At 44.3% G+C, this 58,324-nt stretch overlaps 1 protein-coding gene across 2 annotated transcripts; it reads left to right on the forward strand.

Annotated features, from left to right (window-relative positions):
* Positions 1 to 1,185: 1,185 nt before the first annotated feature.
* Positions 1,186 to 51,565, forward strand: LOC138827512 (tuftelin). 2 transcript variants are annotated; one of them, XM_070023095.1, is made up of 13 exons: positions 1,186 to 1,294; positions 21,546 to 21,620; positions 22,002 to 22,103; positions 24,669 to 24,755; positions 26,159 to 26,248; positions 28,393 to 28,458; positions 32,636 to 32,749; positions 38,050 to 38,178; positions 38,757 to 38,851; positions 44,801 to 44,906; positions 46,157 to 46,240; positions 48,754 to 48,854; positions 49,838 to 51,565. In XM_070023095.1, the coding sequence occupies exons 1-13, from the start codon at positions 1,235 to 1,237 to the stop codon at positions 49,899 to 49,901; spliced, it is 1,173 nt and encodes a 390-aa protein (XP_069879196.1). In that variant the 5' UTR covers positions 1,186 to 1,234; the 3' UTR covers positions 49,902 to 51,565. The 2 variants fall into 2 exon arrangements, with proteins under 2 accessions (XP_069879196.1, XP_069879197.1); XM_070023096.1 differs by lacking the exon at positions 21,546 to 21,620.
* Positions 51,566 to 58,324: the final 6,759 nt, after the last annotated feature.

The raw sequence follows: 58,324 nt of genomic DNA on the forward strand, positions 1-58,324 counted from the left end.
ACAAAGATATCCCCAGTATTTACCTCCCAGGCAAAAAAAAAAAAAAAAATTGCATCACTGCTCCTTGCCTTTGCTGGCTTGAAGAGACAGCTAACTGTTCACCAAACCTACTACCCACTCAAGAATGAAGCCAGACTTCTGATATATTCTGCCTTCTGCCCAGGCAGCTCATAGGCCAGTGGAATAGCCACTGGCCAGAACAGCTAAGCTGGGAAGAAACTCCAGGATCCCAGTGAGCAATTCTCTCTCTTCTCTGCACTCAGATCTCAGCCCTAAGCCTTCAGATCAAAGGCCATTGTCAAAGTTAAGAATCATTCTTGGTCTAGAATACAAATTCCTTTTAAGGTGATGTGTCCCGCCTCTCCCCACCAAATAAGGGTAGCTTTGGTATAATAGCTTCTGCAAAACAAGCCCCACCCAGAGCTGGCTTTGACTTTGGCCTGGGCTCCTTGCCAGGGAAGGGCACCTGTCAGACTGGCTTAGGTTAGTCTGAATGAGCTGGCCCGTAGTGCCTGCCTTTTTAAATCATAGAGCAAAGATTTACTCAGCTCTACAAAGCCTACAGGCTGGTTTACCTATAACAGGAAAGTGCCTGAAAGTGTGTGCAGGCCCCAATTCCTCGGCTACAGGAAGAACAAATAGGGCAAATTCCCTCTAACCCACACTGAGAGTTGGAAGGAGGTAAGATTAATAAAGAATGTGGAAGCTGGGCGTCAGTGGCTCAAGGCTGTAATCTTAGCTATTCAGGAAGCTGAAATCTGAGGATCACAGTTCGAAGCCAGATGGGGCAGGAAAGTCCATGAGACTCTTATCTCCAATAAACTACAAAAAAAAAAAAAAAAAGCTGAAGTGCCATTGTGGCTCAGGCCCTGAGGTGCCTACAAGCTCTGAGTTTAAGCCCCAGGACTAGCACACACACACAAAAAAAGAATATTAAAGCACCACCAGAAGCCCAGAAAAAACTGTTCAGTTAAGCAGCCCCAGGTCACGCCTAAGCTCCACCTTTATGTAAATTTTAACCAGCGCAAATGGGGCGTGCCCGGAAGGCTCCTGACACCGCCCACTTTGTCTTTTCCTTCGCCCTCGTTGGCGAACAGCATGTGGTGGGCGTGGCTAACGTTCGCTCACGCCCCCGACGCGCCTATACCTGGGGGAGGTTCCGCGTGCGGCCGCCCAGTAGGAACCGGACAGCAGGGCGGAGGGGTGGGTTGTGCGCTCTGACCCCCGCGGGAAGATGAACGGAACGCGGAACTGGTGTACCCTGGTGGACGTGCACCCCGAAGGCCAGACCGTGGTAAGGAAACGTGCCCACGCCGCCTTCCCCGCTTGGCTATTCTCGGTTTCCGATTCCACCGCTCCGGTTTGCCCGCGCCGAGTTCACTGACATGTACCTGGAGCCTGGCTTCGGGGAGCTCCCGCGGCTCTTTCTTTTCTCTTGTCCTGAGGCGGTTAGTGGAGGCTCGGGGTGGGGCTGGGGGTTCTTGGGGCTCCAGGGCTGGGGATGTTCCTGCCCTTTGTGGGGGGGGACGCTGCAGCTGCCGCCGGAGACTCGGCGCGGGCGAGACCCGGGCTGGGACCACACACGCCTGGGCGCGCCTGACTCAGGCGACCCGTGGGCAGCCAGACTGGGTCGCTGGAGAAGGAGCTCCAGAGACGGGATCCCGGCGCTCTGTTGGACCTCGTGGGGGTGGAATCAGCTCTTCCGTGGGTCCTGGTGACCTCAGAGGCCCCTCGATGAATTTTCTGGTGCTTCAGGTGTTCAGTACCGGGCGAAGGTTGTAAAGGGTGAAATCCTAGTAGCTGGAATCGCAGCTGGGGGCGGTAGGGCTCACATTACTGGGAGGATGGTCAGGGACTCTTAACCTTTAAATGCTAAGAAGGACAGGGCCTTCCACGCGGTGGTCGCCTCTCGGATTTCTCCATACCCCTTGCTATTCTGCTCCTCTCGCTCTGCTGGCCCACCGATCGCTTCCCGGGACAGTTTTCTTGGTGTTGATTCCATCCAGCGCAAATGGATGTAGGGAATCTCTCAGAACCCTGGCTGAGAGAAGTGAAGGGATGTGGACCTCAGGAGGGAAATTTCTGATTGAAGATTGAAGAGAGAGGGAGTGTTCTTTCTTCACTGCAAGCAAGTCTGCCTTGTTTCCCTCAGTCTCTGACTTCCTGCCCCAAAGTTGACCATATGCTCTCCATTGGCAAAGGTACTTTATGGCTGAGTGTTTTCTAGGCCTGGAATCAAACCCAGCACAGATGTGTAGTGTATCATCAATAGGCAAGAGTGAAATGGGAGCCAAAGTGATGGGGAGTTTGTATGCTCCCCTCATTTGATTCTCTTCTGCCTGTCTCAGCATGCCAATTGAGGTAGAACTTAATCCAGCTTTCTTCAAAGAGTTTTTGTAGAATAGGTGCTTATTTGAAGTTTAGAGTAGAGAAGATCATTTAATTTTGTTAACAGTTTCCTCACCATTTATGCCACATTGCAAGTCTTGTTACTGTCCAACCCTAGTAGGACAACAACACTCTTTTCTTTCCCAGCTATGGGATGCTGAAGAAATAGGGAGGAAAAAAAAAAATTCCAGCCCCAAGTCCTAGTCCATACTCTTGCTGTTTTAAAATGGTTTGAGGAAGAGCAAAGAGTGTGAAATAAATGGAGAGGGTTGTTTGGGCTTCATTTTACTTGTAGAAAAGGGATCCAGAAAGAAGTCTACTACCATGACATTGAAAACATTGAGAATGAATCTTGCTCCTGAATGTTTGCTAGGCATAAAGAATAGGTGGGAAAACAGTAAACAAGGAATTCCAAATAACCATAGATAAATTTGAAGCTAACCAGAAGCCTCTGTAGCAAATGGGGCGGCCCTAAATTCCCTTTGTTCCCTTTTGTTCCTTTTGTCTAGGCTGAACTTGTGTGCTGGGAATGAAGTAGTCACTGCCCAGGTCTAGATCCTGGAGACATTTCTGGGCTCTTAAAGAAGGGGAGGAGGAGATGATAAACAATCTATCAGTCAGGAGACAAGCTTTGTCCTGGATTCCTCTCCTCTGAGCCAGCATGCATATAGAATTTATGGCTCTGGACAGTCCCCAGGAACCTGCCATATATTCATACCATCAAAAAGTGTTCAGCACATGTGCAAAGTGAATGAATAAATGAACAGACATTTTTTTTCTCTCTCCTGGAATTGGCAGTGTAGACAGTTGGTATCCCAGTCTACTGGGATTCAAGACCCTGGGACCCTGTTAATGTTTGTCCATGAGTGGGCTTGTGCCTTAGTCACACATTGATATGGAAATATGGCTAGGACACACCTTGGGTTGTTTTTATTGTTGGAAGTAGATGCAACTGCTACAAGAAGTCAGTGTTTTTGAAAACTGCACACCATAACCACTAGTGGGTCTGAAATCAATGTAGTGGGAGTAAGAACAGCATTAAAAAAAAATAGAAGCTGAGCGCCAGTGGCTCACGCCTGAGTAGCCTCTAGCCATTCAGGAGGCTGAGATCTGAGGATCTCGGTTCAAAGCCAGCCTGGGCAACAAATTTTGTGAGACTCTTATCTCCAATAAACCACTAGAAAACCGGAAATGGCGCTGTGGCTCCAGTGGTAGAGTGCTCGCCTTGAGCTGAAGAGCACAGGGACAGCACCCAAGCCCAGAGCTCAAGCCCACAACCGATCAAAAATAAATAAATAAAAATAAATAGAATTCACATTCTCAAAGTGTTAGGTGAGGGGAGACTTTTTTAGCAGGACGTTTCTTTCAAATCTGTATGTTTACATATGTATATGTATATATGTGATATATATGATGGGAAAAATGTATTTTTTTGTAAGTCCCTTTGGTTACATTGCACATAAAATACAAATAAACCTCAAACCCATTTTTATTAGACATCTTCATTAATTTCCTTTGGTTATAATAGCAGTTAACAAATTCCTACTGTGAGACATAATTTCTTTTTTTCTTCTTTTTTTTAAAAAAATTTTTTTTTTTTGGTCCAGTTGTGGGGCCTGAACTCTGGGCCTGGGCGCTGTCCCTCAGCTCTTCAGCTCAAGGCTAGCGCTCTACCACTTGAGCCACAGTGCCACTTTCGGCTTTTTTCTTTTTGCTTATGTGGTGCTAAGGAATTGAACCCAGGGCCTTAGGCATGCAAGGCAAGCGCTCTACCACTGAGCCACCTTCCCAGCCCCGAGGCATAATTTCTTACAAGGAAATGGGGCAGTGTACAAACTTTAAGGGAAAACTTTTAAAAGTCTAAACCGAGGAAATCCAGAGTCCTGAGACTTTAAGTAAGTACAAAGAACTAATGGGAACTTTTTATTTCTGGGTGAATTGGATCTATGTATTTAGGTCTTTTGCCACTAAGATTCCAGGAAGAGGATACCACTGTTCCCTTATATCCCTACCTGACTGGGAATAGGACAGAGTTTCTTGATTGATAGACCTACAAAATTAGATTAACCAACCACTTGAGGGATACTCTCCAGAACAAAAACAAGTATTCTTACTAGTGGAGGAGAGTAGAAGCTGTGTGGTTAAAGAACAAATGTCCAGGGCTGGGAAGTTGGCTCAGTGGTAGAGCGCTTGCCTTGCATGTCTGAGGCCCTGGGTTCGATTCCTCAGCACCACATAAGAAAAAAGCCAGAAGTGGCGCTGTGGCTCAAGTGGTAGAGCGCTAGCCTTGAGCTGAAGAGCTGAGGGACAGCGCCCAAGCCCAGAGTTCAGGCCCCACGACTGGACCAAAAAAAAAAAGAACAAGTGTCCATGGCATTAGACTTTGGCATGGTGTATCTCCCTCCCTCCCTCCTTCCTCCTCCTCTTCTCTCCTCTTCTTCTTTTCAAGATATTTTTAATATATATTTTATATGTAGTGGGTTTTGGTGGCTCATGCTTGTAATCCTGGCGGCTGAGGAGGCTGAGATTTGAGGATTGTGGTCCAAAGCCAGTCTGGGCACAAAAGTCTGTGGACTCTTATCTCCAATTAACCGCCAGAAAACTGGAAGTGGCATTGTGGTTCAAAATGGTAGAGTGCTAGCCTGAGCAAAAGAGCTCAGGACAGTGTGCAGGTCCTGAGTTCAAGCCTCATGACTGACCAAAAAACCCAACACACACACACACACACACACACACACAAACACACACATTTTATTTAAACAGCTTTAAAAAGAATATAACAATCCTCTGCTTACAAGTCTGCTCCATATAAGTTGCCAACTTTAGCTGTTTTGTCTGGTGTAAACCTCCATGTTTTCTAAATAAAATGTTTATAGTGATATTGCTTGATGTATCAGTTTTCAACACTTATTGATTTCCTGTTAAATGAGCTATAGGCAGATTTATACTCCTTGCCTCTTACATGCTGCTTTACCATAATCCCAGTGTGATTATATTACAATTTTAAGCTTTCTATTAGTAACATCGTTTACTTAAAAACCTGGGTCTGGGAATCTAAGATGGGCTGTAGTTAGGGCTCTGATGTTTCCTTTGCCAAAGATTACATTGGTAATTTCATTTCTTTATTCTCAGTTTCTTAATCTGTAAAATAGGGATAATAATTATACCCTTCTCTTCATACTATAAGGATTAAGTAAGATAATACATATGAAACATTAAGTACGGTTCTTGGCACATGGTAAATGCTCAGATATTAACTACTATTTCCTGTTTGCTACTGACTTGAACTAGACTAATTTAACCTTTTGTGGGCACCCAAGCCGGAGAGTCTATGAATTCTCTGGCTTGGTCAAAGTTTGCTTTTTTTTTTTTTTTCCCCATTTCCCAGAGTTCATTCCAATAAATATTATTTTGTATAACCAGAGGCACATAGGTATTGTGGGTTTGCTCCTTCCTATTGTATTGACATTTGTTTGTTCTTATCTACTCTTTTCTTTCATTATTAGTCTAGGTCCTTCTGCAATAAGGGTCTCAAGGGTAAGAGAGGCCTATGTGGATAGACCCATGGCAAAGAGCTGAGGGCCTTTACTAGTTCTAACTCAGCCAGGATTGCTTCTACACAGAGTTATGTTCAGGGCTTATATTTTGACATCCTTCTCAGTGCCCTTTCCTCTTTTTCTGATCTTCTGACCAGTGCAACTAGTGTACACTGTTTCTCTGGGCTCTCTAATAAGGTGATACTCTCTAATTTACCAGGATTACCCTTCTTTTGTTTTGGATTTGCTTTAGTCAGAGGGTTTCTAACAGCTGGGTAGATTTAGAATTTGTAGTTAAGACCATGGAACAGGTGACATTTTCTTGAGACCTCAGAAGCTGAAATAGTTTAATGTCAAGCCTCTCCTGAGCCCCACTTGTGTGTGTGTGTATGTTTGTGTGTGTATGTTTGTGTGTGTATATTTGTGTTTTTTTTTTTTTTTTTTTGTCGGTCGTGGGGCTTGAACTCTGGGCCTGGGCGTTGTCCCTTAGCTCTTCAGCTCAAGGCAAGCGCTCTACCACTTGAGCTACAGCACCACTTCCGGTTTTCTGGTGGTTTTATTGGAGATAGGAGTCTCACGGTCTCTCCTGCCCAGGCTGGCTTTGAACCACAATCCTCAGATCTCAGCCTCCTGAGTAGCTAGGATTACAGGCGTGAGCCACCAGCGCCCGGCTGTGTGTGTATATTTGTGTGTGTATGTTTGTGTGTGTATGTCTGTGTGTGTATGTCTGTGTGTGTGTGTATGCATGCATGTGTGCTTGTGCATGTGTGCACATGCTGCTATTAGGACATGAATTAAGGGCTTTGTGCTCTCTCTTAGCTTTTTCTTCTCAAAGCTGGTGCTTTATCGCTTGAGCTACACCTCCACTTATGGCTTTTTGCTAGTTAATTGGAGTTAAGAGTCTTGGATTTGTCTGCCTGGGCTGGCTTTGAACTTACAACCCTCATATTTGAGCCTCTTGAATATCTAGGATTACATGCATGAGTCACCAGTGCTTGGCTAAGCCCCATTTTATTGGAAAGCTTACCATGAACTTAATCTGTTTTATAATAGCTTTATTGAAATTCTTTTTTTTTTTTTTTTGTCGGTCTTAAGGCTTGAACTCAGGGCCTGGGTGCTGTCCCTGAGCTTTCCTGGCCAAGGCTAGTGCTCTATCACTTTGAATCACAGCTCTCCTTCTGATTTTCTGGTGGTTAATTGTACATAAGAGTCTAATGGACTTTACTGCTTGGGCAGGCTTTGAACCACAATCCTTAGATCTCAGCCTCCTAAGTAGCTAGGATTGTAGGCATGAGACACCAGTGCCCAGCTGAAATTAATTCTTATATGATTCGCCCATTTAAGGTATACAATTTAGTGGATTTAAGTATATTCTAAAGAGTTGGGCATTCATCAATAATTCAACTTTAGATCATTTTCTTCACTTTATAGAAATCCTGACCCACAAGAAGTCACTTCCCAGTTCCTCCAGTCTCTCTAGATTTAGGTAACTCCCAGCCTACTTTCCTTCTCTATGAATTTACTCTGTGTGTTTGTGTGTGCATGTGCACTTGTGCCAGTCCTGGACTTTAACTCAGGGCCTGGGAACTGTCCCTGAGGTATTTGTTTTTTCTCAAGGCAAGTGCTTTACCACTTGAGCCATAGCTTCACTTCTGGATTTTTTGATGGTTAATTGGAGATAAGAGATTCACGGACTTTCCTGCCCGGGCTAGCTTTGAACTGCAGTCCTTAAATCTCAGCCTCCTAAGTAGCTAGAATTATAGGTGTGAGCCACCAGGCCTGCTAATTTACTTTTTGACATTTTAAATAAATGTAATCAGTGTGTGACAGGCTTCTTTCAATTTCTATGCTGTTTTAAAGGTTCACCTGCATTATAACGTTCTTACTCATTTTCAAACTGAAAATCACAGTGTTTTTATTTATTTATTTATTGGTTTTACTCTGGTGCTGGGGATTAAATTTAGGATTTGTAGCATGCTAAATAAGTGCTGTAATCACTGAGAAACTTCTGAGACTTCTGTTGACTGTATTATAGATTTGTTCATCATGGCCAAATGATGACCAACATTTGTGTTGTTTTTATATTTTGGCTACTGTGAATAATACTGCTGTGAAATTTTGGGTGCAGGTTTTTTTGTTTGTTTGTTTGTTTTTGTCTGTTGTGGGGCCTGAATTCTGGGCCTGGGCGCTATCCCTCAGCTCTTCAGCTCAAGACTAGCACTCTACCATTTGAGCCACAGAGCCACTTCCAGCTTTTTCTGCTTATGTGGTACTGAGGAATTGAACCCAGGGCCTCATGCATGCAAGGCAAGCACTCTACCACTGAGCCACCTTCCCAGCCCCTGTGTGCAGGTTTTTATGTGGACATATATGTTTTCATTTCTCTTGGAGAGAGATATCTGAGAGTAGACTTGCTGGGTCAGAACATTTGCTTTTTTAATTTTTTCTCTAGCATGGGGCCTTGAATTTAGGCCCTCAAGCTCTCATTTAGCTCTCTTGCTTACCTGGTGCTGTACCACTTGAGCCACACCTCCAGTTCCAGAACATTTGCATTTTGAGAGGCTTGATTTGGAAACGTTGGTGCTTACTCCAATGGAATGATTCAGTTCTAAAATGATAGAGGGCCTGGCTCTGTGACACCTGGGTAGGGAAGAAACATCTGGGTGGAGAGAGGAACATTTCAAGTTTGGTGACTGTTTCTTGCAGTCATGAGACTTGACCAACACTTATAAATTTTTCCTCACATCTTCTCATCTCCCCCATTTGTTGCCAGGCACTTTCAGGAACGCTGCAGCCGACATCTCCTAGGCTGCCAGGAATTTGGGGAATGATGGTTTTTGCGGGAGGATTGAAGGGAGGATCTGAGAAAGGAGGGTTACTCAATCACCAGGCATTTAGTGCCAACATTGTCCATATTTCACCAGGGTGGAGGGAGGTGTGCGTTTAGATGGTTTCAGTTGCAGACGTGTGTGCTCAGAGCAGGTGGGACAAGCTTCCTCACCTGCTGGTAATTATGATCTGTGCCTCTTTGGGTCACAGTGCTGTCTTGTGCAACGTGTTTGTTTCCTATGGGTGGACAGGTTTAATTGGGAAAAGGTATGTGCCAAGAAGGCTAGTGGTCCAGATTTAAGCCTGGCTAGCAGAAATGGGAAGCAAAGAGATTGTGGAGTGGTAGAGGATGGTTTAGAATAGATGAAGAAAAGGGAAATAAAGCAAATCACAAGGCAAGGGTTAGGGATGTGGCTTAGTGTGTAGAGTGCCTGCCTAATTTGCATGAAGCCTTGTATTGGATTCCTCAGTACCACGTAAACAGAAAAAGCTGGACAAAGTGCTGTGGCTCAAGTGGTAGAGTGCTAGCCTAGAGCAAAAGAAACTCAGGGACAGTGCCCAGGCCCTGAGTTCAAGCCATAGGACTGGCCAGCAAAAACACAAGGCAAGCTGGTCAGAGTATAGAGAGGAGAGTCATATTTGGCAGTCCTTTGGAGAAGTTCTCTGAGGAACCTTCCTATACCATTCATTCATTGTAGGCTACCTGGGCACTAATAGGTATCCTGGAGAAAAATTAGATCAGCAGGGGAGCCCACCTCTCCCTGCCAGGCCTCCATGTAGGGCTTCAGGTTAATGAGAAGGGCTGCCTATTTAGAATACCACCCATTTCTCTTTTTCTTCTTCATTTTATTTATTTATTTTTGCGGGCCCTGGGGTTTTAACTCAGGGCCTGGGCACTGTCCCTGAGCCTCTTTGTGTTCAAGGCTAGTGCTCTACCACTTTTGAGCCACAACTCTACTTCTGGCTTTTTCTGAGTAGTTCATTGGAGGTAAGAGTCTTGCAGATTTTCCTTCCCAGGCTGGCTTTAAACTGAGATCCTCAGATCTCAGCCTCCTCAATAGTTAGGATTACATGTCTGAGCCACCAGCACCCAGATTGCTTTCCTTTCCCTCCCTGTTTCTCTATTTAACAGCAATTTTGGGGCCACAAACTCTTTCTTTCATTGGTTGTGGGGCTTGAACTTAGGGCCTGAACACTGTCCCTGAGCTCTTTTGCTCAATGCTAGCACTCTACTACTTTGAGTCACAGCATCACTTCAAGATTTCTGATAGTTAATTGGAGATAAGAGTCTCAGACTTTTCTGCCCTGGCTGGCTTTGAACTGTGATCCTCAGATCTCAGCCTCCTGAGTAGCTAGGATTACTGGTGTGAGCCCTGGGTACCCAGCTTTTAATCCCTTTTTCTAATATCATCTAGTCACTCAGCTCAGCCTTCTGCATAGTGTGACCAGCCCATGCCTCTGGGTAGGCAGTCAGATAAAAAGCAAATACCCATTTTGTTGGCTGGAAGGTGGAGTGATTGTCTTCTACTTAATGAAGGGCCCTTCTGTAGAAGGCAATTTCAGGTACCCCAAACCTACACATCAGGTGGGTTGGGTGTCTCCCCTGGGAGAGGACCATTACCCAGCCATCCATCTGGTCCTCTTCTTTGACCTTATTGGGTTTCCCCATCCTGGCCTCTTCAGAGCCTGTTATTACAAGGTGATGGCAATTTCCATTTTTCAGAGTGGGCAAATTGAGGTGGCTGCTACTCTAGCTTGAGAGATCTTGTACACTTGGGGTGAGAAAGGGGACAGGATTGGAGAACAGGGGGATACAAGGTGCTGGGTCTCCAGCTCGGGGCCTCTCCTGTACTTGCCTTCCCTTTACAAAGAGTCTTACTTTTTTTTTTTGCCAGTCCTGGGGCTTGAACTCTGGGCCTGGACACTGTCCCTGATCTTCTTTTTGCTCAAGGCTAGTACTCTACCACTTGAGCCACAGTGCCACTTCAGGCTTTTTCTGTTCATGTGGTACTGAGCAATCAAACCCAAGGCTTCATGCATGCTAGGCAGCCAGAGTCTTACTTTTAACACCCACTCATTATACTCCTCCCCCTCACCCCCAACTCCTTAGATTTTTTTTCCCCCCATGAGTCTATTCTTTCACATATAAACCTGTGGTGTGAGAACCTCTGCAGCCTGCAGGCTTATCTCCCTGGAACCTCCTTGTTTATCTCCTAATGCTTCTCCTTGAGGTCTTGATCGCCAAGCCCCTGTTGGCTTTGAGGAATGAGTCACCACTGGAGAGTTGTTTGAACAGAGTAGAGAGGCTGCCTGTAATTTAGAGGTAGCTGGCTTCTCCTTGAAAGTGTTTATGAGGTTAGAGGTGGCCTACCTTGTGATTAGTGCTACTCCTTTTTCCCTAGAGAAGAAGAATCCACTTCACTTCTTGCTCTACGCAGAGTGCCTGGTGGGGACCACCCTGCCAGATATTTTTGAGGTATCTCTAAGGCTTTCTGGAGTCTGCTTATAATCATGAGGTCATCCAGCTTCAGAGAACAACTAATCGCGCCAATCAGACAGAAATCCTAGGTTTTCCATCCTTGATTCTGAGTTGGGGTTGAGGGGTGAGGTTGGTGCCCTTGTAGATTAGACAGGATTTTCTGCTTCTAGAGGATGATGAGGTACTGAGAGCCTTAAATTCTTCTTCAATTCCATTTAAATAATGTGCTTTTCCCACCCTTTGCCTGCACAGCTGCTTGGGAAAAGTAATGGTGCCTCATCTTTGAGAAGTGATTTATGGTTTGCAAAGCATTTTCACATTGCTCTTTTGCATCTGCCGGCCCTGCCTAAAATGTGGGCAGTGTGGTTCAGATCACCACTACTGTACAGAGAGAAAACTGAGGCCCAGAGATGAAATGGTTGGCTCAAGGATTAAGAGACATCAGTCAGAGTTCACACTCCACCTCTGACTCCAAGCTTAGTACCTTTTTTCCCTTCTCTTTGTATGTTTTATTATAGGAGTATTATGCAGACACATTTTTGTTGCCAAAATGTTAAATACCATGGAAGTATATAGAAAGAAAAGCCTTATTCCTACTCTTCTTTGATGTGTATGAATCCATGCTTTCCTATGTAATTACTTTGTGTGTGTGTACATATGTGTGCACACGTGCTAGCACGCATACTCATGCACACACATGCGCTAGTGCTGGGGCTTAAATTCTGCCCACTCATGGCTAGTGCTTTACCACTTAAGCAGAATCTCCAATCTAGTATTTTGCTGATTAATTGGAGGTGAAATCTCAGATTTGTCTACCTGGACCAACTCTGAACATTGTTCCTCAGATCTTAGCTTCCTAAGTAGCTAGGATTACAGGTGTGAGCTATTGACACCTATGTTTTTACTTTCAACAAATGTCACATAGCATGGTGGTTTAGAGCCCAAATGAGTCACAAGACTTAGGTTTAATCCTGGCTGCCACTGAATACTTGTATGACCTTGAACAAGATACTTCTGTGTTTCAGTTTTTAAATCTATAAAATGAGGATGTTGATAATAATTATAAACTATTGCCAGGTTTAAATGAGTTAATTCATGTAAAGCCCTTTGAGAGGGCCCAACAAGATCCCACATACAGTAATTTCTATTATAGGAGTTGGCAATTATCAAAACTTTGAGTATGTATATATATGTGCTTATAAACAAGAAATCATATTTTGTGAATTGATGTCTGATTCCCTCCCTCCCTCCTTCCTTCCCTCCCTCCCTCCCTTCCTCCTTCCTTCCTTCCTTCCTTCTCTCCTTCTCTCTCTCTCATTCATTCATTCATTTATTACTGGAGACTGAACCCACAGACTTGAATATACTAGTTAAACACTACCACTGAACTTTGTCTCCAGCCCTTTTTAAAAATTAATTAATTTATTTATTTTGGGTCCAGTTGTGGGGCCTGAACTCTGGGCCTGGGCGCTGTCCCTCAGCTCTTCAGCTCAAGGCTAGCGCTCTACCACTTGAGCCACAGCGCCACTTCCGGCTTTTTTCTTTTTGCTTATGTGGTGCTGAGGAATCGAACCCAGGGCCTCAGGCATGCAAGGCAAGCGCTCTACCACTGAGCTACCTTCCCAGCCCTCCAGCCCTTTTTTATCTTGAGATAATCTTTTAAGTTGCCCAAGGCAGCCCTGAACTCACTATGTAGCTTGGGCTGGCCTTGAACTCAAGATTATCTTGCCTTAGTCTCTTAAATACCTGGGTTTATAGGTATGTATCACCATTCCCAGCTTTTTTTTGGGGGGGGGGCTTAATATCTCTTGGTGATATTTTCTTATCTGTTCTTAGATGTTTATCAACAGTATGATACTTAATATTTTGATGTTATCTTGAGTGTGTTTGTTACTTTATCCATTAATTCACCTATTAGGAAATATTGCTGTTACTTACAGTTTTTGTTGATTTTTTTTTTTTTTGCCAGTCCTGGGGCTTGAACTCAGGACCTGGGCACTGTCTCTGAACATCTTTGGCTCAAGGCTAGCACTCTATCACTTGAGCCACAGTGCCACTTCTGGCATATGATACTGAGGAATCGAACCTAGGGCTTCATGAATGCTAGACAAGCACTCTACCACTAAGCCCCAGTTTTTTTGTAGTCAGCTGGTTTTCACAGTATCTTTGAGTATATTCCTAAATTGGGTCAAAGGATTTGCAATGCAGTGAGACTAGTCTTTTTCCCTGCATTCTCAGTAATTCTGGTATTACTAGTGTCTTTAATTCTTGCCATTCAGTTGGTCTAAGAGCAATATTTGCAGGCTTGTGTGTGTGTGTGTGTGTGTGTGTGTGTGTGTGTGTGTGTGTGTGTGTGTGTGTGCATATGCGTGTATGCGTGCGTACATGCACGTGCATACACATGTGTATGTTTGCTGGTGCTGCAGTTTAAACCCAAGGCCTCATGGTTTACTTAGCTTTTTACTCAGCTTGGTGCTTTACCAGTTTGCCTTCACTTTATGGCTTTTTGCTGGAGATAAGAGTCTGAGGGATTTTTCTTCTTGAGCTGGCTTTGAACCACAATTCTCAGGTTTCTACCTTCCAAGTAGCTAGGATAACATGTGTGAGCCACTAGTGCCCAAGTATCTGCAAAATTTATGTGAAGAAAAAAAAATTGCTTTCCTGAAAAGCAAGAACAATGACTTGGACATATGGAAGGTTTTAAAGCATAACAATAAAATGGACAACTGTATACTGACAACCAACTTAATAAACAGCTGAATACTACACTCTTTTTTTTTTTTTTTTTGGTCAGTCATGGGCCTTGAACTCAGGGCCTGGGCACTGTCCCTGAGCTCTTCAGCTCAAGGCTAGCGCTCTACCACTTGAGCCACAGAACCACTTCCAGTTTTCTGGTGGTTAATTGGAGATAAGAGTTTCACGGTTTGTTGCTCGTCTGACTTTGAACTACAATCCTCAGATCTCAGCCTCCTGAGTAGCTAGGAGCTACTAGGCGCTGGACCTGGTTACCATACTTTTGAAGCAACCAAGGGCCCTTCTAGATCATTATCTTCTGCTTCCTCCACAGAACTGATCACTGTCTAGAATTTTGTGTTTACTTTTTTGCTGCTTCAGTTAATACTTTACACACACACACACACACACACACACACACAAAATGATATATTGCCTAGTTTGGCATGTTTTGAATTCTGTATAGTTATCATATTATGTAGGTTTTTTATTTTACTTAACATAGACTTTGAGATTTATTAATGTCAATGCATGTTGTTGTAGCTGATTTATTTTCATAGTAGAACAGTAGGTCATTGTGCTATAATATACCAAAGCTAATGAATTCATCTGCTTGTCAGTGAGCCATTAGGGTTGTTTCTACTGTTTTTCCATTACAAAAAATTTTGCTGTGACTATACTTGTACATGCCTTCTCTTTATACTTATATACATCTATACTTCTCCCTTTGTTATCTTTCTTTTGTTATTGATGATGGTGATGGAGAATGAATCTAGGGCCTTGAGTGTGTTCTGTGCGTGCGTGCGTGCGTGCGTGCGTGCGTGCGTGTGTGTGTGTACCATTATTGGAGCATGAACTTACAGGACCTTGTGCTCTTGCTTGGCTTTTTCACTTACAGCTGGCACTCTACCACTTGAGCCATACCTCCAGTTCAGCATTTTGCTCATTAATTAGAGATAGAGCGTCTTAGTCCTTTCTGCCCTGGCTAACTCCAAACCTCAATTTTCTAAGTCTTATCTGATTAGTTAGGATTACAGGTGTGAGCTACCCTGGATCTTAAAAAAAATGTTTTAGTACTAACAATTGAACCCAGAGCCTCAAGTATGCTAGGCAAATGTTAACATAATGGGCTCTTTCTCTAAATTATTGAAGAAGAAGCTTAAATGAATAATTTAGTACATTTTTTTCTTGGTATTGGGGCTGGAACTTAGGGCTTACTAGGCAGGTACTCTACTATATCTTCCAGGCCCCTCTCTTTTCTTCTCCTTCCTTCCTTCTTTCCTTCCTTCCTTCCTTCTTTCCTTCCTTCCTTCCTTCCTTCCTCTTTCTTTCTTTCTTTCTTTCTTTCTTTCTTTCTTTCTCTCTCTCTCTTTCTTTCTTTCTCTCTTTCTCTCTTTCTCTCTTTCTCTCTTTCTCTCTCTCTCTTTCCTTCCTTCCTTCCTTCCTTCCTTCCTTCCTTCCTTCCTTCCTTCCTCTTTCTTTCTTTCTTTCTCTCTTTCTCTCTCTCTCTTTCTTTCTTTCTTTCTTTCTTCTTTTTTTGTCGGTTGTGGGGCTTGAACTCTGGGCCTGAGAGCTGTCCCTCAGCTCTTCAGCTCAAGGCTAGTGCTCTACCACTTGAGCTACAGTGCCACTTCCGGTTTTCTAGTGATTTATTGGAGATAAGAGCTTCACAAACTTTCCTGCTGGGGTTGGCTTTGAACCTCAGATCCTCAGATCTCAGCCTCCTGAGTAGCTAGGATTACAGGCATGAGCCACCAGCACCTGGCCCTTCCTTCCTTCCTTCCTTCCTTCCTTCCTTCCTTCCTTTCTTCCTTCCTTCCTCTTTCTCTCTCTCTCTCTCTCTCTTTCTTTCTTTCTTTCTTTCTTCTTTCTTGTTGTTGTTATTGTTGTTCTTCTGGGGGCTTGAACTCAAGGCCTAGGCCCTATCCTGAGCTCTTTTGCTCAAGGCTAGTGCTCTACCTACCACAGCACCACTTCCAGTTTTCTGGTGGAATTGGAGATAAGAGTCTCACACACTTTCCTGCCCTGGACTGGTGTTGAACCATGTGATCCTCACATCTCAGCCTCCTGAGTAACTAGGATTACAGGCATGAGCCACCAGAGCCTAGGTCCTCTTTTCTAATGTACACATTTAATACTATGAATTTTCCTTTCAGAATTGCTTTTACTATGTTCCACAATATCTGATATTCTATTTTCATTTTCACTCAGTTCAATGATTAAAACATAATATTATTAAATTACATAATTTTATTTTTTCCTGGTCCTTAGAAATTTTCCACGTATTTTTCCTGTTACTTTTTTTAAAGAAAAACTTTGATTCTGCTATGTTCAGACAGTATATCCTATATGATTTCAATTTTTCTAAATTTGAGGTTTTATGGCTGAGATTATGGTCTGTTTTGTCATGTGTTTCATAGCCATATGAAAGAGTACACTTTCTTTTCATGGTGGAATGTTCTATAAATGTTGATTAGTCTATTGGTTGATGATGGTATTGTTTTTGGATTTTTTTTGGGGGGGGGTGGGTCATGGGGCTTGAACTCAGGGCCTGGGCACTTTCTCTGAGTTCTTTTGCTCAAGGTTAGCCCTCTACCACTTTGAGCCCCAGCACCACTTCCAGTTTTCTGGTGGTCAGTTGGAGAGAAGAGCCTCATGGACTTTCTTACCCTGCTGGCTTTGAGCCATAATTCCCAGATCTCAGCTTCCTGAGTAGATAGGATTACAGGTGTGAGCTACTGGCACCTGGCAGATGGTATTGTTTTTATATATTCTTTTTTGTGTGTGTGTTGGTCCTGGAGCTTGGACTCAGGGCTTGGGCACTGTCCTTGAGCTTTTGTGTTCAAGTCTAGTTCTCTGCCACTTGAGCCACAGCTTCACTTTTTGCTCTTTTGGAGTGTTTAATTGGAGAAAAACTTTCATGAGCTGGGTGCCAGTGGCTCATGCCTATAATCCTAGCTACTTAGGAGGATGAAATCTGAGGATTGAAGTTTGAAGACAGCACAAGCTGAAAAGTGCCCAAGAAACTCTTAGCTCCAATTAATCACTCAAAAAACAGAAGTGGTGCTGTGACTCAAGTGGTAGAGCGTTAGCCTTGAGCACAAAGAGGTTCAAGGATAGCACCCAGGCCCTGAGTTCAAGCCCTGTAGAGAGCTGCGAGAGGCCGCACCTGGAAGATGGTGCCGGCTTCCGCCCTCCGCCTTCCGGATGGCGAGTGCTCTCGTGGTAAACAACTCCTGATATGGCTAAGGCAAAGAATCTGGCTTGCTTCCGCGCACCTGAACCTATTGGTGGTTCCCACGTGGCATATCAGGGTTGGCTACCCAGCGGGTACTTAAGGCTGTGGGGAATTCTCCCCGGGGTTGGGGTCACAAGATTAAAAAAAAAAAGGTCCTGAATAAACGGCAGAGAGAAGAGTCCGGTGTCGCGTCTCCTTGCTGGTCGAGGCGGTAGCGACAAAGCCCCACAACCAACAACAACAAAAAAAAATCTCATAAATTTTTCTGCCATGGCTGGCTTCAAACTGTGATCCTCAGATCTCAGTCTCCTGAGTAGCTAGGATTTTAGATGTGAGCCACTGTTGCCACCATGTTTTATATGTAAATATCTATACATCTCTATATATAGATATAAAATTCTATATTCCTGCTGGCTTTTTTGTCTAGTTGTATCTGGTTTTTGTTTTGTCTTTGTGATACTGGAGATCCAATTTGATATCTGTCTAAATCTATTATACTATAGGAATAGGTAAGGTGTCATTTTTTTTCTGTCTCTTTTTAGATCTTTTTTTTTTTTTTTTTGTCAGTCATGGGCCTGAACTCTGGGCCTGGGCGCTGTCCCTCAGATCTTCAGCTCAAGGCTACCACTGGACCACTTGAGCCACAGCGCCACTTCTGGCTTTTTCTGCTTATGTGGTGCTGAGGAATTGAACCCAGGGCCTGATGCATGCAAGGCAAGCACTCTACCTTTGAGCCACCTACCTAGCCCCTTTTTAAATCTTTTTTAAGTTTTCAAAAATTAGTATATATTAGTTGTGTAAGGGGGAATTCGATTGTGACATTTCCTTGTATGCATCCAATGTGCCCAGATGAAACCTACTCCCTCTATCTTCTTCATTCCTTATTCCTCAAGATTTTTTCGGTGGGGGGGGGTCGGTCCAGTCATGGGGCCTGAACTCTGGACTTGGGCGCTGTCCCTCAGCTCTTCAGCTCAAGGCTAATGCTCTACCACTTGAGCCACAACGCCGCTTCCAACTTTTTTTATTTTTGCTTATGTGATGCTGAGGAATCGAACCCAGGACCTTATGCATGCAAGGCAAGTGCTCTACCATTGAGCCATCTTCCCAGCCCCCTCAAGATTTTTAAAAAATATATTTATTGTAAAAGTACTATACAGAGGAGTTACAGTTATATGAGTAAGGTACTGAGTACATTTCCTATCAAGCATTATTACCTCCTCCATTCCTCAAGATCTTTAAAAAATAGTCTTTAGTTATGATTGGAAGTTTAATTATGATCTATTGCAATATGAATTTTAGGTCTATCTGTTTGAGGTTTGCTTGGCCTCTTGGATTTGTAGGTTTATGTCTTTTGTCAAGTTTGGGAAAGGAATTTTCAGCATTTGTTTATGAGTACTTTTTAAAACTCACCCATTTCTTTCTCTGCTGTATCTGGGATTCTAATGAACCCCATGAATTCATTAGAATGAATGGATGGGATAATCTTTACAGTCCTCCACCCAGTCTAATTGTTTATGCTTTATTTACTGGAATGCCTGGATTAATGAAACACACTGGGCTTGATGATTTTCATTGGGTAGTTAACTCTTGCCCTGGCTTTGCTCAGCTTCCTCTAGATATGGGGAGTCAGTTTTTTAATCAACATTTTATGTTCATGTCCTGAGGAAAAGAACTGGCAGTAATTCTGGCTATCTTGAAATAATCCCCTCGTTCTTTTGTTTTATTCTCTCAACCTAAATATCACACTGCATTCACTGGGCATTCAGAAAGTACTTAATCTGTGCTCGGAGCTGTGGATGACAACAGTGTTTGAGGAGTTGATGGTAGAAAAGGCAATTCCTTATGGAACATAAATAACTGAGAGGCAGATGCCATGGGAGACTCTCCGGTTCTGAGGGAATTCAGGGAGGGGAGGATGTGTTTTCCACAGGATGCTAGGCGCGTCATGGAAGATGTGGCCTTTTAACATGAGCACTTGTGAAACTCGTAGATGCCCTAGGAGAAAATGGGAAGCAAGGATATTTAAGGCAAGAAGAAAAATGATGAGAGCAATGATAGTAAAGTTGAAAAGCACAGGGTGCATTGGAAAAGAGAAAAAAATGAAGTGAGTTGACCCAGCCAGTGAAGAATCTTGTATGGTTCTGGCTTTTGCTTAGTAGGAGTTAAGTGCTTTTGTAAAACGAGAGAGCTGTAGTAGCTTAATGGTAAAGCACATGCTTTAGTATGTAGAAGGCTCTGGGTTCTATTTCCCTCTCAAAAGAAATCCACGGAGGTTTACTGGGTGTGGGCATGCACATCTGAAATTCCAGTACCTGGGAGGTTGAGGCAGAAGATTTGAGGGTTAGAGGCCAACTTGGACTACGTGTGTTGTGTGTGTGTGTGTGTGTGTGTGTGTGTGTGCGTGTGTGTGTGTGTGCGCAAGCACGTGGGCTCGCGCATGCGTGCGCGAAGTTTTGGTTTTGTTTGTGGGTTGGTTTTGTGTGTATATGTGCTGGTCCTAGGGCTTGAACTCAGGGCTTGAGTGCTGTCTCTGAGCTTTTGTACTCACGGATACAGCTCTACCACTTGAGCCACAGCTCCAGTTTCAGCTTTTTTATTGGCTATTTTGAGATGAGAATCTCACAGACTTTCCTGCCCAAGCTGACTTCAAACTATGGCCCTCAGATCTCATCCTTCTGAGTAGCTAGGATTACAGGTGTGAGCCACCTGGGCCTGGCTTCTAGCCCTTCATTTCGCTCATGGGAACCAAGGGCTAAGCTTATTCTGCACCACATATAATATAGGTTACTGGCAGCGTTTGGTCATTCTGTCTTGCTAGCCTCTCTCAAGGTTATTGTCTTCCCAAATTTCCATCCCCTACTTTTCTCTCTTACTCATCCCTTCACAAGATTTTGTTTTTGTTGTTTTTGGGGGGGGGGTTGTTTGTTTGTCCTGGCAATGAAGCTTGAACTCTGGGTCTCAAGCTCTGGCTCAGTTTCTCACTCAGCTTTTTAGCTCACAGCTGATATTCTGCCATTTGAGACATACCTCCACTTCTGGCTTTTTGCTGGCTAAATGAAGATAAAGAGTCTCTCAGACTTTCCTGCACAGGCTGGCTTCAAACCTTGATCCTCAGATCTTGGCCTTTTGCGTAGATAGGATTATAGGCATGAGCCTGTGACTCCCAGCTTCCCACTGGGTTTTTATGGTCCCGTGTGTGTGTGTGTGTGTGTGTGTGTGTGTGTGTGTGTGTGTGTGTGTGTGTGTGTGTCTGTGTGTGTGTGTGTCTGTGTGTGTACAGCTAGTACTAGGACTTGAACTCAGAGGCTTGAGTTTTTGCTTGGGTTTTTCTCTCATAGCTGGTGCTCTACCATTTGAACTATACCTCCATTTCTGACTTTTTGCTGATAGATAAGAGTCTCAGGAATTTTTCTGCCTGGACTGGCTTTGAACTGAGATCCTCAGATCTCAGCCTCTTGAGTAGCTGGAATCATAGGCATGATCCACCACCTCTTGGCCACAAAAGTGTTTCTTTTTTTGTTTTTTTGTTTTTTACCCTTTGAGTTTGGAAATTAAATCTGCTCATCTTCTGAAAATGAGGCTGATCTTTAGATAAAAATCTATTACCTGGGCTGTGAAGGTGGCTCAGTGGTAGAGTGCTTGCCTTGTATGCATATGAGGCCCTGGGTTCGATTCCTCAACCCCACATAAGCAGAAAAAAAAGCCAGAAGTGGCGCTGTGGCTCAAGTGGTAGAGTGCTAGCCTTAAGCTGAAGAGCTAAGGGACAGCAGCCAGGCCCAGAGTTCAGGCCCCACAACCCACCAAAAAAAAATAAATAAATAAAATCTGTTCCCTTTCTTGCTTTCATTTGGATAATTTCCATATGGCTCAGGGAAATAGGGTTTGAATTCTAGTACTTCCTTACAGTTTGGTTCAGAAAGGTTATCCTAGTCTTATAAAGGGCTTCTGTAACTTCCTGGCTGCTTGTCAGGAGCAGAAATTCTGGGTTAGAAATGACCAGTCCAGGAGTAACTTCTCCACCATTTGGAAAGAAGTGTCCAGGCAATGTGTCCCCTGTAATTTGGAACTCAGGACAGCCCTCTGGTGCTGTATGGAGCAGTGTGCTTTATGGTCTCTAGTGTGGTGGGAAGAAGATTGTCAGATGACCCAGAAATATGCCAACACCCAGGAATGATTTGATCTTGGGCAAGTTAATACCACCTCTCTGGACCTTAGTTTTCCTGTCTGTGAATTGACCATAGAAAACAGCCCATTCCACAGAGCTGGCAAAACCACTGTCACTGGTAGTACGTTGTAGACTATAAAAGTAAGGGGTTATTGTTGCTGTCATTGTCATTATTAGGGCAGCGTGGACATTCTCAGGCTGACTCTCCAGAGTGAACTGACAGGAGATGAACTTGAGCACATAGCCCAGAAGGTATAGAGGTTTCTGGTGGGGCAAGAAGGCCTCTTCTCCTTGGCCAGTTCTTCTGTCTTGTTGCTGTCTCCTCATCCCAATGCTGCTGGGAGCTGCCTTTGCTGCTACAAGCTTTCAGCTTTCAGCTGAGCTCAGCATTATGTGCTGCTTTGGGGGGTGAGGCCCCTTTCCCCCCACTAACATGAAAACCAAACTGTATGTTCTACTAATGTTCCCCCACCCCACGATCTTGCTGCTGTTTGGCTTGTTAGAGGTTCTAAATGATGTTTGGAGGGGAATCTCAGACTAATACTTCAAGTCTCTTGAGGAACAGGTCTCCTGCATTGGTCAGGGGCAGGGGTTTGCAGAGTCCTTTTTGAGCCCCTTCTCTCTCTCTGGCAGGCGGGCACAAAGACTTATGCCATGGTGTCTGGCCACTCAGCTGGTCATTCCCTGGCTTCGGAAATGGTGGAATCCAACGATGGACATGAGGAGATCATTAAGGTATGCTTTATTCTTCTCCCCTTTCCTCCTTCCTTTTTTCCCTGCAGACGTAGGAGAGGGAGTGGTGAACATTGCCAGAGGTAGCTTGTGGTTTGACTGCAAGGACCCAGACCTGAGAGACTGGCTCCTGATCATCTCCTGCACAGATCTTAGTTAACACCAGGAGAACAGAGTCTGCCTGTAGTGACTTGGCCTTCAGCATGGGATTGATAGGATGATTTTTCTGAATGTTTGTAAAATTAAAACATTTGTTATTTTTCATAACTTCCATATGTTATAGTTGGATCAGTTCTAATACTCAATTTAGTAATTGTAACTGGGCGCTGGTGGCTCACACCTGTAATCCTAGCTACTCAGGAGGCTGAGATCTGAGGGTCATGGTTCAAAGCCAGCCCAGGAAGGAAAGTCCATGAGACTTTTATCTCCAATTAACAACCAGAAAACCACCAAGTGGCGCTGTAGCTCAAGTGGTAGAGTGCTAGCCTTGAGCTGAAGAGCTGAGGGACAGTGCCCAGGCCAAGAGTTCAAGACCCACAACCAACAAAAATAAATGAATAAGTAAAGAGAAAAATTTAATAATTGTTAATATGTCACAGACTTGTACAGCCAATCACCTCTGTTAATTCTAGAATATTTCCAGTTCCTCTCTGCTCTCGAAAGCCACTAATGTGCTTTTTGTCTTCCTGAATTTGACTACTCTGGATATTTCATAGAAATGGAATCATATAATATATATGTCTGATTATTTTTTTCCCTACTCTTTTAAATTAGTACATATTAACTATATGGAATTAGTACATAAATTAGTACATATGAACTATATGGAATTCTTTAGATACATGTTTATACTTAGCATAGTTTCAAAGTTCATGCATGTTTTGTGGCATGTATCAGTACTGATTTTTTTTTTCCAGTCCTGGGGCTTGAACTCAGGGCTTGCTCACTGTCCTTGAATTTCTTTTGCTCAAGGCCAGCACTCTATCACTTGAGTTACAGCGCTACTTCTGGCTTTACCATTTTGAGCCACAGTGACATTTCTGGATTTCTGGTGGTTAATTGGTGATAGGAGTTTCACAGACTTTCCTGCCCAGGCTGGCTTTGAACTGTGATCCTCATATCTCAGCCCCTGGAGTAGCTAGGTTTACAGGCGTGAGTGACCAGCGCCCAGCCTAATTTTATTTTATAGGCTTTTTAGTCTATAGAGTTTTTGCTTTTTTTGAGATAGGATCTCTCTTTTTTTCCTTTCAGTCCTGGGACTTGAACTCAGAGCCTGGGCACTGTCCCTAAGCTTCTTTTGCTCAAGACTAGCACTCTACCACTGAGCCACAACACCACTTCCAGCTTTTTCTGTACTCAGGAGTAGAACCCAGGGTTTCATGCATGCTAGGCAAGCACTCTACCACTAAGCCACATTCCCAGCCCTGAGACAGGATCTTAATAACTTTTCTCTAGCCTCAAGCTCACAGTTTTCCTACTTCTGTTTCTGGGTATCTGGGTTACAAAGATGTACCACTATGCTCAGCCCCATCCCATATATTCTGTGTCTACAAACATAAATAGCTGGCATTTTAATGGGTGCAGAGTATTTTATTAAAGACCAATTTAATTAAATGTTCATTAGTGGGCATTTTGTCTGTTTTCACTGTTTTGTAACTATATACAATATTTTGTTGAACAGAAATGTTAGTAAATTGTCTATGTATTTCATAGTACAAGTAATACAGAAAGATTTGCTTTTTTATTTTATTTTTTGGTTAGTTGTGGGGCTTGAACTCTGGGCTTGGGTGCTGTCCCTGCGCTCAAGGTGAGCACTTACCGCTTGAGCCACAGCGCCACTTCTGGTTTTCTAGTGGTTTATTGGAGATAAGATAAGAGCTAGAAAGGTGGCTCAGTGGTAGTGTTTGCCTTGCACGCAGGAGGCCCTCGGTTCAATTCCTCAGCACCACATAAGCAAAAAGAGCCAGAAGTGGTGCTGTGTCTCAAGTGGTAGAGTGCTAGCCGTGAGCTGAAGAGCTGAGGGACAATACCCAGGACCAGAGTTCAGGCACGCGACTGGCCAAAAAAAAAAAAAAAAAAAAAAGAGTCCTACAGACTTTCCTGCCCAGGTTGGCTTTGAACTGTGATCTTCAGATCTGAACCTCCTGAGTAGCTAGGATTACAGGCGTGAGCCACTGGCGCCCAGCTATGTTTTCTTAATTGTAAAAGATTCAAGCATGGTATGCAGAGTCATAGCCCTCTTCCACAAGAGGAGTCACAGTAAGTAGTTTGGTATGCATTCTTCCAGCCTGGTTTCCATGAATTTACATAAATATGGTAAACACAGGAGTACTTATGACAATGGCTGCATATTGTTTGGCTAAACTTATTAGGACACATTTGTACTTGTTGATTTAGTAAGTCTATGAGTAAGTATATTATTTAACTCTTCTGATCTGAATTACCAGATTGCCCCCCTGTAAATTGGTAGTAACAGGTTGCATTCCACCAATAGCTGAGGCCATGTCTTTGTATGGAATTAATTGAACTTGAGATCTGGTAATATACAGTGTCATTGTCCTGTTCCAGGTTTACTTGAAGGGAAGATCTGGAGACAAGATGATCCATGAGAAGAATATTAACCAGCTAAAGAGTGAGGTCCAGTATATTCAGGAGGTGGGTACTCCTCCCCCCCCACCTCTCTCTCTCTCTTTGTGACAGTTCTGGGGCATGAACTCAGGGCCTGGGCACTATCCCTGAGTTTCTTTTGCTGCTAGCACTCTACCACTTGAGCCACAGTGCCACTTCTGACTTTTTCTATTTATGTGGTACTGAGGAGTCAAACCCCACAGGCTTCATACCTGCTAAGCAAGCACTCTACCACTAAGCCACATTCCCAGCCCCAGTACTCCTTTTTGTGAGAAGTTCTTAGGCCATTTCTCTATACCTTATATTTTGAGGATCCTTTCTATTATAGATTCTTTCATCTTTTTGTTCCCTTTATATTCCTGAAATGCCTCCATGTGTTCCCATGTGTCAGATATACTTGTTTATTTATTCATTCATTTATGTAATGATTTGTGAGGATTTTTTATTTCTTCTACTATTTTTTTTTCTCCATGCCAGTATTGAGACCTGAACTCAAGTCCTGGGTGCTGTCCAACAGTGTTTTTGTTCAAGGCTAGAGCCCTAGATCTTGAGCCACAGCTCTACTTCTAGCTTTTTGGTGGTTAATACGAGATAAAAGTCTCATAGACTTTCCTGCCTAGGCTAGCTTCTAACCTTGATCCTCAGATCTTAATCTCCTGAGTAGCTAGGATTACAGACATGAGTGGTTTGCTGGCACCCAGTTTTTCCCACTTTTTTTTTTATTAGTATCAATTAGTCGTACATTAGGGTTTTCTTTTGACATGTTCATATATGCATGATGTATCCTGATCAAGTGTACCCCCCCCATCATTCCCTCAAATACCATTTTTGACCCTTTGGATCCAATCCATTAATTAACAAATACTGGAATGGAGGGATGCTCATGTAATAGAGTGCCATCTATGAGTGAAAAGGCTAAGTGAAAATGAAATAGCCTTAGTTCAAGCCCCAGTACTAGCACGCACGTGCACATACGTGTGCACACAGACACATACGCACACACACCAACACATACTTATGAAGTACAGTGTACCAACTAATTCTCTCTGGACTATTCCATCCAGTGCTGTCAGCCACCTCCCAGCCTTTGTCAGCCCCCCCAGCTTGTTTTTCTTGGCGCACACACACACACACATATACCTATATCTATAAATACCCATAAATATATTGTACTATATATACCATACACTGTGCTGTATACTATATACATGTTATTGGTCCTTTGTGTTGTGTTTCTTCTCAACTAAAATGATAGCCAGGTTAGGACTCATCTGTTTTGTTGCTGTGCAGGAGAGCCCCATTTGACCATTTTCCTTTGTCCCCTAGCCAGTACTCAGTACAAGATTCATAATAGTAGGGCAGCAGGGGAACCACAAAGAGCGTTTCTTTCCCTAATCTGAAGCTTAAGTATCTTTCTCTCCCTTCCTTAGGCCAGGAACTGTCTGCAGAAGCTCCGGGAGGATATAAGTAGCAAGCTTGACAGGGATCCAGGAGACTCTCTCAATCGACAGGAGATACAGGTGAGGGAATGGGGCACCATAGCCTGGAAGGGAGAGGATCTAAGGGACGCTGGCTTCTCTAAGAGCTCACAATGCAGGTAGGGCTCTCAATAAGTACGCTTACATGCATCAGCCTGTACCTAAGTAACCTGCTCTTGTAATGTTGCACAAAATTGAATTTTCATAAATTGTCCTAACTTATTGACATATCCTCTTATCTGTAAAGACTGTGTGATCAATTGTCTAGTAATGCACTTTGCAAAGACAATTATGTAATACAAAATAAGGTGCTAGAGGCATGACTCTGTGAGGCTGAGTTCAAACTGTAGTTCTATCACGTGTACACACACACACACACACAACACGTGCGCACAAACACACAAAGACAGACAGTCACTTATAAATGTAAACTTTTTCTGGGCACCAATGGCTCATGCCTATAATCCTAGCTATTCAGGAGCTGAGATCTGATGATCACAGTTTGAAGGCCAAGAAGGAAAGTCCATGAGACTTTTATCTCTAATAAATTACCAAAATAGCCAGAAATAGAGCTGTGGTTCAAGTGGTAGAGCACTAGTCTTGGCAAAAGAATGTCAGGGGCAGTGCCCTGGCCCTAAGATCAAGCCCCAGGCCTGCAGAAAGGAAGGAAGGAAGGAAGGAAGGAAGGAAGGAAGGAAGGAAGGAAGGAAGGAAGGAAGGAAGGAAGGAAGAAGGAAGGAAGGAAAGAAAAAAAGAAGTAAGCTGGGCGCCAGTGGCTCATGCCTGTAATCCTGGCTACTCAGGAAGCAGAAATCTGAGGATCACTGTTCGAGGCCAGCCCAGGCAAGAAAGTCAGTGAGACTCTTATCTCCAATAAACCACTCAGAAAACCAGAAGTGGCTCTGTGGCTCAAGTGGTAGAACTCTTGCCTTGAGCTGAAGAGCTCAGAGACAGTGCTAGGCCCAGAGTTCAAGCCCCACAACCAACAAAAAAAGAAAGAAAGGAAAGAAGGAAGGAAGCTTTTGGTAAGTTGACCTTGATCAGTTTGGGTGACGTGTACAATATAAAGGAAGTCTTGGCCTGTTGTTTATCCATGTATACAGCTATCTCTCCCCTGGGATGGGAAACTCCTTGAGACTACAGGTTCACTTCCATTTCCCTGTATCCCTAACCCCAGCCAGGGTGTATGATGTGAAAAGCATGAGTAAGTTGGGTAAATCTTTCCTTGGATGGAAAATCTGGGATCCTGCTTTCCATCTTTTCTTAAAATTCTAGGACAAGAATTTTCTCAGGAGAGCAGAGCTGTCCCTTGGTGTCTTCACTCTCATCTTCATTTATATTACTTCAGTTGGGGGGGGGGGGGTATTTCTCCATCAACCTTGTCCTCTTCCCCCTGAAGGGAACAGTGGCCTAACAGGAGGAAGAAAGCAGGGAGGACAGAAAAGAGAAAGAAAGGAAAGGAATGAGGAACTTTTTAGGAAAGTTCCTCTCTGTTTAGGACACAATTAAGTTTTGTTTGCTGGACATTTCCTAACCCATTTAGCTTTGGTTGAAAATAGAACTTATGGTGGGTGATGTTACATCTGGCTAGTGGGAGGTCCTTTGTCATATAGCAGAGGCACTGAACTTAGAGTGCTCAGAGACTGACTGAAAAGCCCCCGCTTCTTATTGGCACAAACTAGCCGTCTTAGGATGAATGATCATGCTGTGGGTTAGAAAGAACTGTAGCCTCCTTCCCCGTTTGATTATGCTTTGTTAAGCCTTGTCAGGATCCCAGTGGGCAAAGGGAAAAAAGTGTTGTCTGTGGCAAGCAGCCGCTTGTTTTCCCAGGAGGAATGGGCCTCACATATTTTCCAGTTTGGCTGCAAGGTCTAACAAAGGTTAGAGTATCCTTTCTCAAGACTACTTTCCACTTACTCTGGCTTCTGTTTGCCTCTGGAACACTGGAAATCTTTTTCTTCTTCTTTTTTAACCTCCTTCCTCCCTCCCTTGTTCCCTCCACTCCTACCTCCTTACCTCATTCTTTTCTTTTCTCTCTCTTTCTTTTCTGTCCTTCCTGCTTCCTCTCCTTCCTACTTCTCTCCTATCTCCTTCTTTGCCACTAAAATTTAGAATCTTAGGCATATAATGCTTTGAAGTTATTTGGTTTATTGGTTACATTGTCTTTTTTGTTTCTCTTTGAACAGGTGGTGCTAGAAAAGCCAAATGGCTTTGGTCAGAGTCCCACCACTCTATACAATAGCTCACCTGAGGTAGGTAATGGGAGGATCTGGTGACGGATACGTTTCTGTGTCACATTATCTCTCCAAGAGGAATATTTATTTAGTGTAAAAATGTAAGCAATAGAAAAGTAAAAAGCAGCCGGGCGCTGGTGGCTCACGCCTGTAATCCTAGCTACTCAGGAGGCTGAGATCTGAGGATCGCGGTTCAAAGCCAGCCCGGGCAGGAGAGACTGTGAGACTCCTATCTCCAATAAACCACCAGAAAACTGGAAGTGGTGCTGTAGCTCAAGTGGTAGAGCGCTAGCCTTGAGCTGAAGAGCTGAGGGACAGCGCCCAGGCCCAGAGTTCAAGCCCCACGACCGACAAAAAAAAAAAAAAAAAAAAAAGAAAGAAAAGTAAAAAGCGGGAATTCTCCTTTCCCAAACCCACTGCTTGAACGTATCCACTGTTGGCAGATTGGAGTAGGTAAATCCTTCTGGAGCAGTGTGTCTTAGCTTTGGTCTCCACTTAGAATGAACCTGGAAGCTTTAAAGGAAATGATGTTTGAAGCCATCACCAGTGGCTCACGCCTGTAATCCTAGCTACTCAGGAAGCTGAGATCTGAGGATCAAGATTCTAAACCAGCCTGAGCAGAACAATCCTTGATGCTTTTAGCTCTAATTACTCAGCAAAAATGCCAGAAGTTAAGATGTAGCTCAAATAAACAAAAAGGCTATTGAACAGAAAAGCTGAGTGAAAGCACAAGGCTCCAGTAGTAATATACATGTGTGTACGAGTGTGTGTGTGTGCACGTGCACGCACAAAGGAGAGTATGCCTGGATCCTCTATCCCTGGAGACTATCGTTCTGAGATGTGGGGCCTAGCCTGGGCATCAGAACTTTTCAAAGCTCTTCAAGTGCTTGGCATAGTGGCTCACACTGTAATACCTACTTATGTAGGAGGCAGAGCTAGGGTTGTAGTCAGATGCTGGCCTGAGCAAAAGTAAAAGACCCTAGCTGAATAGTAACTAAAACAGTTGCCTAGCTTGAGGCCCTAAGTTCAAAAATCCAGTACTGCCCCCCCCCCAAAAAAAACAACCCTCTTGGGGCTGGGAAGGTGGCTTAGTGGCAGAGCGCTTGCCTCAGCACCACATAAGCAAAAAGAAAAAAGCCGGAAGTGGCGCTGTGGCTCAAGTGGTAGAGCGCTAGCCTTGAGCTGAAGAGCTGAGGGACAGCGCCCAGGCCCAGAGTTCAGGCCCCACGACCGGATCCCCAAAAAAACACAACCCTCTTCAAATGATTCAAGTATTTTGCCAAAGTTGAGTACCAGTATTCTAGAGTATTTTTCTATGCATACAGACTCATATTTAAATTCTATATATACCTGGGCATAGTGGCTCATGCCTATATTCCTAGTTATTCAAGACACAGAGATGGGGAGGATCATGGTTAAAGGTGAACCCACGCATAAAATTAACAAGACCAATCTCAACAAATAAAGGCTGGAGCCGTGAGCCAAAGGCTCACACCTGTAATACTAGCTACTCAGGAGGCTGAGATCTGAGGATCGCAGTTCAAAGCCAGCTCAGCAGGAAAGTCCATGAGACACTTATCTCCAATAAACCACTCAGAAAACTGGAAGTGGCGCTGTGGCTCAAGTGGTAGAGTGCTAGCCTTAAGCTGAACAGCTAAGGGACAGCGCCCAAGCCCAGAGTTCAAACCCCACAACCGACAAAAAAAAAAAAAAAAAATCACAAATTTCACAGTATTGTGGGATAGTGATACTTAAAGTCACAAACACATTTCAACCTTCACAAGGCAAGGTGTCATTATCATGGTCTATAAAGTTTGTGAGTTCTATGAACTTTGACAATACAGCTATTTCTTCCAAATTGGGTGCCATTTTTTCCTGTTGCTTAGTGTAAGCTGTTCCCTCTTTCCCTCTCATTCCCTCCTTCCCATCACTGCCATTGAGTTGCTTAGTTCATTTTCATCAATGTCCAGTGCAGCTGATGAGCCCCTCTTTTGTTCTTGACCTCATAGATGGTAAACATGTGCATATCTGAGCGAAGCTAGGAGGTGGGCACAGAATCAGGAAAACGGGAAAAAGTACAACTGAGACTATTTCTAAAATAAATAAAGCAGAAAGGGTATAGCTGCAGTGGTAGAGTGCCTGCTAGTAAGTGCAGGGCGCTGAGTTCAAACCTCAGTACCACCAAAAAGAACACAAAATATGTGTATATTAAACATACCATATATACATACATAAATATATGTGTGTAATACAAAATTTTCAAATTCATGGTAGATCTTTGCTTATTTTTTTTTTAATTTGAAGAGTATATTGCAGCCTTCTTTCCTTGTTAGTACATACAGTCCCGCTCCATTCAGGTCGTGGGGCCTGAACTCTGGGACTGGCCGCTGTCCCTCAACTCTTCAGCTCAAGGCTAGTGCTCTACCACTTGAGCCACAACACCACTTCCGGCTTTTTTCTTTTTGCTTATGTGGTGCTGAGGAATCGAACCCAGGGCCTCATGCATGCAAGGCAAGCGCTCTACCATTGAGCCACCTTCCCAGCCCCTAATACATGATTTTAAATATGGATGTAAGATATTTTCTGTTTTGTGATGAGCTTGTGTTTCTGAGATTCCTCCCCCATCCCCCCAAAGTTTTACCTAACACTATGTGTCTAGGATTTATTATGTTATCTCATTAAAACGTAGTTTGTCATTTCTCCTCACATGTAAAGTTTTATCATCTTTTGGCTTTGTCTTATATGATGAAATAATATTTTCTCTCTGAGTGTGTATGTATATGTGTGTTGCTGGTATCAAACCCAGAATGTTCTACCACTGAGCTTGCCTGAAATAATAATTTCATGAAAAATTCCATGTCATTTATGAGACAAGATAACTTATTAATGTCCACATTTTAAATGTGATTCTGGCCACTTGCTTTAGATGTACAGTTTAGATTTTTTTTCTTTTTCCTTAAATCACCATGTTTGGTGACAAATTCTAGTAATACCTGGTAATATCTGGTTAGCTGCTTTCACAAGCTCAAAGCCCTACTCTATATTATCCTACCACTTGGGAGCAGCTAGAAGGCAGGGCATGATAAAGAGTCTTCCCCCTGTTTTACAGACAGAAAAATGGAGAACCACAGGAGCCTGTAATAAAGCAGCAACTGGGAAGCTATTGCTGCTTCTGTGCAAGACAGAGAGAGATTCTCTATCAGACAGACACTCAGGGTTGTTGGGATCTGTATCTCCTGCCTTTGCAGAAGAAATGGAGGCAAGACTCTACATGTCAGCTCTGCCCTCACTACCAGCCCACAGTTGGGTGTGTCTGAGAGACACCTAAGCAGTAACCTCTAGGAAAGTATCAAATCAGGTGCCTGCACTCCTTGGTTCTTTTGCTTTAAACAGGTCCTTTTATTAGGCCTTCTTTTTTTAAAAAACAACAACTTATTTCTGTACTAAATATTGACAACAGTAAAAGCTGTGCCTTTGGGCTGCTTTTCTTGTAATGGGAATGACATAGTATTTAGGGGAAGTCTAGGCCAAAGGAAAGCATGATCCCTGGACTCAGAGCTCTAGTGATGGAAAAAAGCAAGATATACACAGAAAGTCAACATATACATACCTGTTAAGAAATCATTTGGGGACTGGGAAGGTGGCTCAGTGGTAGAGCGCTTGCCTTGCATGCATGAGGCACTGGGTTCGATTCCTCAGCACCACATAAGCAAAAAGAAAAAAGCCGGAAGTGGCGCTGTGGCTCAAGTGGTAGAGCGCTAGCCTTGAGCTGAAGAGCTGAGGGACAGTGCCCAGGCCCAGAGTTCAGGCCCCACGACCGGACCCAAAAACAAAACAAAAAACAATTTCTGGCACCAGTGGCTCATGCTTGTAATCCTAGCTACTCAAGAGGCTGAGATCTGAGGATTGTGGTTCAAAGCCACCCTGGGCAAGAGAGTCCATGAGACTCTTATCTCCAATTAACCACCAGTAAACCAGAAGTGGCGCTGTGGCTCAAGTGGTAGAGTGCTCACCTTGAGCTGAAGAGTGCCCACAACCAACAAAATAAATAAATCAAAAGAAAACTACCAAGGGAGAATGACTCCTAACTGCCCTCACCTTGTATGATGTTAATTCTTTCGTGAATATGGACCTGACAAATGGTCTAAGCAAGAAAAATTGTGGCTTCACCTTCCTTTCTGTGCTCTGGTTATAGGTGAACACTTATGAAATGGAAGATGTGGAGAGTTTGAGGAAGACTGTGCAGGACTTGCTTGCCAAGCTGCAGGAGGCTGAGCGACAACACCAGTCAGACCGTGTGGCTTTTGAGGTGAGATTTGAAATTTGGGGAGAAGGTGACCCAAGGGATGGATTACTGAATGCAGGAACCCTGTGACTTTTTCCACATGGATTTCATGTTTTCCTGATTGGGTGCCACCAGCTGGAAGGCAAATCTTTGAGGCCTGGGATATTACAGTATTTGCTATCCAAGTCTGGCCTGTATTTCAAAGATCAGATCTTCATTCTCTTCTGCTTGAAGTTGAGCCGTAGTACTGGTCTGAGACAGGTAATTGAGAACTCCTTTCTCTGTGTACCATGATAAGAATCACCGGGTTCCAAGGCTTCATCAGCAAGAACTAGTGCTGTCATGTTCACCACTGAATCTCCAGTGCTGGCACTGCACATGATGTAAGGTGGGTTTTTTTTTTTTTAAATAAATGTGGACTGAGTGAGTGGGTAAGTCTATGTTGTGGTAGAAAGAGATGTACCTGCCAGGCCCTGGTGGATCACACCTGTAATCCTAGCTACTCAGGAGGCTGAGATCTGAGGATCATGGTTTGAAATCAGCCTAGGCAGGAAAGCCCATGAGAGTCTTATCTCTAATAAACAACTCAGAAAAGGCCAGAAGTAGCACTGTGGGTCAAGTGGTAGAATGCTAGCCTTGAGCAAAAGAAGCTCAGGGACAGTGCCCAGGCTGTGATTTCAAGCCCTAGGACCAATCCCTACCTCACGCCATCCCACCCCCCAAAAAAAGAGGAAAAAAAGAAAAAAAAAAGTGAGGTCTTCTGACTTTCCAGAAAATTCTTTGCATATAATATGGGCAGTATTTAAGTATAACACTGGGTAGTTTTCTACTCTATGTATGCTTAACCATCTGTTATCTCTTCTTGTTCATCCATAAATGAAGTATTTGTATATTGTACATATTTTATGATAGAATTATATTTTGCTTAGGTATAGCTGGAGGCTGGTGGAAAGAGGAAAGCCAGCCTGAACTCTGCTTTTGTCATGGAAATAAAGGATTTTTGAGAAAAGGATTGAGAATGAGGAAGAAGGCCACTAAGAATGATAAATTGGTTGGGTACTGGTGGTGCATGCCTATAATCCTAGCTACTCAGGAGACTGAGATCTGAGGATCATGGTTTGAAGCCAGCCCAGGCAGGCTGACTTTGAATTAACCACCAGAAACAGAAGTGGTATGGGGCTCAGTGTGATAGAGTGCTATGCTTGAGCAAAAGAGCTCAGGGACAGAGCCCAGGCCCTGAGTACAAGTCCCACAACTGACAAGAATAAAAAGAATAATAAACTGACTTCTTTTAAAATAACTGAGCAGGAAATTTAACCTCCCTTAGAATTAATTTCAAATTTTGTAAAAAGGAGTCATGAACTTTACATTGGAATAGTGTAAGGTAATATATGAGAGAACTTTATTATTCAGAAGTGTTTTGGGAACATTAAACATTTTTTAAATGATCAATTTAGTAAGCAGATTATCCTATTGTAAATAGTTTAACTTATACTAGTACCAAGACTAGTTTGAGGAGTTAAAGCAGACGCCAGGCACCGGTGGCTCACACCTGTAATCCTAGCAACTCAGAAGTTTGTGACTTGAGGATCACGGTTCAAAGCCAGCCTGGGCAGGAAAGTTCATGAGACTCTTATATCCAATTAGCCACCAGAAAACTGGCAGTGGCGCTGTGGCTCACGTGGTAGAACGCTTGACTTGAACTGAAGAACTCAAGGACAGTGCCCAGACCCAGAGTTCAAGCCCCATGACTGACCAAAAAAAAAAAAAAAAAAAAGGCAGCCATGTGGGAAAGGAGCTAGTGGCATCTGTTTCAGGTATCACAATTAGGATAATTTGGTTAGTTGTGTGTCATTTTGATGACCAGCTATTTCTTTTTTTTTTTTTTTGGTCCGGTCGTGGGGCCTGAACTCTGGGCCTGGGCGCTGTCCCTCAGCTCTTCAGCTCAAGGCTAGCGTTCTACCACTTGAGCCATAGCACCACTTCCGGCTTTTTTCATTTTGCTCATGTGGTGCTGAGGAATCGAACCCAGGGCCTCAGGCATGCAAGGCAAGCGCTCTACCACTGAGCCACCTTCCCAGCCCATGACCAGCTATTTCTTCACCACCTCTGGAAAAAAAAAATAGAAGAGAAAGGGGAAGAAAGGAGAAAATAGAAGAGAAAGGTTGAAATTGTACATTTTGGAAAGCAATTTCTTTAGAGAGACTTCATGCAGGTTATGTTAATTCCAGAAATACTTGTTGGATTTGACCCTTGAGGTCTGTTGCTCCTAAGCCAAGGTGCCTGAATATGAGCAAGGCCAGAAAGCTCCTGATAGCTGCATTTAGAAGGGCCTATTTTTATTTATTTATTTATTTTGGCTGATCATGGGTCTCCCCCCACCCCACCCCCACCCCTGGTTGTAGGGCCTGAACTCTGGGCCTGGATGCTGTCCCTTAGCTCTTCAGCTCAAGGCTAGCGCTCTACCACTTGAGCCACAGCCCTAGTTCCGGCTTTTTTTTCTTTTTTGCTTATGTGGTGCTGAGGAATCGAACCCAGTGCCTCATGCATGTAAGGCAAGCATTCTACCACTGAACCACCTTCCCAGCCCCAGTGAGTCTTGAATGCTGGGCCTGTGTGCTGCTCTTCAGCTCAAGACTAGCATCTACCACTTGAGACACAGTACCACTTCCGGTTTTCTGGTGGTAAAGTGGAGATAAGAGTCTCATAGACTTTTTTTTTTTTTTGGTCGGTCATGGGGCCTGAACTCTGGGCTTGGGCGCTGTCCCTCAGCTCTCCAGCTGTAGACTAGCGCTCTACCACTTAAGTGAGCTTCAGCCCACTTCCGGCTTTTTTTGCTTATGTGGTGCTGAGGAATCAAACCTGGGGCCTCAAGCATGCAAGGCAAGCACTCTACCACTGGCCACCTTCCCAGCCCCTCTCATAGACTTTCTGGCCCAGGATGGCTTTGAACCATGATCCTCAGATTTCAGCCTCCTGAGTAGCTAGGATTACAGGCTGGAGCCACTGGCGCCCAGCTGGAAGGGACTATTCTTTTTTTTTTGAGGTGGGGGAGTCCGGTCGTGGGGCCTGAACTCTGGGCCTGGGCGCTGTCCCTCAGCTCTTCAGCTCAAGGCTAGTGCTCTACCACTTGAGCCACAGCGCCACTTCTGGCTTTTTTCTTTTATGGTGCTGAGGAATCGAACCCAGGGCCTCGAGCATGCAAGGCAAGCACTCTACCACTGAGCCACCTTTCTAGCCCCGAAGGGACTATTCTTTAACCCCAAGGTGCTTAGCACCTATTTACAATGGAACATGCTCCTTGGGTATTTCCACTATCAAGGTAGGTGGCACACATTCTTGTAGTTAAGAGTTCTTTTGAGCTGGCTAGAGTTACAGGAACAGATGTGGAAAGGGAGTCTTTTATGAATCTTTGTGGGGGCTGGTTTGGTTTGAATGTGGCCCTATTCACACTGTGGTCCAGACACATCTGAGCCTGAGTGGGATATTCTTGTACTGAGATAAGAGGCCTTTGTTTTTAAGTTTCTGCTGGTGAGGCTGTTTTAGGCTAACAGGGTTTTGTGAGAGTTTCTCAACCTCTCCCATTGAATTGAATTTTTTGATCTCCTTTGCTGAACCTGGGGGTAGGAAGGACACGGTCATCAATTACCATGAAAAGAACCTACCATTAAGCTTGGGTTTCTCGTTCTACTGGCTGTTCTCTCTCATGGTTTGTAGAGAACTTGCTATGAGCTAGGCTGGTTTGTAGTGTGGACGTGTCCTGTCACACACAGTGTGTGTGCAGTGCTTTCTCCAACCTGATTCTAACTCTGGGAGGAGCCAAACTAGCAGCTGGAAGTGTTTTTCCAGGGCTGCCTAGGCCTTCCAGCAGGCCCATGCATTCTCTTTTTTTTTTTTTTTTTCTTTTTCTGTTTTTTTTGTCAGTCGTGGGGCCTGAACTCTGGGCCTGGGCGCTGTCCCTCAGCTCTTGAGGTCAAGGCTAGCGCTCTACCACTAGAACCACAGTGCCACTTCCGGCTTTTTCTATTTATGTGGTCTTGAGGAATCAAACCCAGGGCCTTACGCATGTAACTCAAGCACTGTACCACTGAACCACCTTCCCAGCCCCCATGGATTCTCTTTTATCAAATGAGAAACCACTGGAGTAACTGGGAAGCAATCAACCAGATTGTAGAGTAACTAGGGTGTAATATTGGCCTTGTCATTCCCTAGCTGCATGACCTCAGTCAGTTAACCTTTACTTGCAAACCGGAGGGGATTAGACTAAACCATACATGTTCCATTTCTGACCTTTTTTTTTTTTTTTGTCGGTCATGGGGCTTGAACTCTGGGGCCTAGACACTGTCCCTTAGCTCCCTACCACTTGAGCCACAGCACCACTTCCAGTTTTCTGGTGGTTTATTAGGGATAAGAGTCTCACGGACTTTCCTGTCTGGGCTGGCTTTGAACTGGGATCCTCAGATGTCAGCCTCCTGAGTAGCTAGGATTACAGGTGTGAACCATTGGTGCCCAGCCATTTCTGACCTTATTGAGTAGCCACTGCATGTAAAGTCCTTACTGTGTGCAGCTCTGGAAATGCAATGGTGATCAAGGCCGGTCCATCCCATCATGAAGCCAATAGTCTACTCAAGTATGTCCAAAAGCCTTGGCAAAATTGGCCTAGTGCTATGAGAGAAGGACTGTATGTCCCCTGTGGGCCTCCCCAGGCTCTGAAGACTCCTTAATAGAAAGGATGTCTTAAGTGAGAGTTAGTAGGTAAGTAGGATTTGGAAAGACTTAGGAAGAAAAAAGCTCTTACTTCACTGTCTCATTCTGAAATTCTACTTCTGTCTTTTCCAAACTGATTTCTTACCTGATAAGTGAACGTTTCTTCCTAGTGCTCAATAGCTCTTTCAGATGCTGTGTTGTCCTTCATGTGAGCATGAAGAAGAGTTGGGGATTTCTTCCCCTGTATTTTTTTTAATGGTACTGGAGATTGAACTCAGGGCCTGAAGCCCTGGCTTTTGATTTAAGTAGGAAACCCACAATATTGGGTAGTACTGAAGGATTTATGGGGATATTGAAGTCCCATCTGAAAACAGGTACTTGGGAATTCCAGGTGCCACTTTAAAGAGCATCTCACTGAACCATGTGTGCCAGTTAATATTGGAGATAATTAATCTTCAAAAGGCTAGTTAGTCTCCAGGGTCGGACTGACCAGGGATGGGAAGGGGCTGTGTGTTCATCATAGATGCCTCGTTTCTCCCATTTTGACTCCAGAGCCACTTTATCCATGTTTGCCTCCCTCATATCCCCATTATACAATGCTTATCCTGTGTTTATAGGTCACACTCAGCCGGTACCAGCGAGAGGCAGAGCAGAGTCATGTGGCCCTTCAGAGAGAGGAGGATAGAGTGGAACAGAAAGAGGCAGAAGTTGGAGAACTGCAGAGACGCTTGCTAGGGATGGAGATGGTAATGGCTCACATCTCTTGTTTCCATCTCTGGACACCAGGGCTGGAAGAGGCTCAAGGATTGATTGAGAGGGTTGCTAAGGCCCTCCTTTTCAAAACAAGCAGCTCCCCCAAAACCACCTGTACAGCTTTGTCACATCCCTTTGAGTATCATTTACCTTTTAAAGACTGGGAAGGCCTTTTCTCTCATCCAGCTTCAGCCTCCCTTTGTCTAGAATGGAACCCATGTCCACTTTAGTTCCATGTTTATACAGATGGCTCTTCGGGGTTTTTGAAGCCTGTTTTTTAGTAGCCACTCAACTTGGTTCCTCAAAGATTGGCCGCCAGAGGTGGCTGGTGGTCTTGCATAATGCAAGGTCAAGTTCTCCCTCCGGGCAGCTGGGTGAGGCTGGGAAGTTTCTGTGTGCTGAGGGTGGGAAGGGCTATACCTAAAAGGGGAGGACACCCATCAAACCAGCTTGGCCTGCTGCTCTTTGGCAATTGTCCCAGGCTGTCCCAGCCCTAGTAGCCATCTTACCCCAAACACAAAAACAATTACCGTCTGCTCATGCTAGCTGTCCTTCTCTTTGGCCCACCTAGGAGCATCAGTCCTTGCTGGCGAAAGTCAGGGAAGGAGAGATAGCCCTAGAGGAACTTCGGAGCAAGAACGCTGACTGCCAAGCAGAACAAGAAAAGTAAGGGCCTTTGGGGTGCAGGGAGCAAAGGTCGAGCTTTGCAGCCTACAGCTCCCACATTGGCCAGGCCAGGGAGGAAACATTGCTGACGTCAGATCTTCCAACTCTGACTCATAACATGCTTGCTCTGGGTGGAGACCTGCCTTGGGACATATTGTTGGGAAGGCTGCTGTCTTGGGGAGTTTGTTTTCTATGGAGCAATAACCTAGGAGAAAAGATATTTATGGTTTTACAGCCAAGGTCAAGGGAGAGCTGGTAAAATCTTCTCACCTCTTGTTCCTCAAGTGAACTATAAGCTATTGGAGGACTATAAGCTATTGGAGGGACAGTCATCTTCTGTCTAGTCGTGCTGATGAAAAAGATAGGATGAGTAGTTTCTTAAGGACTTCCAGTTACTCAGAACAGTTCAGAGAGAAGCTGACAACCACTTTTCCTCAAGGGATCAGTGGGATTTTTCTATCTCTAGCGTTAAAAGGTTTTGTAGATTCCCTCTTACAAGAGAAAGGGAATTGCTTCAGATCAATGGAATCTACACAGCAAAGATTGTGCCTTCTGCCTCTTCCAAAAGTTGGAAATTCTGCTATTGGAAACTAATAAATAAAATACACACACACACACACACACACACACACACACACACACACACACACACACACACACACACACACACACACACACACACACACACACACACACACACACACACACACACACACACACTGATACGTACTTTCTAAGGCAGAAAATTACAAGTTCAAGGATTTATACCTATTTATCTGATTCATAAAATCTACACACACACACACACACACACACACACACACACACATACACACTGATACGTACTTTCTAAGGCAGAAAATTACAAGTTCAAGGATTTATACCTATTTATCTGATTCATAACACCAATATGGAGGGTCTAATTGCCATTATAAGCTGGACCTTTTGGGTTTTTTTCAACAGACATTACCTGAAGGGCCTTTAAAACTTTTTTTTTTAAGTCACAAACACCTTTTAATCTTCAGATTAAGACACATTCAAACTGGGCATCAGTGGCCCATTCCTGTAATTCTAGCTACTCAGGAGGCTGAGATCTGAGGATTGTAGTTTAAGCTATCTTGGACAGGAAAGTCTGCTAGATTTTTTTGGGGGGGGGGGATCCAATCATGGGGTCTGAATTCTGGGCCTGGGCACTGTCCCTCAGCTCTTCAGCTCAAGGCTAGCACTCTACCACTTGAGCCACAGCGCCACTTCGGGCTTTTTTTCCCCTGCTTATGTGGTGCTGAGGAATCGAACCCAGGGCCTTAAGCATGCAAGGTAAGTGTCCTACCACTGAGACACCTTCCCAGCCTTCTGCTAGACTTTTATTTCCAGTTAACCACCAGAAAAAAGCTGGAGGTTGTATTGTGGGCAGAAAAGCTCAGGGACAGCGCCCAGGCCTTGACTTCAAGCCCCAGGTTTGTCACAAGAAGAAGAAGAGGAAGAAGAGGAAGAGGAAGAAGAGGAAGAGGAAGAAGAGGAAGAAGAGGAAGAAGAAGAAGAAGAAGAAGAAGAAGAAGAAGAAGAAGAAGAAGAAGAAGAAGAAGAGGGGGAAGAAGAAGAAGAAGAAGAAGAAGAAGAAGAAGAAGAAGAAGAAGAAGAGCGACACATTCGAAATACTTCACTTCAGTCTTCTGGGAGCATTTTCTTTCCTTTTAGGCCAACTTAGATTTGACTTTGCTGGCACAAAAAAATGCAGACATCAGGCTGGGAAGGTGGCTCAGTGGTAGAGTGCTTGCCTTGCATGCATGAGACCCTGGGTTCGATTCCTCAGCACCACATAAGCAAAAAAGAAAATAAAGCTGGAAGTGGCGCTGTGGCTCAAGTGGTAGAGCGCTAGCCTTGAGCTGAAGAGCTGAGGAACAGCGCCCAGGCCCAGAGTTCAGGCCCCACGACTGGACCCAAAAAAATGCAAACATCTTATTTTGTACCCTCCTTTATGATTTGTATCAGAATTAGTTTTTTTCCCCCCAAGAATTACTTTAAATTACAGTTGATCCTCTGTATTAATGGGGTCTACATTTATGGATTCAGCCAACTGGAAATCCAAAATGTTTGAGGCAAAAAGTTGCTTATATATTGAGCATATAAATACTCATCATCATTCCCTAAACAAAGTAGTATAACAACTATATAATTTGCATGCTATTTACATATAATTTACATAAGTAATCCAGAGCAGATAGAAACTATATGGAAGGATCTGCATAGGTTATATGCAAAAACATCATTTTCTGTAAGCAACTGGCATATTTCATGGGGGGTCTTGAAACTGTCCCTTGGATATATTAGAGATGGCTTTTTTTTTTTTTTTTTTTTGGTGCCTGTACTAGGGTGTGAACTCGGAGCCTCAACGCTATCCCTGGGTTCTTTTTTCAAGGCTAGTGCTCTACCACCTGAGTCCAATTCCACTTCTGGCTTTCTGGGTAACTACTTGGAGATAAGAGGCTCATGGATTTTCCTGCCTAGGCTGGCTTTGAACCTCAGTTCTCAAATCTCAGCCTCTTGAGTAGTTAGGATTATAGCATGAGCCACCAGCGCACAGGTGGGTTGGGATTTTTTTTAAAGTACTTCAGTATTGGAGGTTCTGAGGGGCAAACCAAAAGAAGGGAGGAGCAAAAGACAAAAAGGATTAGACAATCCCAAACCAAGTCTTGGGAATGGCAATTGATAGCCATCTACTGACTTTTTTTTTTTTTTGTCGGTCCTGGGGCCTGAACTCTGGGCCTGGGTGCTGTCCCTCAGCTCTTCAGCTCAAGGCACTTGAGCCACAGCACCACTCGTGGTTTTTTCTGCTTATGTGGTACTGAGGAATCGAACTCAGGGCCTCATGCATGCAAAGCAAGCACTCTACCACTGAGCCATCTTCCCAGCCCACCTACTGACTTTTTTTTTTGTTTGTCTATTTGTTTTTTGCTGGTCATGGGGCCTAGCTCTGGGCCTGGGCACTGTCCCTCAGCTCTTCAGCTCAAGGCTAGTGCTCTACCACTTTGAGCCACAGCACCACTTCCAGCTTTTTCTGCTTATGTGGTGTTGAGGAATCAAACCCAGGGCCTCATTCATGCAAGGCAAGCACTCTACCACTGAGCCACTTTCCCAGCCCCCCATCTACTGACTTTATAGATACGAGGAGACTAAGAAATAGGGCATTGGATGGCTATGGGTGAAGACATAGAATGTTCACATTAAGGAAGGATGTGGGTTGCTCCGATTGCATCGTTCTCTCCACTTTGCGAACTGCCTACCCTCTGGCAGCTTGCACTTGTCAGCTTCCTAAAGCAGAACTGCAGAAGTAGCCTTATACCATGGGTCCAAGACCCTGAACGCTCTCTCAAGTGTCCTGCTCTGCTACTCAAAACACTCCAAAGCCAAATGTGTAGGTTTCCCACAGCAAGCAGTTCTCTGCTGACACCTAATGGATGTCCTAGAATTTAATTCTGTTCAGACACTACAGAGTTAGTGTAGACCCCATAGGTTAAGGGTTCAGGTCCCGTAAGATGGCCCTTGCTTTAGTTGTCAGTCACAAATAGTAAGTTGTAGGGAATACACTCTTCTACCATCTGGTATAAATGAGTTCTCTGTGCTGCCTCCTTAGGTTTGGTAACTTGTTATAATGATTTTGGTGGTGGTGGTGGTGGTTGTGGGGTTTGAACTCAGCTTAGGCAGTCCCTCAGCTCTTCAGCTCAAGGTGAGCACTCTACCACTTGAGCCACAGAGCCATTTCCTGTTTTCTAGTGGTTTACTGGAGATAAGTTTCTCATGGCCTTTCCTGCCCAGGCTGGATTTGAATTGTGATCCTCAGGTCTCAGCCTCCTGAGTAGCTAGGATTACAGGCGTGAGCCACCAGCGCCCAGCTTTATGACTTTTAAAACTCAGGAAACACTTAATATTACTGGCATATTATCAAAGATATTATAAAGGGTTCAAGTGAACTGAGAAATGCAGCAGTATGTAGGGAGAAGTTCAGAGGGGTACTGTCCATTGGAAGTCCAGGTTGCTGCTGCTTTGGCACATGGATGCACTCACCAACCTGGAAGCTCTCTGAATCCCTTTGTAAGTTTTTTTTTTTTTTATTAGATGTTCCCTTATGTAGGCATGATTGATTAAATTGTTTGCCATTGGTAATGAACTAAATCTTTAACACCCTACCACCTCACTCCTCCCCAGAGGTAGGAGCATGACTGAAGCCTCCAATCCTTACATCATACTTTGAATTTTCTGATGAGTAGCTCCCAACCCAAAGCTATTTAAAGACCCCAGCTACCAGTTACCTTGTTAACATATAGAAGCAATACTGGGGATTGATCTAGGGCCTCACACTTGCTAGGCAAGCCCTCTACCACTTTAGCTATACCCATAGCACACAAAAGATACTCTTTTTTTTTGGGGGGGGGTCCAGTCGTGGGGCCTGAACTCTGGGCCTGGGTGCTGTCCCTCAGCTCTTCAGCTCAAGGCTAGCATTCTACCACTTGAGCCACTGCGCCACTTCCGGCTTTTTTCTTTTTTTTTGCTTATGTGGTGCTAAGGAATCGAACCCATGGCCTCAGACATGCAAGGCAAGTGCTCTACCACTGAGCCAACTTCCCAGCCCAAAAGATACTCTTTATCATTCCTAGAGACAGGAACTCCATGTCAAAAACTGGTCAGAGACCTTTTTTTTTTTTTTTTTTTTTTTTTTTTTTGCAGGTCCTGGGGCTTGAACTCAGGGCCTAAGCTCTTGTGCCACTTCTGGCTCTTTCCACATAGTTTATTGGAGATAAGAGACTTTCCTGCCCAGGCTGGCTTTGACTTAATCCTCAGATCTCAGCCTTCTGAGTAGCGAGGATCACAAGTGTGAGCCACCAGAGCTGGGAAGGTAGCTCAGTGGTAGAGTGCTTGCCTCACATGCATAAGGCCTTGGGTTCGATTCCTCAGCACCACATAAGCAGAAAAAGCTGGAAGTAGTGCTGTGGCTCAAGTGGTAAGGTGCTAGCCTTGAGCTAAAGAGCTGAGGGACAGTGCCCAGGCCCAGAGTTCAGCCCCCACGACTGACCAAAAAAAAAAAAAAAAATGTGAACCACCAGCAGTGCCGGCTAAGAATATATTTCTTATTGCACTTCATAGCTCAATGTGCTTAGAATGTAAAAGAAGCAATCATGGCATTGGTGGCTCACACCTATAAATCCTCAGATATCAGGAGACTAATATCTGAGGATCTTGGTATGAAGCCAGCCAGGCAGAAAACTCATCGCCAATAAACTACTTAGAAAAAGCCAGAAGTAGTGCTGTGGTTCAAGTGGTAGACTGCTAGCCTTGAGCAAAAAAGCTCTGAGACACTGCCCAGGCCATGAGTTTAAACCCCAGGACTGGCCAAAAAAAAAAAAAAAAAGAATATGAAGGAAGCAGCAAAGGTTAGGATCAGGAGCCTTAGAAACAGTTGTGTGGAGCAGCAGCAGCTTTAAGGATCTTCAAATCTTATCTCTCCACTGCTAGAAAATCCCTGCCTACAAGCTTGATAGTGAGTGATATAGTAATACCACTTCCTACTTGAATCATCAGGAGGCAGTTAACTTCCTGACAGCTTTAGTATGGAGAGCTTTTCTTGTGTTAATATAAAAATTGTTTTCCTGGAGCCTGTTGGTTCTAATTTTAGCCTCTAGAGATGTCCAGAATGACTTAATCCCTTCTAACCTTCCTGAGCCATACTTCTTCATCTGGACTTAATGATGTCTGAAGATACTTCCAAGGTACTTCCAAGGTGTGAGAGCTAAAAATGTATCCCACTATCAGTTCCTCAGGGCACAGTGTGGGAGAAGCAGGCCAGGGGAATCACCTTGGGTAGGAACTTTCTAAGCAAAAGGCTCTTTCTATTAATGAATAGAGAGGACATCTTTTTCCCTTGCTCTTCAGCTTTGTGGTCTTTATTCCCAGGGCTGCTACCCTGGAAAAAGAAGTGGCTGGCTTGCGGGAGAAGATTCATCACTTGGATGACATGCTCAAGAGCCAACAGCGCAAAGTCCGGCAAATGATAGAGCAGGTAAACAGGGTCAGATCTTAACCTGCCCTGGGTTATTAACCTAAGGCTGTGTCTTCGTTTATATATTCTCCTAGGCAGTTTGGCTTATGCTTGTGTGTTCTCATAAGGCATTTATAGCAACCCATTATTAGGGTTTGAGTTACTAGGAGTTTGGGGGTCATTTGGCCTTTGCTTTCTGATTGGAAATGAAGAATTAATTCTCCCTTATACTCTGAAGAAAGTGCTGATAAAATTAATAATGAAGCTCCCCCGAACCCTGTTCCCCCCCCCTCTTGGCTCACACCTGTAATCCTAGCTACTTAGGAGGCTGAGATCTAAGGATCACAGTTCCTAGCCAGCCCAGGCAGGAAAGTCCATGTGACTCTTACCTCCAGTTAACCACTAGCAAACCTGAAGTGGCTTAAAGGAAAAGAAAACCTGTGGCTTAAAGTGGTAGTGCATTAGCCTTGGGCAGAAAAAGCTCAGGGATAGCACCCAAACCCTGAGTTCAAGCCCCATGTTCTATGTTTTTGGGCCTCATAGTAGATCTTCTGAGTTATCTTGCTTGAGCTTTATTAGAGTACAACATTCAGGATATATGCTGAGTTGCAAAATTGTTTTGCGAACTTAGAACCCCAAACTGGGAGGGCACATTTCCTTCATGTCAGTTCCATTTGTATCTGCTTCATTTACTGCCATTTCCATTGTCTAGAACAAGGACTATAATATGGTAAGCACTCCAGAAATATTTACTGAATGAATGACTTGTTTTCTATAGCCAAATTGCAATGAGTTTGAATCATCCATTTTGTATTTTGGAGAATGAGGGTGTTATTCTCCTCTCACTCCACCTCTTCTCCCACCTCCAGTATAATTAAGAATTTAACATTGCCGGGCACCAGTGGCTCACGCCTGTAATCCTAGCTACTCAGGAGGCTAAGATCTAAGGATCATGGTTCAAAGCCAACCCCGGGCAGGAACATCGGTGAGACTCTTATTTCCAATAAACCACTAGAAAATGGGAAGTGGTGCTGTGGCTCAAGTGGTAGAGTGCTCACCTTGAGCTGAAGAGTGCAGGGCCCAGAGTTCAAGCCCCACAACTAACAAAAAGAAAGAAAGAAAGGAAGGAAGGAAGGTAATGAAGTCACGTGATAGTTGCAGAGCTTTGCTTTTCACCTTTGCTGGCTTGTCCAGCAGCTGGGGTGAAGTTTGGTGAGTATGTAGCAAATCACTGGAAAATGAACCCTAATTAATCTCCTACATCTTTGCAGCTCCAGAATTCAAAAGCTGTGATCCAGTCAAAGGATGCCATCATCCAGGAACTCAAGGAAAAAGTTGCCTACCTGGAGGCAGAGGTTTGTATCCTGGGCAGCCCTAGTAGGAAACAGCACTCTTGAGAAACCTGGCCAAGGAGGGTGAAGTATGGAGGGGTCTTGTTCCCATCCAACTGATGTTCAGAAGAGAGTATCTGGGATGATTGCTCTGTGGTCAGTTTAGTTGAGCAAACATTTTCTGAGAACCTTCAGGAAGTTGTTTATAGTGATTAAGGCCTGCTCTCAAGAAACATAGCAATATGATGTAAGCCTCTTGCCAAAGCAAATTCTGACCATGTGGCCTTTGCAGTGAGTGAGCAGAGGAGCCTGGCTTTGAAGGAAGAGGAGGCATTCTGTAATTGGAGTCCTTTCCATAGCTACAGTGTTGGGCTCAATTAGCTACTGAGTTGTCCTCCTAGTCTAATTTCTGGTTTGCTAAAGAGCTTCTCCTGGAGTGTGTTGACTACCTGAAGATAACTTTGCCAGCCACTGTGTAAAGATCCCTGTAGAAGGGAAGACAACTGAAAACCAGGATACTTTGTTTTTTTTGCTGGTCCTAAGGCTTGAACTTGGGGCCTGGGCTCTGTCCCTTAGCCTCTCTGTGCTCAAGGCTAGCCCTCTACCACTTGAACCACAGGACCACTTCCAGCATTTTCTGTTTATGTGGAACTGAGGAATCAAACCCAGGGCTTCATGCTAGGCAGGTACTCTACACTGAGCCACATTCCCAGCCCCCAGGATTCTTTATCTGTGTGAGTGTGTGAGTGTGTGAGTGTGTGTGTGTGTGTGTGTGTGTGTGAGAGAGAGAGAGAGAGAGAGAGAGAGAGAGAGAAAGAGAGAGAAAGAGAGAGAGGGACTGGGATTTGAGCTCATGCCTTACATTTGGTTGGCTTGCTTGTTTGGCTGTTGCTTTACTATTAGTGCCACATCTCCAGCCCTTGCTGGTTATTTTAGAGATCAAGTATAACAGACTTTTCTGTCTGGGTTGGCCTCAAACCATAGCCCTCCAGATCACAGCCTTCTGAATAACTAGGATTACAGGCATGAACCACGAGCAGTGGCTATAATTTAGTGTCTCTCTCTTTTTTTTGGGGGGGGTCAGTTGTGGGGCTTGAACCCTGGACCTCAGTTCTTCAGCTCAAGGCAAGTGCAGTCTACCACTTGAGCCACAGTGCCACTTCTGGTTTTCTGGTGGTTAATTGGAGATAAGAGTCTCAATGACTTTGCGGCCCGGGCTGGCTTTGAACCGTGATCCTCAGGTCTCAGCCTCCTGAGTAGCTAGGATTACAGGCGTGAGCTACCAGCTCCTAGAAATTTAGTGTCTCTTAAAGGTGGACATCCTTTGCAGGCATGAGGCCCTGGATTCTATTCCTTAGCATCACATAAGCAGAAAAAGCTGGAAATGGTGCTATGGCTCAAGTGGTAGAGTGGTAGCCTTGAGCTGAAGAGCTGAGGGACAGTGCCCAGGCTGAGTTCAGGCCCCATGACTGACAGAAAAAAAAAAAGGTGAGCATCTTCTTGTCACCATGTGAGAGGTGTGCTGCATGTGCCCAGCTATAAAAGTTTACTTTTAGGAAGTAGCGCTGTGGCTCAAGTGGTAGAGCGCTTGCCCTGAGCTGAAGACCTGAGGGATAGCGCCCAGGCCCTGAGTTCAAGTCCCACAACCAACAAAAATAAAATAAAAAATAAAAGTTTACTTTTAGACTTTGAAAGCAAGAGTTAGAAATGGAATATACTTTTTTTTTTTTTTAAAGCTGCTAATAGCCAGGCACTGGTGGCTCATGCCTGCAATCCTAGCTACTTAGGAGGCTGCGATCTGAGGATCATGCTTCAAAGCCAGCCCAGACAGGAAAGTCCATGAGACTCTTACCTCCAATTAACCACCAGAAAACTAGAAGTGGCGCTGTGGTTCAAGTGGTAGAGTACTTGCCTTGAGCTGAAGAGCTAAGAGTCAGCACCAGAGTTTAAGGCCCAGAGTTTAAGCCCCACAACCGAAAGAAAAGAAAAGAAAGCTGCTAATAGGGCTGGGAAGGTGGCTTAGTGGTAGAGTGCTTGCCTAACATGCATGAAGCCCTGAGTTCAATTCATCAGTAACACATAAATAGAAAAAGCCAGAAGTGGTGCTGTGGCTCAAGTAATAGAGTACTAGCCTTGAGCAAAAGAAGCTCAGGGACAATGCCCAGGCCCCAACTTGAACCCCAGAACCCCCCACACACAAACACACACAAAAAAAAATGCTGATAATACTTCACTAAAATAAGATAGCTTATTGGAAAGGCAAGTGAATATGTCAACTTATGACAGGAACTATTTACAGGGAATATATAATGAGCAGAAACAGGAAATGGTCAGCATTACAGGATTATTGAGCAAGTATCAGAGAAGAGAGCATTTTGTAATGATGAAGGTGAAAGGAGGGGACTCCCAGTGGTAGCATGTAGAAGTAGGGATGATAACAATACAAATACGGAGGTGGAGAGACCAGAGGAGCTCCCTAAATGTAACCCATGAAAAACCATAGAAAGGCCCATCGTAACCTCCACCTTCTGTTACAGAATTTAGAGATGCACGATCGCATGGAACACCTCATAGAGAAACAGATCAGTCATAGCAACTTTAGCACCCAGACCCATGCCAAAACAGAGAACCTGGGCAGGTGAGTATATATGTACAGAATGGGCCTGGGCAGGAAAGGAAGGGAAGAAGAAAAGATCCATGCAAAGCATTCAGTGCCAAGGCAAGGACAAGCTCTTTAAAATCAAGTTTCCGGGGCTGGGGGTTTAGCCCCAGCGGAAGGGCGCCCGCCCGGCACGCGCAAGGCCCTGGGTTTGGTCCTCAGCCCTGGAAAGAAAAAAAAGAAGAAAAAAAAATCAGTTTTCCTCTTAGCCTCTGATCGAGGCAATTCTACACTAGAACCATATTCTAAGTTATTTAGTGCGGGGCCTCATACTATGAACCAAAGAGGACTATGAATGGTGTCCACAGGTATGTGCTAAAATTGTAAGCAAAAATTATTTGTCTTTTTTTCATATTGCATCTGTGTATGTATAATATTTGCATATTCTTGAGAGGTTCTTTGGCTTCCAAAGAACCTCTTCTTTGGGCCCCAAATCTTGAAAAAGAAAAAAAAAAATCAACTATCACATCTATACCCACTTTATTTGTTTAACTGCCTTTCCCTGTATCATCCCTGCCACCAGATAAATGTATTATGCTCCAAATCTTTTTGATGTTTCTGAAAATTACTGTGTCTAAGCACTTATAGCTTGGGTGATCAGCCAACCAAAACGTGTAGGATTCCAGAGGCAAATGTGGAGGAGAGGCTAGATGCCGGTGGCTCACGCCTGTAATTCTACCTACTCAGAAGGCTGAGTTCTGGGGATCACAGTTCAGAGCCATCCTGGGCAGGAAAATCCATGAGACTCTTATCTCCCCCAAGCCGGAAGTGGTGCTGTGGCTCAAAGTGGTAGAGTGCTGGCTTTGAGCAAAAAGGCTCAGAGACAAGAGCCCAGGCCATGAGTTCAAGCCCCATGACTGACCTCCCCACTGCCCCCCAAACAAAAAAAAAAAAATGGGAGGAGAGGCTTTGTGAATGGTGGGCAGTAACAGAACACTCAGTGTTTCTAACTTTCTTTCCAGTGTTAGGATATCGAAGCCACCCAGCTCTAAGCCCATGCCTCTTATCCGAGTGGTGGAAACCTGAGCTGTAAGGAGATGGACGTGACCATTGAAGCTGCCTCTCGCCTGGGAGAAGTCCACCACCCCTGCAGGCTTTTAACACGGACTCTGAGTTCCTGATTATTTCCTGGCTGCACCCAGGCCTTGAGGCTCACATGTGCCACTAGTCCTAAGTTCCTTCCTGTCCTGATTGCTGGGCAGATGGCTTGTGAGTGCCTCCTCTGGTCACCACAGCCCTTTGAACGATGCTATCCTGACAGAAGGGACCACGCAGTGTCCTATTCCCTATTTTTTCCCCTGTAGCAGAGCCTCCCCTCTGTTGGACTTTGGAGTCCAGGTTCAGGCAAGATGACAAGATTGGTCTCAGCCCAAAAAGCTGGAAGCACAAAAGTCCAGAGTGATTGGGGAAGCACAAAAGTCCAGAGTGATTGGAGTGTATCCTAGAGGGATGAAGTTCCTTCTGTTAACACAGCTTAGTTCTTAGCAACAAACTGTTTATCTGCTTACTCCACCCTCAGCCCATGCTGACCTAGGCCTCCTACTGACAGAGGAGGGCAACCTGTCCAGGCCCAGTCAGTCAGGGAGCCTAAACTTAGAGTGGACAGCCTTGTCTTTCTGCAGACAAGGAAATGTACACTCAGGGAGGAGTTTTGAGCAGGAAGATTTTCTAGGCCATGGACAGATATGTGTGATTTCTCTCTGCTGTGAAAACTCTAAAATCTCTTAGGGTTTTCCCCTATTATAGTACACACCAAAAGACACATCTCAGTCTTCCTGATGCAGAGCCTAAAAACTCTTTTCACAGAGTTGCATCTCTCCCAGAAAAGCTCTCATCCTATTTATTTTGCTAAGTTATTGGTGGTTTTGCTTACATCTCATAATTGATTTAATACCAGAGTTCTATAGCCTTCTCTTGAGATATTTGGGCTTATATGAAACTGAGAACGTGTTCTCATTGGTGGTGTTATTTCAGAATACTGTGGTGATGAATCTTCCTCTGCCTTTCCTTCCCCTACCTGCTCTCCCTTCCTCCTCCATAGTGGATCTGTGCCTCAGGAAGGCAAGCATCTTCCCCTGTGGCATTGGGGACTGAATGCATGCAGAGGGAACAATGATCAAGACTCTTCTGGATGGAGGGGTGCTTTCCCTAAGCTCTCTGAACCCCTTTACTCCATGGTTGGTCTTTATCCTAACTCTGAATGAGCTTGCAGTTTGTCATCTTTTCTTTAGGACTTTTCTGCAGCCTTAAGAAGAAGACAAGCATCAGAGTGTGATACTATAGGAAACAGAAAATTTTAAAATAAATAGGGATTTAGTCTTTGACTCTACTTGGGCTTATGTCAAGAATTAAAGCCGTGTGTGTGTGTGTGTGTGTGTGTGTGTGTGTGTGTGTGTGTGTGTGTGTGTGTGTGTGTGTGTGTGTGTGTGTGTGTGTGTGTGTGTGTGTGTGTGTGTGTGTGTGTGTGTGTGTGTGTGTGTGTGTGTGTGTGTGTGTGTGTGTGTGTGTGTGTGTGTGTGTACTGGATTCCCATGCTGGCCTTGTCTATATTAGTGTTTTGGGACAGCAGACAGATGTCTCATTTGTAAAATGAGGGGGTGGGACCAATGATCTCCCTGTCCCAGTTCTTAAAGTTTGTTTTCTGTAATGTAGTCTTTGTGTGGTGAATTTAATAAATTATGTTAATGTGTCTCTTTGACTTCTTGGCCTGATTATGTTTCACTTCTTCACTTCTGGGGAGGATAAAAGAACATAATTTAATCTCTCTCTCTCTCTCTCTCTCTCTCTCTCTCTCTCTCTCTCTCTCTCTCTCTCTCTCTCTCTCTCTCACACACACACACACACACACACACACACACACACGAGTTTTGAACTCAGGGCTTTGTGCCTTCCTGGCAGTACTCTACCACTTGACCCATGCCTTCAGCCTTGCCTTTTGCTGGATATTTTGGGGATGGAATCTAACAAACTTTTCTGTCTGTGTTGGCCTCAGATCCTCCAGATCTCAGCCTCCTGAGTATACAGGCATGAGCCACTGGCTCCAGCTCATAATTTAGTGTCTCTTGAAGGTAGGCATTCTCCTGGCAACATATGAATGATGTGATCCTTAGGTCCCAGATGCTATGGCATGAGGATGCTGTGGCATTTACAAGAGTTAGAAGCAGTCCAGTTCCATGATCTGAGTCCTCATTGTAGAACATGGTCCCTTAACCTTAGCTTGGACCCTATCTAGGACAGGGGCCTAGCACAATCCCTAAGCTCAGCCACTCAGTGTCATCCTCATTTAGAGAATAGGTGATCAAGAAGTAGAGGTCTTGAGATTGCATGGAGATACGCCAATCAGAACTGGAGCTAGGTGAGCAACTTACCTCCTTTGCAGAAATGAAAAACACTCTGGAAATGCTGACTACAGCTTTTTGAAGGTTCAGTTTGTAGCTATCTGAGTATCATTCAATTAATTCAATGATTTTTTTTTCTTTCTGCCAAAAAGCTGGTTGACTGCAGAGCCAAACTGGGACATAGCTGAATTTACACCAATCTTGTCTGGGCTAAAGAAACCGGAAACAACCCTCCCAATCTCTGGCTCTGATTCTAGTTCCCTTTTGTGCTTCAGTTCAGAGTGTCCCCCCTCCCCCTTTCTCTGATCACTTTTCCTATCTCTTGCTCCTCAGCTAATTCACACTGTAAGCTTCAAAATACGTTTTGAAGACCCAGATTTGTTTTCTGACACCCTGAGTTCTCTTCTTCCCCTGGCAGTCTTGCTTGGCACAAGTCTATCTAGACTGTACTTGTCTTGGAATATGAATAGGATGGAAGCAGGGCGGGGCTGGCTGCAGAAGCAGGAATGAGTATACTGCCCGCAGGAAAGCAAGGCTATCCCGTTGGGCCTCTCGGGCTCTGGGGGAAGGGGTGGAGATTTCAGTTGGAGATAATGAAGTGAAATGTTCTAGAGACTAGAAATGGGGCTTTAAGAAATTCCTCAGACAAGCCAGGCAAGTGACTCATGCCTGTAATCCTAGCTAATCAGGAAGCTGAGATCTGAGGATTTGTAGTTCAAAGCCAGCCTGGGCAGGAAAAGTCTGAGTGACTCTTATCTCCAGTTAACCCTCAAACTGCTGGAAGTGGAGCTGTGGCTCCAGTGCTAGCCTTAGGGGGAGGAGGAGGGTGCTAAGGGATAGCACTCCGGCCTGGAGTTCAAATCTCAATCACACTTAACATACACATGCACACAAATGAGTTCCTTGGAAAACAAAAGTGCTTCTGGTGTTTTATTGTCCTGCTTAGGCATACCACTGCCAAAAGAAATAGGGCCTTGGCACAGAGGATGAACCAGAGGAGATAGTAGTTGGAGGAAGCTATTAGATGTCTTGGTAATGTTTCCAGTTCTAGATGGAGATTGTGTGGAGAAAGGGAAACTCAGGACCTGAGAAGGGGGATGAGCGAGCTGCTTCTGACTTCAGTGGTCTTTGTATTACCTGCGTTTGTGATTCTTAAAGCCGTCTCCTATGTGCTGCTCTGCCTTCGCGGGACCTTTGCCATGAGGAGCTCTTTCTCTGAGCTAGGTGTTAAGAGCTGCCCAGACATGCAGCCATCATTGACAGCCTCCTATAAACCTGGAGCATCAGCCCCAATGTGGGCAAAGTAGCTGTGGAAGCATTCTTCCCACCAGCCGCTTGGTTGTCAGTGACATGGTGCTTTGGAGTGTTTAAAAAACTAATTTCTAGCTGGGCGCCAGTGACTCACACCTGTAATCCTAGCTACCCAGGGGGCTGAGATCTAAGGATGGCAGTTCAAAGCCAGCCTGGGCAGGAAAAGTCCCTGAGACTCTTATCTCCAATAAACCATTCAGAAAACCGGAAGTAGTATTGTGGCTAACGTGGTAGAGCACTAGCCTTGAGCTGAAGAGCTGAGGGACAACTTCCTAGGCCCAGAGTTCAGGCCCCACAATCGACAAAAACAAAACAAAACAAAAAACAAATAAAAAGCCACAACCAAAACAAAAAGAGTCTCCTGGACTTTCCTGCCCAGTCTGGCTTTGAACCGTGACCCTCAGATCTCAGCCTCCTGAGTAGCTAGGATTACAGGTGTGAGCCACCAGCGCCTGGCCTGGTCTTCTTTTGCTATGTTTACCACTTCTAGCCTCTCCTAAACCTCCTAGGTTATATAGGTCACCTCAGACAATAACCGGTGCTTCTCACTTCTCCCTTGTGACAAGGGGTCTTGCCGGCCCCTTTCCTGGCAATGAACCTTTCTTTGTTCTCTGTACCTGGATGTCTGCATGATTTTCTGTCAAAGTCTAAAATAATCTAACAGCTCACACCTGTAATCCTAGATACTGGGAGGCTGAGATTCAAATATCAAGGTCCAGAGCCAGCCAGAGCAAACAAATCCATGAGACCCTTATCTCCAATTAACCAACAAAAAGCTGGAACTGGAAGCATGGCTCAAATGGTAGAGCACAAGCCATGAATGGAAAGGCTAAGCGGGTCCTGAGTTCAAGTGTCCAGTACTTGTACCAAAAAATAAATAAATAAATTGTTGGGCACCAGTGGTTTATGCCTGCAATCTTAGATACTCAGAAGGCTAAGGTCTGAGGATTACGGTTCAAAGCCAGCCTGGATAGTAAAGTCTATGAAACTTCAATTAATCACCAAAAAGCTAGAAGTAGAGTAGTAGCTCCAGTGTCAGAGTACTAGACTTGAGCAAAAACAGATCAGTGACAGTGCCTTAGTCCTGAGTTTAAGCTCCAGGACTGGCATACACACACACACATACACGGATTGATTTGGTTTTTTTTAATCTGTATTTTAAAGTATCATTCACCATGAAATGGTCCACCATGAAATGTCTCCACTTGGAAAGGTGCTGTGACATGATACAATGTAAAGTAACTTACCTTGACCAAGAAGGATAGTCATTTGGGTTGGAAAAGATACTTTCCCTGTCTAGCCAGCTCTCCCCTCTGAGAGGCTGTTTTCTGTGCGGCCTCTAATAATTCCCTAGGCAAACTTGTTCCTCAGAGCCAAGCTGCTGGGCTTCGGCCTGAGCTTGTTCAGGCTCTGACCCAACAGCAGATGTTAGCCTAAGGCCCTTGGCCTCTTTTCCACGCTTCGATTTAGAACTCTGCTTTGCAAGCTGTAATTATTTCCTATCTTTCCTGTCCCAGTTCTAAGCATCATGGTCTTGAAACTAAAATTTGGACACCTAAATATTCTGTAGCCCCTCTTTCCCAAGGAAAATCTTTATCCAGGCTCAGAGAATTAAAAAAAAAAATCATTTCTTAAATGAGTACTTTCAGGTGTTTGTGACTTTAGCTAAGTATAACTACGCCACAGTATTGTGAAATTTAGGTAGTCACCTAATCTCAATAAAGAAATATTTTGGGGGAAAAAAACAAAACATGAGAACTTTCTCAATTCAGCCATGCTCTGAGTCTTGGCACTGAGACCAACTTTGAAATAAAATGTGTGGCTTTTGGGCTGGATTTGTTCTTCCGCGGAGTCTTCAGGGATGTGGGATTGAGTGTAGATAGTAGCAAGATAATTAACTTCCTGTCAGGGTGTTGGCCACCAAGTCTTAGACCCCAGGACCTCACGCAGCTGAGAAAAAGGAAATCGTTAATCCTTATGACTTAATCTATCAGTTCAGTGCTGATCACATACTTGCCTTCCACCTCATTAGGGACCAGGCCCAGGCCTGCCTAGGTCTGCAGAAGTTTGTGACTCTGCTGTGAATCTTTCAATATGTTAATATTGAACTGGTATGGAAAAAATATTTTTTCCTGGGGAAATTTTTTTTTTTTGGGTCTAGTCATGGGGCCTGAGCCACCTTCCCAGGCCATCTGGGGAAAATTTTTTGAAAAGCACTAATGTATAAAACAGACTTCTCAGGGCTGGGAAGGTGGCTCAGTGGTAGAGTGCTTGCCTTGCATTCACGAGGCCCTGGGTTCGATTCCTCAGCACCAAATAAGCAAAAAGAAAAAAGCCAGAAGTAGTGATGTGGTTCAAGTGGTAGAGCGCTAGCCTTGAGCTGAAGAGCTGAGGGACAGCGCCCAGGCCCAGAGTTCAGGCCCCACGACCGGACCCAAAAATAAATAAATAAATAAAACAGACTTCTCCTGGGCTATATTGTAATCTCAAGTTCCAGGAGATCTGAGTCCTGTCTGCACTGTAACCCTCTCCTTTCCTGTTTTATGGTCTCTCAAAGCCCTTCAGATTAGTTGTTTTCAACAGGCTGTGACTTCCTTCCTTCCTTCCTTCTTGCCTTTCTCTCTCTCTCTCTCTCTCTCTCTCTCTCTCTCTCTCTCTCTCTCTCTCTCTCTCTCTCTCTCTCTCTCTCTCTCTCTCTCTTGTGTGCTGGTACTGGGGCTTGAACTCAGGACTTGTATGATGTTCCAGAGCTTTTTGTTCAAGGCTAGTGCTCGACCACTTAAGCCACAGCTATACTTTTGGCTTTTTGGTAGATCACTGGATAGAAGGATCTCATGGACTTTCCTTCTTGAGCTAGCTTTGAACTGCAATCCTTAGATCATAGCCTCTGAGTAGCTAGGATTATAAGCATGAGCCATTAGGCCAGGCTCCTCTCTCTATTTCAGTTATATCGTTTGTTGCTGCCTTAATGTTTCACAGCTTGCCTAGCATGCACAAGACCCTGAGTTCATCTCCAGTACAAAAAAAATAGGAAAAAAGATATGCCAATAACCCTGATTTGATTGTTACACATTGTACACAATTGATACTGTGTTGAAACAGCATATTAAACCCTATGCAGAGGTACAATGTACATATAATTACTAGATGTTAAAATTATTATGTATTCAAGTTGGGGAGTACTCTAAACAGTATAACTAAATAAATTTTTTTTTTTTGGGTCTGGTCATGGGGCCTGAACTCTGGGCCTGAGCGCTGTCCCTCAGCTCTTCAGCTCAAGGCTGGCGCTCTACCACTTGAGCCACAGTGCCACTTCCGGCTTTTTTCTTTTTGCTTATGTGGTGCTGAGGAATCGAACCCAGGGCATCTGGCATGCAAGGCAAGCGCTCTACCACTGAGCCACCTTCCCAGCCCCATGAAGGGAAATATTTTAACTCATGAAAATGTGAGCTTGAGTTTTCATGAAGGAATGAGGAATTACCAGTGGCGATTCTGCTGAAGAGGCAACATTAATGGATGAGCTCAAACCCAATCGATAGAAAATGTAAGATCTCGCTAAATCAGTGGTCAGAATAAGAGAATAGTTAGAAGAGAGAGGTCATTTTTTCCCCCTGCACATAGTTATTAAGTGTCTTCTCCCAGGGAAGGGCATGTGAGGCATCCAGTGGGGTTGTAACAGTGAACAGGACAAGTCTAGTCCAGCCTTTGGGAAATCTGTCTTGTGTTAGTGGGTTAATTTAACTGATTGGCTGAAGTAATACAGGGCCACTGCTGCTGGCCAAGGCAAAAGAAAAGTCTAGAGTCACTGGAGGATCAGGTGAGTCGCATCAAGCAACTGAAGGTCTTGCCAAAGCTCCAATTTCTTTCCACTTCTCTCTGCACAACAGGTTTGTCCTGGTGCTTGTAATAATAGAAACTGAGAAACAACATGTGTCCAACAGTAGAGCAATGGGCAAGCAAATTAGAACACAACCACTCTGGGATATTATGCATCCACCACAAATGCGGGTTATGAAGACTATGCTGCACTAGGGAAGAGTGCTCTGAATGTTAAGTGATCAAAAGTAGGACACAGAACTTTATGGTGACTTATTACAGCTAAAAAACAAAAGTTTCTAGAAGGGCCAGAGATGAATAGACTCGAATATACTAAACATATGACTGGAGTGGATTTTGTCTTTGTTTTTTTTTTTTTTTTTTGTTAACTTTGTCCAAAATGTCTAGTGTTTGTTCTCCTTGTGCTTGCATGGAAGTCCTCATCCTGTCTTTACCCCACCCCCTGCCTCTGCACATGCGCAGATCATTTGCTGGTGTTCGTTCTTTTACCTGTAATGCCTTCTTCCCTTTTTGACCTAGCAAATATTTATTGGAAATTGGTAGAGGGGCACGGTATAGCTTGGAGAAGATGATATAGATGAAGCTGCTTTGTGAAGTGCTTTACAGATGTTGTTAGGTGAAAAAAGGGGTAGAGGAAGAAGGGGAAAAAAACCCTTTAAATTTCACAATACTGAGCCGTGTACTTTAGAGGCAGGAGGTCAAGATGATAAAATGTAAAACAACTGGAGCTATTCTGCAGTTTAAAAAAAATACAGCCAGGGGAAAAAACCACCTGTAGAACAGGTGAATGACAATGGAATTGGTGGAGCCAGAACAAAGCCCTGGAACCCAGGAGTGGGTGGATCCCAGGAGAAAGTGCAGAGCGAAAGCTGAAGGTTAAAGTCAATGTGGCATGTGGGAGTTAGGAGCCCTGCTGGAGGGGTCCTCTGGGAAAGGTAGTAGGGGGGGTGGTGATGGTGGGCC

This window comes from Dipodomys merriami, unplaced genomic scaffold (genome assembly GCF_024711535.1).
Source record: "Dipodomys merriami isolate MVZ:Mamm:240054 unplaced genomic scaffold, mDipMer1.0.p SCAF_156, whole genome shotgun sequence".
Classification (NCBI taxonomy): Eukaryota; Metazoa; Chordata; class Mammalia; order Rodentia; family Heteromyidae; genus Dipodomys; species Dipodomys merriami.

What these genes read in the sequence shown, in the direction of transcription:
- LOC138827512 (XM_070023095.1), top strand. Translation starts at nt 1,235, where the DNA reads ATGAACGGAACGCGGAACTGGTGTACCCTGGTGGACGTGCACCCCGAA. An exon ending in CAGACCGTGTGGCTTTTGAG is followed by an intron (nt 32,750 to 38,049) that starts GTGAGATTTGAA and finishes CTGTGTTTATAG; the next exon opens with GTCACACTCAGCCGGTACCA. An exon ending in TCCGGCAAATGATAGAGCAG is followed by an intron (nt 44,907 to 46,156) that starts GTAAACAGGGTC and finishes ACATCTTTGCAG; the next exon opens with CTCCAGAATTCAAAAGCTGT.